Source organism: Drosophila suzukii, chromosome 2L, assembly GCF_043229965.1.
Source record: "Drosophila suzukii chromosome 2L, CBGP_Dsuzu_IsoJpt1.0, whole genome shotgun sequence".
NCBI classification, from domain to species: Eukaryota; Metazoa; Arthropoda; class Insecta; order Diptera; family Drosophilidae; genus Drosophila; species Drosophila suzukii.
Window position 1 is genome coordinate 12,229,169 of NC_092080.1, and position 72,089 is coordinate 12,301,257.

At 37.2% G+C, this 72,089-nt stretch overlaps 3 protein-coding genes across 3 annotated transcripts; 2 read left to right on the forward strand and 1 right to left on the reverse strand.

The window, feature by feature from the left end:
- Positions 1-7,722: 7,722 nt before the first annotated feature.
- beat-IIIb (beaten path IIIb) lies at positions 7,723-30,492 on the forward strand. The gene is given in 7 exon segments (XM_017090232.4): positions 7,723-8,380; positions 11,345-11,915; positions 20,477-20,685; positions 21,805-21,940; positions 26,501-26,763; positions 28,167-28,317; positions 29,028-30,492. Coding segments are annotated over 6 exon segments (1,257 nt in total). The 5' UTR covers positions 7,723-8,380; positions 11,345-11,839; the 3' UTR covers positions 29,450-30,492.
- LOC108021490 (probable DNA-directed RNA polymerase subunit delta) lies at positions 21,013-21,604 on the forward strand. Its single transcript, XM_017090234.4, has one exon. The coding sequence runs from the start codon at positions 21,101-21,103 to the stop codon at positions 21,569-21,571; it is 471 nt and encodes a 156-aa protein (XP_016945723.3). The 5' UTR covers positions 21,013-21,100; the 3' UTR covers positions 21,572-21,604.
- Positions 30,493-51,345: 20,853 nt separating the features above from the next.
- LOC108010014 (uncharacterized) lies at positions 51,346-52,957 on the reverse strand. The gene is made up of 2 exons (XM_017074810.4): positions 52,536-52,957; positions 51,346-52,478 (listed from the first exon to the last, which is right to left on the reverse strand). Exons 1-2 carry the CDS (start codon positions 52,774-52,776, stop codon positions 51,493-51,495), a joined length of 1,227 nt encoding a protein of 408 aa, XP_016930299.3. The 5' UTR covers positions 52,777-52,957; the 3' UTR covers positions 51,346-51,492.
- Between the last annotated feature and the right edge of the window lie 19,132 nt (positions 52,958-72,089).

A 72,089-nucleotide genomic window follows, 5' to 3' on the forward strand; every position in this document is an offset into this window, starting at 1 on the left:
CTGTGCTGCTATTTTCCCAAATTGGGTTTTGTGTCTGTGAGCGTTTGTGCCACCATTCGAGTGTTTGTAAGCCATATCCTTTTGCAATTTTCGTCGCTGTTGGCCACTAACCTCACTCATATACCAATGTCCCAGGATATGTGCGAGTGTGCTGCCCGTGGTCAGTACAATAAAATTGTTTGTCGTTTCAAAAGGACCTCTCTGGCTGTCTCCCTCTTTCAACTGCGGCTGAGATTTATGCGGGCCAAAAAGTAGTTGACTTCGCTCACTCTATTTTTATTTTCCCGGCTGCCTGCAAATTGCACAAAAGTTAAGCAGTTCAGTTCGGTGTCCAAGAGGGCTAATGCCGCGCCCCACTGCACAAAAGCCACAATAATCCAATGGGCTGGAGGTTGGCTCATATACCATGGGATAAAGGATCGCCGGGCGCCTTGGAAACTTTGTCGGTGCGAGAGACAAAATCAATTAACAATTTTCGACTAACCGCAGGCGGTCTTTAAAGTTTTGACCATCCCCACCCCGCATTTACCAATCACCCCTCGAATATTTGCTGTTGCATCGGTGGCACTGTCTCGCTCTCGCTTTGTCCTGGCCATTGTCCTTTGTCTGCGGGTTATAAATAATAAATAAATGTTTGAATGCACCTACAATCAACAGAAAAAACCACAAGGGAGGGGCCAGAATATGGGAAAAGGCAAGGAGGGAAAAAATTGGAAATAAAATTTTTCATAATCGAAAACGTGACTGTAATTTTTGAGCTGCCTAGCCAAGTTGCCATTTGAATGATGTTCTCAGATCCGTAGTTCTTGGAAAAATCTCGAATTTCCCAATGTGGAAATTGCTAAAGCTCAAAACCAAATTGTATAAAAAAAAATTAAACATTTTCTTAGACTAGGCCACAAAAAATATTTTATTAAAGAGGTAATTTTTTAAGTTAAAAATAGATTTAATATATATATAAATTCTTAAGAAGGATTATAGAGTAATGTCGCTTTTACTTAAAGATTTATTTTGCAAATATTCTTTCTTGAAAAATTAAGTTTTACCCCAATTTGGGAATATGATTTTTTTCTATGAGGGGATCTTCTTTCAGTTTCGATTTCTGGCTGGCCGGCTTTTGTTCGAATGAAAATGCGATTTGCGCTTTTTATGATTGGCATGTGTTAATAAATTTCCAGGGCTCATGGCGTTGAGTGGCACGTCACGTTGTCCATGTGCCTATTCGAAGGTCCTCTTCCTTTTTTTACCATTCCCCCGAAGGATGCGAGTATGTGAGAGAATTGACACGTGTTTTCAGAACGGCTATCTATGGGTTCCCTTACCCAAAAGTCTCTAAATTAGTTGAATACTAATTTTGCACATCGATGAGCAATAGTACTTTTAAAGAGCTGAAGCGAACGAAGCCCTAAATAATGTAGGGCTCCCCGGTTTGATGTGTTGACGGGATGTGTTTTTTTTTATATCAATAACATAAATAATTCAAGCCAAATGCCAATAGCTCAATTTTCGTACCATGTCAAAAAGGCTAAAACCTGCAAAAAAAGATGTATGTGTAAAATGAATTCCTGGTTTATTGCTATCGCCGAAAACTTCATGGCAAATTAACTTAAATCGTTTTTTGCATACGCAAATAAACACGACGAGAGTGGGAGTACATTTCCCTGATCTATTTATGCTATGAAAATATCTAAAAAACACAAGCCAACTAACATCAAATGGAGCGGGAATTCAAACATGTACACTTAAACACACGGAAATATATGTATATATATAAATAAATTTTCATTTCGTTTCGCATTCATCAAACAATTTTGACAATTTTATCTCCATGGGCGTTCGACTGTCCTTTATTTTTCTGCTTGTTTTTATTTTTTTCTTTTAAGCAACGGCCGTTGGCCAGCCAAAAAGTAAATTTATGTTATGTTTTTCGGGCCCAGAGCCATTCTCACACCCAAAAACCCTTGGCCATTTCGACTGGCCATTGCCATGCAGGAAATGCGTGTTTAGCAAATGTTTTTAAATTGTATAACGAGAATTTATGACGGACGCTTCATGGATGCGGACCAACGCAAGGTACCGAATACCAGCAACACCAGCAGAAACAGCTAAAATTGCATGTTTCGAATTCGTTTAGCATTCCGTTTTATTCTTTTCGCTTTTGCTGGAAATAAGGCCCATTTGAAAATATATGTTTATCGGTATAGGTAAAAATTGGAGGGGAAATATTTTATCAAATTATTTCTAGAATTGTTGCATAAATAAATTGAGCTAACAAGCAATAAAAAATGATTTTCAATTTTTAAAAATAAATAAATAAATTTGTGGATAATAATATTATATTTTGATAATTAAATTTTAATTTCATTTTCGGCCCCAAAATGTATGCTACAAAACTGTTTGGTAAAATATACTCACCATTATTCATTGGCTCCCCAAACGAAAACTCCTTATCCTTTCGATATCCCTGAGCAGCAAGATGATGTCATTCCTATGCCATCAATCCCCTACTTTTCCCACGATTGCCATTTATTTGAGGCTCGTGGCATTTGGGCCCCCATTCGGTTTGTGCAGCATTTCAATGAGCAAATGCAAATAAATTATAAACAAAAAGGGAGACACAATTCAAATAAAAATATTGATGCTGCTGCTGGTTGTCGGGGAACGTGACGAAATGTGTTTTGTGTTTGTTGCTTCTATTTGTCGAGCACTTAAAAGAAATAACCACCACGTTCTATAAATTAGATGGCGTTTCTCGCTTTCAGGTTTTTGGATGGCGTTGCCTGGCTAACGAGGCGTATGCGCCATGTCCTGACAAGTGAAAAATGTCCCACACACGCATATCCTTGCCACTTCTTAGCCTGACTTGAATGTGAGTGTGTGTGTTAGGGGCGTTGGCTGCGCCTTGGGGGCGTGGCAAAGGAGCCGCGCAAGTGCGAGTGAGTGGTTGCGGTCGGTTGGGGCTGCTTCTTAATCCTGGCAGCGCCAACCGCTTAATTATTCATTGGAGCCAATGCATTGGAATGCCGAAAGCCGCAGGCTTATAAATAGCATGCGAACAGCGGAACCTCACAATTCTGCGGCCACCTCACTCAACATTAATCAGTTTACGGTCTCAGCTAAATTGATTCGAATAAATATCCCAGCACTCGCTCTCCGGGGAGTTCTTTTCAGTACACCCGAGTCCGGAGTCATAACTTAAGTCAACATAATCATTTCCACACCATCAAATCAGCCATAATTTCACTGTGAATTTAAACAATAGGTATTTAATTCTTAAAAAAAACTTTTTTTGCACAGAAATATTTTTTTTCCTTTTAAGATACCTCTCTTAAGGAAACCAAATATCCTTTTACCTTCCATAATTTTTTAGACAATGATAAAATACAAAATTTTAAATGATTTTTTCAGAAAGAAATCAATTGTAAGCTAAATAAGCACAACCTTTTGATAATAATTCAAAGAAACATTTTTGGCTAGCTTTTTGTATTTCTTTTTTGTGTGAAACTTAATATCCTGAATTTTTCAATGTTTGATAAAAAATTTTACAAATTTAAAAAAAAAATGGAGCTAAGATCTCAATGCATTTTAAATGTGCCGAGACTTTGAACAGCAAAATAAAAAGCTGAATATATTTTACAAACGAAGGAAATATTTCGTTGCTACCTTTATATTTGTTGATTTTATTTTATGGAACACAAAATATCCTTCAACTTTTCAGTATTTTTTAGCCAAAGATCCGTAACGATTCTGGCATTTTTTGAAGCCTGCTTGGCAAACATTTCACACCCATCAAACACACATGCATGCATGCAATTGTGGGTGCCTCCTGTGCGTGCTTCCTCGTCCTTTTGCCACAATATTTTTTTTTTCATTCTTTTTTTTCCGTCTGCTCCTTTTTTGTGCAGCATTTAGCAGCACTGGGGCGTGCTTTTGGCTGCGTTTTGTGCACCAAATGACCGAGTTCTTTGTTATAGTTACTACTTCTGATTCTGCTGCCTTTGCTGTCGGTTGTGAATGCATTGTACTCACTTGTGTGCGTGTGTGCGACTGTGTTTTTGCGGCCACATTTATGAGTTTGCATGTCGTGTTTGCAACAGAACCCCCCTCCACCGAACTCCTACCCCTAACACAGCCCCCTCCCCCAACCCCATCAAGCCAGCGCACAGCTGCCAACACTTTCAATTGTTTTCAACACTAAAAATCCTCGACAATGAGCCTGAAGTCGCTTTCGCTGCATGTGAATGAGGGTTTTCTTTCGCCTAAATTGTGTTTTTCCTGCGGCAAATAGTTCGTGGAAAGTGAAATTTTTTCCTCTCAGGCTTGAGTTTCATCATTCGGCAGGTTCTTAATTATTCTGGCCATAAATGTGAAGTATGAAAAAATAAACCAGCTTAATTGTTCGTGACTAGGTACATGAAAGGGGAATTTTTTAGGTTGTGCTGAAAAATATGCAAGCAATTTTAAAATGTAAGAATAATTGCATAAAATATAAAGGGCAAGGATATGTAGACTTCATTTCTTACAATAATATTAATATAATAATTAAATAACGTATACAAGCCTTTTTTAAACAAAGCAGAAAATTGTTATATTTTCAATTCACATTTTGGGTTACCACCATCAAGGCGAAAGAGCCTAATTTGCATTCGACATAAAAGACAATTAGAGATTGAAAGATCCAAGAAAAGATTCATTCTGTAATCAAATGAAACATTTGCGAAATTATTTTCCAGTCTACCTCGCACTGGCACCATAAACATAAAGAAAATCCATTTGTATGCAAACTAGATACTGCCTCCGACTAAAACTGGGACTTCTCGACTCGAAGACTCAACTATTTGGCACTGACTCGCATTTACATGCTAAATAGCCTTTGCTCCGTCCTTGGCAAAAGGACCCTCAATCCCCCTACTCACATGCCACTCCCCGATTTTGAATCGGACTACGACTTAGACTCGTCGCCGTGTAATTGAAACGTTAAATAATAAAGCCGCCTGTGGAGTGTAAGAGATTCAATCAGTCCATGGCGAAGACAATTAGGGACTGGATTTGCCTCACAAAGGGACGAACTTAACAGAATCTGAGGTCGGAGGAAGTGCGAATACAGAAGTGGATACGTATTTCTCACCTACACTGAATTTCAAATAATCAAATTTATGCAATTTGCAGAGAAACACAAAAAAGAAACATGATAAAATAAAATAAATACAAGTAATAAAATCAAAATAAAGACTAGAAGGCACCCATTAACAACAAATCGATCTACTTTAAAAATATAAAAGATATCGTAGCCAAACCAATGCTAAATTTTGTAAGGAATAAGGTGGCACAAATTTTTTTTACATATTTAGTAAAAATTGAATACCAAATCTACCAACCATACTCAACTGTTAAAGAATGATTTTCCATTCAATTCGATTAAAATGGTTTATGTAAACACTTTTCTTAATTTACAAAAAATACAATTTTACAGCGTTTTGTTTACTTCTGAAACCTTCAGCATTTTCTTGGGTCCTATATACCCCCCTATCGACAACTCCAGAGTATAAAAACAACTTGAAACAAAGCAAGTTGCAGAAAAAGTTGACGCAATCAGTAACAGTATTTCTATCTCTTCTTATCTCTGAATGTCTCTGTGCCACCATCACTTTTTTCCATCCATTCGAGGAAAAGGAAGCAAAATTAGTTGGCTGCAACCTGCAAAAGAAAAGTTTTACGCTTAAGTAAAAGTGCAAATGCTTGCCATTCTTTTACCGCCCATCAGCCGTCTCTTTCTCCTAGGGTCTCCCCATCTCTTTCCCCATTCATTGGCTATATCTGGGCGTCCCACTCTCTCTCCGCTTTGCCTTTGGTGTTTCCGACGCCTTTCTTCGCGCAAATTGCGCACAAATTAGTTCAAGTTGAGGCGCATTTCAGCGTTATGACTGTCAATGAGCCGATGCCAGCACTGAAAGAAACTATAGAGTAAAAAAAATTATTAAGAAAAAAATTTAGCAAGATTACTAACTAATTTCAATTTTTAAAAGTTTTCCTAAATGTAAATATCATCCTCCTAGCTTAAGGCCCAGTAGCTATAGGTAGAATAAGTGGTTGGTGGCAATTTGCAATGGTCTCAAAACCAGAATATAAGTTAAATAAATAAATAAAAAGTTTTCCTAATGCTTCCTAAGGTTTTGTGGTTGTAGGTTTTTCTAAATATAAGTTTTTTTCTCTGTGTACAAAAAGAGATGGGGCGATTCAAAGCCAAATATAGAGAGAGCACTAGAATCTGGAGAACTCCAAGCTGCTGGCTCAACTTCAAATTGCCAGCGGGGCATGTGCAGCACAAAAAAAAAAGTTGGAGCCCCTTGAGCTAGGGTTACGATGGTCTAGGAAGGACACGAACCGGGGGATTGGGGGATAGACGATACGGGATAGGGGTTCTGGGACATAGGGTTGCGGGTAGAGGGCTCCTCACCCGATTTGCTTGCTGGCATTGTGCCCCAGTCAGCAGTTTTTGTTCGGGCTAATGATGCGGAGGATGATGCCGATGTTATTGGTATTTTCTATTGATGCCTCACTGGGCAAGGATCTGTGTTCCTACTCCTGCTCCTACTTCTTCAACTTCTTCTTCTTGTGCTGCTCCTTGTTCTTCCACTTGTTTCTATTGTTTTCGTTGTTTACCAATGTTGTGTGCGTATCAAAGGAATTGCTGTTGATGCAGGCTCTGCGAGGACTTAACTAGGCATTTGACGAAAAACATCTCCGGGTTTATTAGGAGGGGGCTAGTTAGTGATGGAGTTCTAGGCTAAGATAGATCCTAATTTGTAATGTTTTTGATGGGAGGAAATCAGTATTGTGCTTATTATTCTGAATATTATTAATATTTATTTTTGAATAAAATTGGTCTTTTATAAAAGTTTTTATTTATTTATTTTACAAATCATCAATGTTCTTTTGAATAACTTCCAATTGTTCCAATGAAACTTGGTGTATAAGCAAGCAATTATGAATTCACATTGTTGTATATGAAAATTGAAATGTATGTCAAGTTCTTTTATAAAAAAATTTGGTTATTTCATTTAAAAACCATTAATCTTTATGATAACATTAAATTTGATGCAATTCATCATGGACTCATAAGAATAATACTAACATATGTTTATTAAAATTTTTATTAAATGTTTATGTACTATGTATATATATCTATCTATTTATAAAACTTACGTAAAATAAGAAATGTTTTAAACTTTGTTTAAGAATTCCTTTTTGTTTTGTTTGATCTCATACCTCCTTTATTTTAATATCCAGGTTCTAGTTTTAATGCTGTTGTAGTTCTGTTAATTCCTTGAGCAGGGAACATTTCCCACTATTTTGGAAAGCCATGTCATAACATCATCATACAGGGCAATGATGTTAACTTTTTTTAACATAGCTGTGGGAAAACGACTGTAGAATATGGAATTGAAACAAACAAATCACGAACGAGAAACGAGCTCTCTCCCATGCTTTCTCTTACTTTCTCTATGGGAAAATTGAGAGAGCTCTCTCTCTCGTGATTTCGCAACCTTAGACAATGCGAACCAGTTTGTGCGTTCTGCTCGTTTTTTATCCTGATATCCGGTCGTCGTTTTCGGGCTCGGGAATTGGCTCGTGTGTGTGTTTCCGGTGAGCGGGGGTGTGCGTGTTGGGCGCCAAGTAAAAACCAGGTAATAAGGAGAGCAAAGCTTTTAGTCTTGGTCGGTTGTCGGTGCTGTGTGGTTGGTGAAGGCGTGTGCGGCAAAATTCTCGATTCTCAATTCTCCGTTCTCGATTCTCCGTTCTCCACTCCAATTTGCTCCAGTCCCCGAGTCCCCAAAAAAATCGCGATAAAACCGAAGACATTCGTGCGTACATGCGATTGTGTTGGTGTCTCATTGGCGAGAGTGTGTTTCTGTTTTTGCAGTGAAAAGGCAAATTATGAATAAAATGTAACCCACAAAAAAATAGGGGAAAAACAAACAAAAACTTACCTTGGCGAACAGGAAAACTAATCTCCTACCTTCTCCCCAGTGAAAATCTCCGAATTCATTCTCATCAGCCAGCGGGAGCTTCCTCTGTTTTTCCCTACTTAGTTTGACAAATTAAAATGCATAAATTATGAATGAAAGTACCGTTACGTGCGTGACAACCAATCATTTGTTATTATTATGCACGTGGGCCAGTAGAAAAAACAAAAACAGTGTGAGAGCGAAAGCTAAACTTGGCTAAAACACCGCCACTAGCCAAAAACACCACCCCCCTGAATTCAGACCGTGTGCGAGACCTTCTTTAAAGTTCTGTGCAAAAAAGTAGAGCAAAACATGAAATAAATATATATGTGGGGAAAAGGCATCGTCAGCAGCAGAAATAGCAGCAATAAGTGAGTATTATGCGACATACAATTTTCCTCATATTTCTCTAGGGATTTTCCACGCCGAAAGAGAGAGAGAGCGAAACACTGCGACATGCCAACACACAAATTGTAACTTAAAGTTTTATTAACTTGGCGCGGACCTTGGGGCCAGTTCAATTTGTGCACACGCCTCAGGTGTCAACATAAATTATTATAATTATGAAATTCTATAGCCGGATACGGGGGCTAACAGCAATATAGCATAAACAAGGGACAGCCAAGGACATAATGATATTGACCAACCAGAGGTTAGTGTTGGGTTCCAAGTTCCCAGATAAATAATTAGATTTAATAACTTTTTAGGTTTATTACAAAGTTATGTTTGGTAGAAACTAATTGAAAATAAGGATTATCAAATTCAAATTACTTTGCAAAATTGGGTATTCGATTCTGAAAAACTGTACCTTTGCTTTTTGTATATTTAAAATTTATTTATATTGAAGAATAGAGAATATAGAAGAATAGAGCACCCTTTCAACTTCATAGACCCTATAATTCTTCTGGGCACCTCTACTTTCCCCCTTACATATGAAATTCCCGTACAATGCCAATTAATTTGAGTCGCTGAGCTGGGACATTCTCTGTCCTGTCTTTGAGTTATGGCCTTTCATTAGTCTCATTTAGTTCGAGGCAGGTCGGTGGATGAATCGAGGCTGAAGGCAGAGAAGTCCTACCAGCACATCGTTAAAGTCCTGAACTCTCGCGTAGGTCAGGTCCATGGCTCACTGCCCTTTATGGCCTTATCAATTGACACTTAAAACTCAAACATCAAGATAAATAAAAAGATTTCCGCTCAGTTTATGGGGAGAAACATATTTTAGAGTTCCGGCAGGCAATTTTGAAATTTATTTCATTGGCTCAGGCTTAATGGCGAGGTTATGGGAAATATTTCTTATTATTTGTCATGGGGGGGCAAGAAATATGTGTTATATTTGCGGAAAGTATTGCTTGCTTGTTTGGTGATTAAAATGATTTTATCTGATTGTGGCCAACCATAATTGTTATCCAAGGATATTTCTGTGATTTTCCAAGATTTAAGTACTTTATACATCACTAAATTTTATTTTTAATGTATTTTAAAATATTATTATTAGGAAATATTTATTGCACTTATGTTATGGTTTTTATTTGATATTAGGCTGTATATTTTGTCATGTCTTATTTACATATGTATTTTATATTTTGAAAATATTTTTAAAAGCACAAATTGAAACATTCTAATTTTCTGTTATTCGTACGCAGGTTGCTGCTCAATTGCTCTGCTTTCTGGGCTTAAATTTTAAAGCCGAACTGTGTGCCAAAGCACCAACATCAAGGGCCTTGCAAGGCCCCAGAATACGCCACACACACAAGCATGGCACCCACAATGGCCAACACACACACTCTCGCATGGAGGGCAATGCCAGTCATTCAGTCAGTCAGTCAGTCAGTCAGTCAGTGAGGCATTTCTCGTATGGCCATTCAGTCAATTCTTCATTCGGCATTCAGAGAGCTCTCATGGAAGGCGCTTAAGCCCCTGTATTCCCCCTATTTTCCTCAGTGCCCCCAAAAATGGTTGCCTGTGTGCATTGCAACAAGCCATTGGACATGGCCTTATAGGCAAATCTCTTTAAAGCGTTGGCCAAAAAAGCACTTTTAAAACGTCCGACGAAGAAAACTCAATTTAAAAGGAAAAATGTAGGAGCAGAGATTTCCAAGATGTGAGTGACCTGCGACGTCTAAGTCCGCTTAGACCTTGTTCTCTGGATATTTGCATATTTAACAAGCCAGCGCCATGCTTGCCACATAATTAATTATGCAAAAGACTCGGCTCGGGAGCCAACATCAAGTATACGCACCGTGTGTGTGCTCGGGGTCCGACTCGACTATTTTGCATAAGCCACTCAGCGTTCGACATGTGACTCAATGTGTATGTGCGTGGCTCTTAAAATAGTTGACAACAAGGTGCTAAAATTATTCATGGCCTCTAATTACAAAACATGATTTTGGAAAACTTTCTGCCCAAAAGGCTTTCACAGATTTTTCCCTTCCCAAGTGCCAGCCAGCATATAGCAGGCTATGCTTTCAGGGAGTTTTTGGTTTTAATTGATTTTATGCAAATTTAATTCTGCCTGCCCAAGAACAATTACACAAAATCGCAGCCATACAATGTTATTGTTAATTTATGCCTTTGCTCAATGATTTTTGAGCCTGAGCCCTGAGCTCTTCCTTGGGGCTTTCGGTTCGTAGAGCATTTAATTCAAATTAACAGTTATTGGCCATAAATTGTATGATTAATTCATTTGGTTTCTTGTTTCTGGAGCGTTGACAATTTCAAGCGATTGTCTTTGTTGGCTTCAGGACATTTGTAAATGGAATTTTCCGAGCACTGGGGCAGTTGCTAAATGCTTATTTCAAATATTCAATGTAATATTCATGTCACATGGGAATCCGAACTCAGTTCTGTAAATTATAGGTCAAGTCGGCAAAGAGTTCAAAGCATTTTAAGTTGTTAGTCCTAAGATACTGTGGTTTTAAAATTATGCAGTAAAATAAATATTTTATTTACCATTAATACCATCACCATTAATAAAGTTTTTATTTAATCATATCTTGCACTGATATAAAATAATAATGGAGATAACTCAAATTAATTCGTTATAATACCTAATATTGTCTTAGCCAAAAATAAATAAGATGGATGGATTAAAATAGCATTAGGGAGCGATAAATAAGAACCACTGTCAGGAATAGATAACGGAATATTAATTGCTAACCAAAAATAAATGGAATATGACAAATGACTTTTCCCATTACAAACGTAGAAAATATTAAGCAAATCAAAAAGTTATTTCAATGATTAAGTTATAATAGAAAAACTTAATTAAATGACAAAACTAAGCTTCAACTAAGATAAATATTCAATATTTCATTATTTTCCTCTATTTGCAGCTTGTCTACGGAAACTTTTGCTGATGTTTCAATTAAATTCCCAGCGTTAAGGGACGCAAAAAAAATATAACGAAGCAGGAAACTAAACCGAAATAGGAAGCAAAACTGGGAAGGCAAATACAAATAGTGGCAGGACATCACATGTAAATGTGACTGGCCATAGATGTCTCTGTGTGGGCGAACGCTTAATAGGAAAAGCAAATAGCAACGAGCTCATGGAAAATAAATATAAATAAGCCAGCGACAAGCGACAGGCAAAGAAACAAGAAAAACAATTCGTTGACGCTTTCCCTCGTTGGCGGTCAAGGAAAATTTATTGCATTTGCACAAATGAGACAAGAAGAAAACGCAAACGAAGCAAAGGCAAACATAAAAAAACCCGGGAGCATGGACAAGAAAAATAACCGAAAATTCCGTAACAAATTGAAAAATTAAAGTTTCATCAAAAGGAAAACTAACAGGAAAATAAGCCAAAAATAAAAAAGGATTTGCAGCATGGATCCTGCAATAAACAGTCGATATTTCATCGCCTTTGGCATTCTCGTCGTTCTGCTGCTCCAACTTTGCCATGGTAAGAGAAAAGTCAAAAGTTTTTGGTTTTCCCCCAAAAATTAACTTCGGCTGCCTCGAAATATTACGCATACGCCATGTGTTCCCCAGTGAGATAACTCATTTGAAATTTATTCCATAATCGATACTCGAAAGCCTTTCGAGACTTTGTTAAGTTGAGAAAGTTGGGCGCAAAGTCAAGGCTGTCAGGTCGCGGGAATAAATCCTTACTCGAAATCCCTTCTGCCCTCAAGACCTTAATAAACAGCAAGTTTGCCACTGCCACCACAGCCTGTTATTTATTTTTAATTAAGTTCAACAAACTGCTGAGCAAAAACTAAACAAAATTAGCTGGCAAACAAGCGAAAGTCTCGGTTAACCACTAGAAGGGAGAGTCAGACTTTTCATCGCGAAGATGATGAAGATGTCGATTGCGGTGGGCTGGAGGTATTATATACCTTAACCCAAACCAAATAACTAAATCCTCTTCAAATGCAATTTATAAATAGATTAAAAGGAAGATAGATATCAAGAGAATTATTTTGCATTACAGAAAATTTCTAAATTTATTTTTTTAATATCATTCAATACATTCCATGTATATAATCGTAACGAAAAGTTTATATAAACATTATATTATAATGCTGTGAATAGTATTACAGAAAAAATTCAAAAAAATTTTTTTAATCATTTCACCTTTTTTTGTATGAGATTATAATGATATTTCTAAAATTTTTTTAACCCAAGGAAAGACTTTGCATTCTTTTGGAGAAACAATTAACTGCTACCCAGTGTAATTAATACTGATTTAAAATGTAAGCCCCTGGAAACAAATTAAAAACTACTAATCCTCTCTGTCGAAGCAGAATACCGTTTGCACTTTTCGCTAAAAAACTCAATATCCGTTTGAATGATTGTCACTTTGGACAGCTAATGAAACTTACGGTTGGCTGAACCATAAATTAAATTCAATTATTTGCACATCTTTCATTAGCGCTAGCCACAATTAATATATTTTATTAATATTAATTTTTTTTGTGTGTGTGCGAAAACCTTCAACTTAATTAGCTTGATTGCCGGGAGGTAGAGCGGCGAAAAAAAAAATGGAAAACACCAATGAAACTTTCCCACTGCCACATTTAATTAAATAAATAAACATGCTCAAGTTTTTTGCCATTTCCGTTAGCAGTTCCTTTTGCGGCCGAGTTGTCAAAGCAAAAAGTTTCTGTGGCAGATCTGTGTTTACCATTTAACTTAGCTTCCCTACCACGTTCAATTGCGACAGCCGAGCGAAATAATAATGACTGACAAATACAATTTCTGTCTAGACAAACGGGGGAAGTGAAATGATTATTATTTGCTGGCACTTAGCCGGCTTGGGTTTGAGCGAGCGTTGCCTGAATTATAGATAGAAATCTTATTTTCCCATTATGAGGTCACGTACGCCCGCCGCACAGGGCTAGGAAAATTCCGGGGAGCTAGCAACAAATAATGAAATTAAGTTAACGTGGCGCACACTTTTGGCCAAATTGTAACCAAAGAAAAAGAAAGGGCAGCGATGTCCGAGGGAAGTACACATTTATTGGCAGCACATGAAACTAATGTTGAGCGACACGCACTCTCCCCCATTTCTCGATATATCCCCTTTATTCAGTTAATGAAAGTTCCTCAGGATGCCAAACACTTGAGGCTGCTTTGAGTGGAGTTTATTAAAGATTCGGCTCGGTTTGTTCAGGCATCATAAATACCCATAAGTATTATTAAGTGCCTTTTCTAGCGATTAGTTGGGGTTAAAGTGTTCTCGAAGACCCATTGAAAGGGCCACAGTTAGGAGGTGCCAACAGATTGTCGGCTTTTGTGAGGGCATGAGCAGTAAAAAGGTGAATGGCATTTCCCTTGAGATTTGGGGGAATTAGGTTCGTATCGATGGGGAAATAACTCTGTTGATTTATATTGATAGCATTTCGATTCTGCAATTGAAATGCTTGCATTCTAAATTATTATAATAGGGTTTTATACCTTTATACTTGTTTTTATAATATTTATTTCCAGTTCTCACGGATCCCAATAATTTTTCACCTCTTTTCTCTTTCGTCTAACACTTCCACCTTTCTCAATTGTCTAGCCACCCGCAGTGCCATCAATCACAAAACCCTAAAATGCATGTTTTATTTTAATTGAATTAACCAGCGTTTAAGAGGGACGGAATGTATTTGGGGTAATTGGCAACGTAACGTCTTTGACATTATTATGCTTGCAGGGCGCAGTGAATTCTAATTATATTATTGCAGCTGTGACTGCGAGGAGTAATTTAATTGATTTTCTAATTAAAGAAAATAGTGTGCATTATCCATGTCCCTTTGATCATCGACTTATCTCGACCTGATTAATTTGTCATTGCGGTTTCGGGCCTAACACAATTTTAGTTAATTATAGGAAATAATAGAAGGCTGTTGTAAAACGAATGGATTTGTTGACAGACACATTTCGAAGGATTAAGTATGAAAACCGTATGGTAATTGCCTTTTGGGCTTTTCGCTGTCCTGAGAAATGGCAAACATAAATATGGTCACACAATTCCTTCAAGTCAAATCGATATCGAAACTTTTGACTTTATGTGCCCTACGATTAACCATCTAGCAAGAAACAGACTCAATGGGATCCGATCGATTGTTGCCAAGTTTCTTGCTGGCTACCATCTTTCCCTATACATTATGTCATATTTTTTGTTTTCCTCTCCCTATTTTTTTTTTCTTTTTGCAAAATATGCAAATGAAAGTGCGCCTGCAATGCAGCAAAAACTGAACTGAGCTGAGCTGACAACTGGGAGCTGTTGGCTTTGGTGGCCAGAAGGGGTTAAAGGGGCGTTGGGTGGCCCAAGGGGGAGTGGCAGACGTGCTCCCGTTTTCCGACTGCAATGACAACGACCAGGACAACGAGGATGCACTAGTCGTCAAACGAAAAGGGGACAGGAGCAGTGCAACGAAGACTTTAACACTCTTGAAGGAAAAACAGGGAACAGGAAATTATAATAGTCAGTTAAGATATAGAGCAATACCAAAATGTTTATATACCATATAAGCAAAATAATGCCTTTAAAAATATGAGGGGTAGATACGAACTATACAAATTATGAATATAGATAGGAATCATACAAATCCCAGGTCGATACAGATACCTTAAATGTAGCAATCGGGAAAAATTAAAAGTAGATTATATTTTTAAGATAGGAATGTAATCAAATTTCTTTGAGGCACAAAATCTATTTCAGCTGAATGATTGCATTTATTACAAAACAAACGATAAATAAATGTTATATATTTATATATATATATTATACCTCGTTTTGATCGTTCTAGTCAAATGACTCTACGAAAAACTCGTATTTTCCCAAAACCATTATACCCCTCCTAAGGGTATCAGATCAGGGCTCAGACTGCAACTGAAATAAAGACGGGGACAGGACTCTAAACTGGTCAGAGGACCAAAGAGACAGACGGTCGACGGAGGAGACTGGGGGAGGTGACCAACTTCCGCCTCTGATTGCAGATTAAGCACGTCCTAGGCGTCTGTCTCGGTTGAGAAAAGGGGTCCAGTGGATCGGCGGAGGAAGCTGGCGGGGATTGATGCGTATTGATGCTGCTGGCGTCTGCGAAACATGGAAAAAACATCTTTATTTGCTCAAGGCTCCGCATCCGGTCCCACAACCCCATGAAAACCCATGAGTAAGCTCTCCAACCAAGCCGCATCATAATTTCCTTGTCTCCTCTGGGCTGTCTGGGAAAAATTTGCATTGTAAGTGAAGCCTTGGCAGGACCGTAAATTCTTGGCTCGGCAGCCTTTCAAACCAAAAAACAAAAAAAAAACACCCCCCTTTTGTGGACCGATTTTCCAATGAGTTTTCAATGGACTCTAATAAAATTAATTGCATTTTGCACTTGCCTGTCGAGTTTTATTGATAGAAGGAGATGAACAGGCCCGGAGAATTCAAGCTGAGCCGAGTTGAGCTCATGTGACGGTCAGAATTTGGATTCCAAATTGCAATTGTTCTGCCGAGAATTTTCCGGACTTATTTTTCCGGATGATCAAGGGAGAACAAAAATGCGAAGATTGATGCACAATGTTTGCACTGTGTAACTAATCCGTTTCAGTGAGCTGGTACCATTGTCATTTGATTTCTAAATGGGATTCAGGCTAAAAATGATATTTCTTGCACTTCTATTTATTATTGTTTTCAAACGCAAATGTCAGACAACGTTGAATATTCGTTATAAAGGGCACAACAAAATATGAATTTGATTACAAAAGATTGACGTTATGGAAATTTCCCATGTCAAAACTTTTGTAAAGTAATTGAATTTCATATTTTTGAAGTATGAAATATAATATGTATATATTCGTAGAAACATTGGGGATTAAATATTTGGGTCAATTGTACAAGTATAAGCTTTCTAGTCAGCATTGCTTTATTTTCTAGGAATTCATTAACCAACAAAATCAATGGCTTTCTCTAGTTCTCCCTTGAATTTCGACTACTAACGAACCCTTGAAAAGTTCATTAGTTTCTTATGAAGACCACCCCCCCGGCACATTATTTAGATGACTAAGGACACTGCTCACCCCATCAAAAGGCCATAATGATATGCAAAGCTAAACTTTGCTCACTAAACTTCTGCACTTGACACCCATACCCATCAACTCTTCCCTACCCCAACAATGAATTAGATTTCGAGCACAACTAAACCCCAAAAGAAACTCACTTTGGCCAGGGAAATGGAAGGCGGACAACTTTTGTCTGCGGTTGACATTTGTTGCCCTCGGGCGGCAAATGAAATCATTTAAAAATCAACAATAATTAAGTAGCAAACTTTTGTCTGTGACGGCAGCCCTGCAGTTCGTTTTAAGGTGAACCGAAAGAAGTGCCGAGTGATCCCCTTTCGACCATAACTATGACGTTTACACGACATCAAATGGAAAACTTTCCGGCTCCGCCTGCCACCACCTTGGCTTTCTGGCATTGGCTTTTCTTAATTAAGCTCGGGTTAAATGCCAAAACTTTCCAATTTCTGGCCTAATAATGGGCTGCTGGGAATTCGGTTATTCAACTACTGGTTCGTACTTGGTTTCGGGTAAAAAGAGTTAATTTTGCAGAGATACTAGAAAAAGAAAACCTATTTTAAAGTGCCTAATTTAAAGAGTTAAAGTCAATTATTTGGTCTTGATATGTATTTTATTTTATTATTTTTATAATATTTATAAAAACATGATCACTCAAAAGTTATGCCAGGTAAAAATCTATTGTAGGGACACAGCTTTGTACCCGTGGGACAAGATCCAGTTACAACACTTTTTATAGCTGTGAATTTTTAGTTACATTACATTTTAATTTTAGTATTTTATTATTTAAGTTACTTACGTGGCTTTTTTTCATTTATAGTAATCTGTTTATGGAACTCCAATATGCATTTGTTATACAACGTGTAACTGCAATCTTCGTGCATAACACAAATTGGCCTGTCATCGCTGAGGCAATTTTGAAGTGTCCATGCCAATCTACAATTCACAGCTGCAAACGAATACAAATGAATGAAAATTTCATAAAAAATACTTTAAATCGAACCAATAAGAATAATAACGATGCAAAGCTTCATCATTAACGTGTTCAAAATAACTACTCTTAGTCAGGAATATCGCGGTTTTAACATAAATAATTAAATTGGTAACGGATAAATTTCATTAAAGCAAGGGTTTTCCACTTAGTTGTAGTTCTGCTAATGGGCTTAGTTAAAAAATTAAAATATTTGGAATTTTTAGTTGGCCTTAGAAGCATTTACTACAAATGGGTATATGCCAAATTACAAATTTCTTAAAGAATAGCTTAAAATTGTAAACAAACCAATAAGAATAATAACGATGCCAAGCTTAATCTTCAATGTGTTCAAAATAACAAGAACTAGACAGGATGAATGCTATTTTAACATAAAAAATTAAATTGGCAACGGATCAATTCGATTAAGGCAAGGGATTTTTACTTAGTTAAAGTTCTGCAAATGGGTTTACTTACTTAAATTATTTAGTTCCCTAGTTGCTCTTAAAAGAATTTACAGATGGGGATATGCCAAATTAAAAATTTCTTAAAGTAAAGCTCGAACTCCTTAGGAGTTCCCCGTGCCCCAGGGATGTTTTCCTAGTGCTTCCTTAAAAATTCTCTTACTTGTGGAAGGGAAATGGTACACCAAGGAGTTTTTCCACCGGCAGAGGTCCTTTGTGCGGTGGAAACCTTTTGGCAACGCACTTTGTTTGTCTTCCGCCAAACGAGGCGGCCGTATACAAACTACTGGAGAGTGCAAAATGCTAAATTATACTTAAGCCGCACACACAGGCGAACTACGTGGATACCACAAAGTGTCCACCAAAGCGGAGCCACGCACCGGCCGGAAAAAAGTAACTCAAAGGACGCCGCCGCCTCAAAGCGGAAATGCACTCAAAGGAGCCACGCCCACGGTGGGCGTGGCCACTTCCTGCTTGCCCACCATTTGCCGCAACTCCACTTCTACATCCACAACATCGTCATCAACATCGTCATCGGCTTCAATGGCGGCGGCTCTCCTTTTTTTCAACCTTTGTGCATTGTGCTTTCTTTTTGTTTGTTTGTTTGTCGCTGCGTTGGCGGTTGAACGACCACAAAAAACAGGAAATCAAGAATCCTGCCGGGACTCCATGCTTTCAATACCCTGTAAAATCATGAACATTTTCGAGGACTTTCAAAAAATTGTATGCCAATCAAAAGTTAAAACTTGAGAATGAGAGTAGAACAACCATATTGCTTTAAAAAATATAAAGAAAATAATTCGAAACAGAATTTAAAATCATTTTGCCTTTTCTCAATTGATTTTTTAAGAAATAGTAATATTTAAAACCTTTTATCCGAATTTACAGTTTTATAGGTTAACAAAAATTGGTATTTCTTTATAAATTTTCTAATCTCATTATACCCAACTTAAAATATATGAAAATATATATACAAAATATAAGAAATCCCTGATCCCTTAATGTTATCATTACCTGTAAATGCCAAAAGACAAACCCACGTGACAAATCCCTTGAGAGCTCTTTCTTTTTGATAATGAAATTCCTTACCTTCTTTCTCCCATTTCCTTATTTTTAGGCACGCGAGGTTTTTTTGATCCACTACAATGGTATTTTTAAACATTATTGCTTTGTTATTTGTGAACTTGACCATAAATAAACTGGCCTGTTGCCGGGCTTATTGAGTGTGGGATTTGCTTTGAGTTCTATTTCTGTCTTGACGGCGGGGATATTTTCGTATTTGGGCGTTTGATTTGATTGGATTCAAACAAATCGTTGACACTTGAATATATAATGGCATAGGCAGTTCGTAGAATTACATTAGTGGTTAGGATGATTTAATAGAAGGCTTCGTTTAATTTTCCTTTCTGGCTTTTGTGACGCAAGAAATGCTAATTGAGAATTACCAAAGCGAAAAGGTAAAGGTTAAATAAATTTTGTTATTCGATTAGAGTTGTGGTTTTATTTGATAGGCATTTGTGTTTTGTGGGAAGTTAATCATAAAGAAAGCTAATGCCTCTGTAGTGTAGAAAATATTTGGGGTTGGTTATTAAAGGTCATATTAGTCGATTCTAACATAAAAGAAAAAATATTTTGGTAATTTGAAGTCAAGGGCAACTTTGTTTATAAATAAGAAAAGATATCTACCCCTAACAAATTTTTGTTTTCCATTAAAGAAAATATAATGCATATTAACTTATGTTCAAAACGTTAAAAACAAAGAATAATAAAATGAGAATAAAATATTTTTTTGTGTATATGTAGATATTTATACACTTTTCTTTTAACCGTGGGTTTTTATTATTACTTCAACAAATAAAATTTTAGCCTTTTCCATATATATTATTTAAATTAGCTATTTTGTAGATTTTAAAACTTTAAACACCTAATCCCGTTTAGGTTGTCACTACAAAAAACCAGCTGGGTTAAGCTGCACATTTCAATTTTCCCACACGGATTGTCCTACTTTTCAACTGCTCATTTCAGCCCTACAATATTAATTTCATATCTCGATTTGCGTGACCCAAATTGCCCTCCCAGTTGTGAACGGGCCTACTACACACAGTTTTCCGTCTTTGTCTTGGGCTGTTAAATAAGTTGGCAACTTTTCATTTCACTGCAGCATTGTCTCGAGTACTGAGCTATATTGCCAGGCCCCAAGAGCATTTCCACTGCCAACACCCTGGCAGCATCTTTGCCTGGGAAAGGACTTTCCAACCAGGACACGTTGCTCAAGTTAGTCGCACTGACTTTCCCTCCCCAGCCAACTAACCATTGTGTTGGCAAAACAAAAGCGCATTGTTCTAGTCTGCAGAAGAGGGGTTTCTTCGATTTCCTTGACTTTTATGCACTTGCTGCAAGTTATTTATGTCCTGCCACTGGCATTGAAACCGCGAAGCCAGCCCCCAGCTAAGGACCTATTAAAGTGGCACACTCCTTAGCTGAATTTCCAACGAACAACTATTTTAATTTCCCTCCATTTTTGACTTGCAGAATCCGCGGAATGCCTGACAATGACCGAAATCAAAATCCCCAAGCACATAATGCGCCACGAGGACGCCGTGCTCGGCTGCAAGTTCGATCTCGATGGGGAGTCACTGTACTCGGTGAAGTGGTACAAGGATGGCTTCGAGTTCTATCGCTATGTGCCCAGGGACATGCCCCCGGGTCAGGTCTTCCCCCTGCCCGGAGTAGATGTGGAGGTAAGAATTAATTAACAGATATTTTGATATGTATTCCACCTAAAAAACTAGCTAGTAGTATTATATTAGGACGCAATGTCATTTAATCTACACATAACAATTATACGAAAATTCTAATCCAATACAATACACACTATGTATGTATTCCGATAAATACCCTTATAATGTAAGATAATAATGAATTCAGTTTCACTTAAGTTAATTATATAATTTCCAGTTCTACAAAACTACCGAATATACATTGTTTATATATATAAATTGTTTAAAAAGTTCGATATTCATCTATCAAAAAAAATGTTGAGTCAGTTTTTATCTAATTGATACACTTTGAAATCGTAGTCAAAGTTAGATTTTTAGAAATTACAAATTTTGGAAAATAAAATTGTTAAGTTATCCTTTGATTTTGGCATGGTTAATGATGAGCATTAGGAAATCGAAATTGCTGCAATCGCTGGAGGAGTCAGTGGTGCCCATCGATCATGAGGATGTCGTACGTTCGATTGCCGATCAGATCCGTCATCCTCTTATCGATCCCATCGAACGGAATCTGGGCTACAAGGAGGATCTGAGCATCCTGCACCTAGAGGATGCCATAAAGTTCAGGGATACGATGCAGAGTTTCAACATTTTACCTACAGCCGAGTCTCTGGATGAAGTGATGCCCGTAAAAGATGAGGATCTTGGAGAGATGTTGGAGGCCCTGACCGAGGTGATTCTCAATGAGGCCAATGAAGGCATGGAGGAAGAGGAGGACGATGAAGATGTGGATGAAGATGATGATGAAGATATGGAGGAAGATGAGGATGAGGACAATGACTTTGACAATGAAGAAGAAGCTATTAACAATCCAGGCGAAATCTCAGATCAAAATAATAACTTTTTTTAAGAAAATTAATTTACTAGTTAGATAATGATTAGCAAAAAAATAAATGTAAGGTTGACCAGTTTGAAAAAGGGATATTTCTAATTATTTACATATTTATTAAACGGATATAAATATATATTTTTGATTTATTTCGTGTATAGTTTTCTGTAAAAAGTTCATGTTCCCATTTTTCGGAAGCTTTCACTTTTATTTCAGCGTTTCTTGACCCTATTACCCTTGCGTTTTTCTTGCAGTTGCAGAACTCGACGGACGTGGTTGTTGTCCTGCGCTCAGTTAGCCTTCAGTCAACTGGCCGATATCGCTGCGAAGTGTCCGGCGAGGCGCCTTCGTTTCAGACGGTTTCCGGTCACGAGGACATGATTGTTGTGGGTAAGTGAAAGTGGCCAGCAAAAAGCATGCACACTGAAAAAGTGGGAAAGAGAAAACACCATTTGGGGGAAAGAGATAGCTGCAGTTTTGGCAAACAAAAGAATGAGACAGCAAGAACGAAAACTTGGCGGAAGAAAAGCGGCAAGATTAATTGCAGCAAGCGAACTAAGCGACGAAAAGTAATCTGTTACTCTGGAACTATCCCTGTCCCTTTCTCGTATGACCTCTCCCTCTCTCTTTCACTCCCGCATCAGCCTGTCTCTTTTTGGCCCACTACGAAAATGTATAAAATATTTCACATTTATTTAGTTTATGCCCGGCATTGTTTCTCGCTGCGATTTACAAATTCTCGAGGAGAAAACCTGTGCCAAAAACGCCAACGGGCACAGGAAGACAGAGATAGGGATAGTGCGGAAGAGAGAGAGGAAAGATTTCGGCCATCCTTTTTTCCTGGCCAACACAGACTTTCAATGAGTGTGTGTGTATGTTCTTTGTATTGTATTCCACTGGCAAATTGCCCATGTACGTGATGCAATTCTGTTGCTCACTTACAGCTCCGGATTTTTCCACAGCCCCAGACTCGTTCGCCATCTCTTTCGCACACCATCTCCCCTCTCATTCTCCCGGTCTGCAACTTAATTTGAAATTTTTGCACAATCCAACAAAACTGGGCGCAAAAATATGACCCAACGCAATATGAAAAACGGCTGCGGAGGAAAACTTAGTATAAACGTGTTTAATAACAGTGGAAAACGAGCAGAAAGCTTTACTCAGAAGAAGATATAAATTTTAAGTTTTATCCGACACTTTAGGATGGGCTTAAAGTGGATCTGTACGAGAAAAGCATAAATAAATAATGAAACGAAAGATTTATTCAAGCAATTTATATTTCATTTTTACTTAAGAATTTTTTATCCTTGGAATTAAACAGATACGCATTCTAACATAAATACATCTCTATGCATAGGGATTTAAATGATTCCTGATTATGAAATACAAATAAAGATAATAGGCTGACTCATCCAATCAAAATCTATCAGAGTCAACATCGGTGTCCTCAAAAAGGATTAAATGCGTTGCATATCGACACATCTATGACCCGAATATCCAACTGGTAAGCCCCATAATTGTGATGATGTTTATCAACGTCAGTTGTTGGCACAATTGTTTGAGCCAGGTAAATTTCACCTTCATTTCCGTCCACTGAAATGTCGAGGGGGTTCCGGAGAGAGGCAATCAAAATTGGTATATCGCATAATTATGCTAACTAAATATTTCCTCGACTAGGGGGAAAGAGAAAGGGGCCAGAGTCCACCAATCAGAGCTTCCGCTTTCAGCTGGAAATTACTCAATTACGCTTAGACTTTAATGGAGAAAAATGGGAAGAGGAAAAATTCCGACGGACTGACGTGGAAAAGCCGCTCTTCAGTTCAGATGTAAGCGGATTAAATCAAAGGCATAATGACGTCGACGATTTGCGGATCAATAAACCTAATGAATTTCTGAGCCGGAAAAAGTGGAAAAACTTGGTGCCATCAAAGGGCAAACGGAAAAGTAAGCCAGAAAAGGCGATGGCAGAAAAAAAACACAGAGATATATAGAGAAATTGGCAAGTGATATATTTAAGTTGCCTGCCAGAAATCTCATTTAAATTACGGAAATACTTAATTAAACGAACTCTGGTTCTTATTTCTGTATTGTGACCGAGATAATAGAATGAAATTACAGTTGGCAAAAGCCTTCCTGACGTGGCAAAATGACCCAGTTTGACCCAGTTCCTTAAATTAGACATCATCAACTGGGGAGTCAACATATGCGATAATTGCATTGTATGCGCGGAAATTGAAAATGTGGGATTTGCACGGGTGGAAATGCGCGGGAAATGGGCGGAAAATACCGTCGCCCCGGTGCAGCTGCATATGATGGCCGCATCCGGTCGGGCAAATTGGTTAAACGTAATCTCTGCGAGAAATGCTCCATAAAGTTTCACATGTGGAAATATGTTTGCTCACATAGTAAACCAAATGAGAAGTATATTATGTGAAAGACCAAATATTAGTACTTTAAAGTATTTAGAGAAGAGATATTATAATATTAATAATAGGTTTTGTGCAAAAAGAAGGTACTTCAGCGAAAGAACTTTAAATCTATTCTTAATCTAGGCACTTACTTAAAAAATGGGGTGTTCTTTGGAAATGTATTAGTAACTTTATGAATGTACTTCTGAATTTTTTACGTAATATGTTCATTGATTTTTCGTGTATTTACCAACAATTAAAGCCACCTTACCCAATCAAAAAAATCGTAGGGCTAGATGAAGTTCTTCAACAAAAAAAAAACCCATAGAATACTTTGGCAACTCGTTTCTTTTCAATCAATTGCGCCCCTTTGACCCTTTTGTGCGCTGTAGTAAGCTCCAAAAAGCCATTAAGGTGAAAAATTGTTAGTTTATTTAGGCATCCGATTTACTTAGATATTTGTTTCAGTTGCTCAATTGAATCCATTGTTCACCCGAGCCGGGGACAAAAAAGAACCCGAGGGCACGGCCCACGCAAAACAAACTGGATCAATGTTGATCCCTTGTCTGAAGGTCCTCGGAGGCAAACAAAGCCGGACAATGGCGGCTAAAGAATAAAAATGCCCAGCAATTATTACCAATTGATACTGTAGCTTTGAGCCCAAAAGGGGATGAATGTAAGCCCACAGACCTCTCAACTCAAACGACAACGGAAAATATGTTGAACATTTGGCCAAATATTAAAGGGAGAAAATCGTAAAAGGAGTGCCGCAAAATATCAACAGCTTTATCAATGTCAGGACTGAGTAAAAATAGTCGCTGGAAATAATAATTTATGCAGTTCAGTTCGGTTAAGCCGAACAATAAGAAGGACCAAAATGGAGTAAAGGGAGGCAAAAAAGAGGACAAAGGAAAGTGTCTTGGAGGAAAAAGGAATTTCTTCTGACCCTATTTGGAGCACTTCTATACAAAATGTCACCCAAATGAGTCTACCTATTTTATTTAACAAATACAATAGTTAACATTCATTAATGAGAGAATAAATGAACTAACCATTTTTAATAATTATTATGATTGCCTAACAAATTCTAAATAATTAGCTACTGCCAATATTTTATTTGGGTTGATTGATATAATAAAAATTAAAATACTTTTAGAGGGCATTAAAAAAAATTATTTTTCAATAAAGCTAAAATATTTATGTACATTTGTTCTTAATTAAATGAAAAAAAAGCTTCCACAGAACCATCGAGAAAGCTTTACAGTGTACCCTTCATAAATTTTCTTCATCGTCTTTGCTTCGTATTTTGCAAAGTCCTGGTGCAATTATTACCATTATTAAGAAGCGGATGAAAAAGTGTGAAAGAAATATTCTTTTGTGCGATGAACGTTGAAGTTTCCTTTCATTTTCCTAAACTTTTCATCAGTGCGAAACTATCGATTATGTTTAATTGAAGTTTCGCTTTAGTTTTGTTCGATTTTCACAGTTTTTGACCCAATTGGCAGCTAGCCAGGTCGGCCAGCAGACATGACTTTCCCCTGCAGACCCCCTTTCCGCCCATTTGCTCTTCTATCGTCATTTGTCCAGCAGATGGAATTCATGGCTATAACACATAGTGACCCACAAAAGGAAAAACGACAGCAACGAGGAACAAATCAAATGCTACAACGTACCAAAATTGCACACAATGGAGATGCATTTGACATTTTCGTATATTTATTACTTTCAATTCTAGTTGAGCTTAAATAAAATTAGCATGTCCTCTTTGTTGCGACTGGGAATCGGTTTAATTGGTCGACTGGTGGGTCAAAAAAATTATTTGGCATCGCTTCACAGCTGGGGGGCGTAATTTTGGTCAAAACTAAAACCAAATTAACTATCAATCTTGTTTGGAAAACACAACTTAATTTGGGACGAATAGAAACGAAATGTTTCTGGGTTTTTGGTTTTCATACACAATTAAAATTTGCAATTTGTAGAATTTTATATCTTTATTTTCACATACTTATTTTGTTTTTAATGTTTAGATGGTATTGATTTTGTGCTTTGCAAAGACAACATAATTATATTGCTTTTATTTGGTACTGAGATAAAAAATTCTGATATTCATTATTCAGTATTCATTATATAAGCCCAACAAAACTTGGAATTTAAATATAAAATAGAACTGCTCTACGATAATAGTCCTTTTTTTCAAATATATGATAATGCAACAATGGAATAGTAAACTAATTCTGTTTCATTTTTGGTTTGTACAATGTACATGCAACTTTTAATGAGCAATGGTAGAAGTTTAACCATTTCTTTTTACCAAGGCTGCAAAGATATTTTTAAAGAAATAAATTGATATAATAATGCTGTAAAAATCAAGTATAGTTCATTAAGATTTCAGGCGTTCCCAGAATTTTTAAAATGGAATACTAAAACCAGCGTGCGACATACGGATGCCAAAACTAGCTGCTCCATTTAGTGGCGTCCACCTTATCCGACAATCCAGTGATAGCCTGCTAATCCGAAACCTCTGCTCTCCCCGTAATTGCAGTGACTCCAAAGCACGGACCACAAATCACGGGCGGACAGCCGCGGTATCAAATTGGCGACATGGTGCGCGTCAATTGCACCTCGGCGGCATCCAGGCCGGTCTGCCATCTCAGCTGGCTGATTAACGGGATGCACGCGAACCGCTCGCTGCTGCGACCTTATGAACCCCTGATTGTGGGCCGCGAGGGGCTGGAGGTCGCCCGGTTGGGGCTGGAGTTCCGGGTGCGCGGATGACATTTCAAGCACGGCGACATGAAGCTAAAGGTGAGTTAGTGACTGCGAATTTTTAGATGAAGCGTTAAAGATTAAACTTCTGGAAAAATTTTAAAAATACATAAGATAGAAGGCTATATTAGATTGGTTTCAATTTATATAAGTTTGAAAAAAATATTAAGAAAATAAAATAATTTATATAACGTTTTATATTTAATATTGCTTTAAATGTTTAATCAACCAAGTTGTTTTTTTAAATACAGTGCAGTACAGACTTTTAAAATATTTGAATTTTCCTTTAAATAAAGATGTACCCCATTTAACGGCCATTTTCCCGGAATCGAAAGTTCCCTTCGAGGATTTCCAATAAGCTGATTATGGGTACCAGGACAGGCCATGAAAATTGATACATTCATTCATCCGATATCCCATCTCATACATATTTGCCAGCGCACTGTTGCTGTGATTCAATTTGCGACAACATAACATGGCAGCTCATGTTGATTATTATCCATTCGGACCCAGTTGGACAGCCACTCGCCCACTGGCCAGCCCCAACCCTCCCCCTTCCACTGAGCCACCCAACCACCCAGCCACCCACACCACTGCGAGTGCAAATGTATGTTGAACAAGCCACAAAATTTCATGCGAACGCGGACGGCAGGCGAAGTGCTATTATGACTTGAACAGTGGTTTCAGATATAGTCAACTATTATTTAAAATATTGAAATACAGCTTAATATTTTATGAATATGATTTGTATAAATTGTTTTTGATTTTGAAGGTGATTTTCAAAATAAGATAAAACGCTGTAGTCGATGGTAGACTCAGCTTAGGGCCGTGCGAGGGAGAAATTGTTTCCGAAATTGCACACCACACAAACACTCCACCTATCGTCTATTCTTTTATTAGCTTATATCTTATTAAAGAATGGTCCGATCTTAACAATTTTTTGTATGTCAATGGCTATTGATTATAAAAACAAAATATCATTTACACTTTTTAAAAAATTTCACAAGTGTGGGCACTAGACATCTTTTTTTAAAGTAACATAATGTTTTTTTATTGTTATTTTAAATGTAATAAAACTTCAAATTGTATTTTTAATTTTATAAAAACAAATAACTTAATGTGAAGACCCAATGTGCACCGATCTTTGGCCACCGTGTGGGTCCACTGTCCGTTTGCATATGTGGTGACGAAGGGTATGCTGGTGTGCATATTTGTGTGGGTCCTGCGGAGATGTATGCGGGTCATTCTCGGGTTATTCGGCACCGCGGAGAGGGAGTTAATGAAAGCATAAAACTTTTACTACGCCGTCAAGAGGATGGCCAATTCGCCATTTTCCCCATTTCCCACAGCATCCAGCACATTTATCAATGTACACAGATTTGATGAAAGTATTCCCGTTCTCGTTCTCGTTCTTGCATTTCCCGGCCATAATCCGGCTGCAGTGTGTCGCCAAAATCTCCTCCGTGTACTGGCAGAGCAACGAGGAAAGCGTGGAGAGCGACAAGCACCAGAGGATTCCGGTGCTGGAGTCGCGGGAGACGGTCATGTCCAAGTCCCGTCAGGCCCTGGACAAGGCTCAGTCGTCGCTCGAAGGTGAGTGATCATCAATCATCCGGCGGTTAGTTGGTCAACAAGGGCTGTGCACTCGGAAAAATACATAGGGTAGTTAGAAACATAAATATAATCTTAATATAATAAAGATATAATAGTCAAGATATGTTCTTGGTAACCAAACTTATATTTTTATACATGAACAGGAAAAATGTTATAGTTCAGTAAAACCTAAAACTTTTTTTAACGTTCAGAAGTTATTACCCCGAAATAGAAAAATAGATAGATAGAACAGAAGAAAAAACATTTTTACCATACTTTTAAAGCTTCTTTTTTTAAATCCAATACTTTGAAACTAAGTCGTAGGAACTAGCGTAATAAATCCCTAAAAATATATTATATATATCATAATTGATGGGATTTTTTGGGAATCTATGTAAGTTTAAGGAAAGGAAATTACGTAATCCAATTTGTAGTCAGAAACTCAGTACTTTGTAAAACTTAATATTTTTAGTAAAATCAATATGGGAATTAAAGTTGGTTCTTTTTAATATGATACATTTTAGTCAGAGCTCAAAGGCTATATATAAATTAGAGTCTAGTGAGATCTATGTTAACCGACTAGAGTGAGATTTTTTCGAGTACACTAGCAACAGTTGTGCCCACAGAAGGTTTACCAATCATCCGCCCAACTCTCAATGGATACCTTCCCCTGACCTCTGACCCGCTATGAATCCGTATCTCCCAACTAGACAAACAACTGAAGAAGAGCCGACGCCCTGCAGCGGCAACTTCAGCGGCAGCGGCAGCAGCAGCGGCGGCAGCTGCCTCCTCCAGTGCAACTACAGCAACCTTGGCGCCATTTGGGGCGATCTGGGGCTCATCGGTGCCCTGGTCACGCATATTAGCTTCCAAATCAATTGCACGCATTTCCCTCTACGCCCTGCCAGTCTTAATAGCTTTTCTGTGTAGCTTTCCACCGGCGGTGGCAGTCGAGGGAAGTTGCTGTCAGAGGAGCAATGGCAGCCGTGGCAGCAGCAGCAGCAGAAGCAGCAGCAACAACAGCAACAGCAACAGCAGCAACATCAACAGCAGCAACACCAACGGTGGCAACATCAACAGGAGCCTCCTGTCGAGCCAATTAAGCTGCAAGAAGGCTGCTCAGCATAGATAACAATTAACCAGAGACCAAATGAACAGTCGTGGCTGCAACATGGCCTAAAATCCCATTACGTTCTTTGTAAATATTTCCAGTTTTTTGTCACATCAAGTATACGCCGCGTGTGTCCGCGGCTCGCTTAACTAGTGCATGTACATATCCATATGTTTACTGTATTTATATATCTCATATTTATTAGTGAAGCATTCAAATGTCGTTGTTCCTCTTTGGGCTTATTTTGCTTGTCAGTCTTAGGGAAAATGCTCAAAGTTGTTGGCCAGGAAATTGCTTTAAAAACAATAAGGCGATCGAATATTCTCAATGGTACGCATAACTGTATAAATAAATAACCTGAAGTAAGTAGCCAAAACTGTTAAATCTAAGAAATTAACCTAAGATTCTTAAGCTATTTAATTATAAGATAACAATTATAAACGTTTAATTCATAGACGACAAAAAACAGACGATCGATTAAGGTACTTGATTTCAATTAAAACTTAGAATGTATTTTAGCCAACAGAATCCTAGAATAAACTGTAATTGGTACAAGCTAAAAAAAAATATTATCCTTAATTAATTATTATCATGAAAATTACATATGTGTTTTTTAAATTAGATCTTTTGGGTTTGAGAAATTCCCACATTTAATTAATTTAAATTGTTTTACATTTATTTCATATTCGTTTTATAGAACAGATTAAAAATCGTTTCCAGTTAAAGGAACACCTTCCTTATTGACTCCAACTGCTAACTCAATAAAAGCCTTTTTAACTGGAATCATTAAAACAATCACAGCCCACATACATTCAATGATTTTACTGCACTTAAATGTATGACGCACACCTTAAGGCATATCTCTGCCGAGGAAATCTTTGTCTCTCTCTTGTACGATGAACAAATTGTTAAATGTTACCTAGACTAAGACCATAACTAGCGAAATCATATCCAACCATAGAGAACTTAAGCCAAAAAACCCTGTGTAGCAGTGTAAAATATATGCGGATAATGAATGTTATTAAGTCTTTAAAGAAATAAAGAATGCAAAAAACAAAAACAAATTAGAGTGCCTGATTGTCGTTGGCAATGCCCCAAGGAAGTAACTGCCAACATATTTTCAGGGCCTCTGCTCTGTCTTCTTAAGTACCCTTTATGGGTCGGAATAGGGGTATGTACAACATGATGTGGTGTAAGTATAAAGAGGTAAGAAATACTATATTATAAGCTATTATAAAAAGTAAAATGTTTTAACACTATGAGTTTAAATAATTGGTAATATTTATTGTACTTTTATAATAGAGATATATTATATAATAATAGTAACATAGTAGTATATTATTATAATATAAAACTATATTACTAATATATAAGTACGATAAATATTACCAATATATTTCAACTCATAATGTTAATGTATTTATGCTATAAATAATTATGTGTTTAAATATATTGGTAATATTTATTATACTATTATAATGTATTTTTATTTTTGATGTATTCAAAATTTTATTTTTAAAGAAATGGTATTTTATAGCTTGGATTTAAGTTCCTACAAAATTATTTCTTTTTTATTACAAGGTATGTTTCATTCCCTACGAATCTATACCATATTTTCTTTAATTTTCCCATGGCTCGCCCCCTTGTCATCGTTTTCATTGTGAGCGCTCTTGACCTGGTACAGAGGACCGAGAACGGGGAACAGATTCGTGCCGGCAATTGTCCTTGCCAGGCATTCTTTTCGCTGTTATACTTTTTTATTGTTGCTGGCAGTGTCATAATATCTCGCCTTGGCGCTGCGATGGCATTCATGTCGTTGCTTCATTTTATTGTTATTATATTTACTTGTCGGATTTGCTGTGTGTACTCTGGCCAGCACCCCCACACACCCTAAACCCACCCAACTACCCTCTCCTATAGATTCGCTTCATATTTTCCGATGGAAACATCCTTGACTTGGCGATGCGTGTGCCATGCACTTAAACATTTGATTACGTGTCATATATCAACACATTGTACGATTGAATTTTCGCTACGCATGCGGCGGTTCCTCCATTCAGGGTCGTGATTGGGTGCTATAAAGAGCCGGATTCAGGGCTACGAACCTCAACCAATGCCTGAGTACAGCCAGTTAGGAACATTCGTATCGCTAACCATAAATGCGAGCAGCTCATATTGTGTTCTTGCTTATCCAGAATGTTTTCTTAACGGCGGGTTAATGACTTGGGAATACTTCAGGCGAACTCAGGGAATGAAGGATATTTATTTTGATAAGTTCCAAGGATTATGGGCTGAAACCAGTCGTTGGTCTATAAATAAGTAAGAATATTGAAATATTGCACAGAAATATACTTCTAAATAAAGTTTACTAAACTAATTGGTAAACCAGCTAAACTGCCACGTATGTGTAAGTCTTAAACACAGTATATCAATATTTTCATATAAAATTAAGTATACGCCGCGTTGCCATTCAACAAATAATACCATTTATTTAATTGTAAGCCTTCCCCACGACGTAGCTGACTAGTTATCATCCATTGATTCTAAAGAGCCTTATGATAACTTTTTCAAGGCTCAATATTTTTCCGCCCTTTAAACCCCTTTTTAAATTCAAGGCGTTAAAAAGTGTTGGCGGATCGACCAATTTACTGGGCTCTGCAGTACTTTTTCGCCCCCCCCACTTTTTTGCTTTCTGCTCGTACTTATTTGCTTAATTTCACAGCACAAAAGGCACAGGGAAAGGGTCGTAAAAGGGGATATACCATATATAGTGCACATACAGTGACATTCAGTCGGAGGCCTTTCAGGGCCTAGGCTGTTGCTTTTTATATTTATCACAGCCACTTGCATTGCATTTTGTTTATATGCTTTTAATGCAATTACCACGCTTTTCACTTTGATTTACGCCCGGACGGAGACTCAGAATCCGGATCAGAGGGCGCGACTGAGACGGGGCGACGGGGCTGGACAAAAAGGATGGGGAACGAGTGAGTGACGGAGACAAACAGAAATCAGACAGAGATACACACACACACACACGATGAGTACAGTGCATTTTCCATTTTCCCCCTCTCGTTTTCCACTTGTGTCACCCTATTTATGAGTGAGCCGCTTTCATCTTTTGTGCTGCCCATTTTAGCATTTGTTTTGCAGTCGCATACTGAGTGCTCAAACTCCTTTCAGCCGCGCTGCATTCCTCATTATCCTGTTACTCCTTTCTGTTGTAGTCCTTTTTGCCGGCTGAGCCCCCTCATCATCCAACAATCGGAGATGGGTTAATTTGCCATATCTCTGGAGGTTTTACATTTCGTAAAAAACGTGTTCTGTTTTAAAAAACAGTTTTTGGTATTTTTTTTATATGTATATTTATTCAAACAGACTTTTTCCAAACATACCGAAATTTGGAATCAAATTTAGAGCGGTTATTTTTATACCCGCTAATAGTAGAATAAAAGGATATACTAGATTCGTATTTAAACAGTAGAAGGATGCGATTCCGACCCCATAAAGTAAATTCCGTCTGTCCGTATGAACGCTTTGATTTGGAAAACTATAAAGGAATCCATGTTGGGAATAAGCATGCAGATTCTAGAGATTCCTGCGCAAGTTTGTTTCAGAAAAGAGTCACGCCCACAAACCGCCTAAAACTGTGGCGCCCACATTTTCAAGGATTTAAAATTTAAAATACATTTTATTTTATTCCGCTTGTCCGTACCAAAAGTAAGAAAATATGAAGTCAAAGTTCGGAGTAGGCTTTTAATAAGAAACCAAAATATTTAAAGTATGCTTTTTACCTAATTAACTTAAAAATTTTATTTAAGATATGTTAAATTATGTATTATCGAAATCCGAAATTCATATTTATTGCAACTTTCAAACCGGGAACAGTAATTCTGAGCCACTGTTTTCCCTCGACTGCAACTGCTTATGCATTTTCATTAGTGTCTCGTCTCTGTCAACGTCATTGCCATCAGACAGTCGAGTGCTTTGACCCGCTCCCTCTACCGCTCAACCGCTCCACCACCCACTTTCCCACTTTCCCGCTTTCCCACGCCCATCTCGTAGTCAGCCCTAATGCATATTGTTTGTGTCCTCGAGCGTACTTTGCTGCCTCGCTTGTTGTTGCCCCTTTGTTTTTGCCTCTCGTGCCGCTGATGGGCGCAGTTTTAATTACGATTTGCTCACTTACATTTCATTCAGCTGCTAATACATGGCCCGCAGCTTCTCCGATTGATTGACTGAGTGAAGGAGCGACTGAATCGTTGACTGACTGCCTGCTGATTACACTTCAATCAGCCGAAGCGCGTTAATATCAATCGGGGCCCGCGGGGAGTTGCGTGCGAAGGGTTAAGACGGCAGCGGGTTAAGTCAAGCAATGCCGGCAGCAAAACTCATTTAAAACTAATCAACAAGTAGCGAGAAAATTAAGAAAATACCAAGTCGATGAGAATTGAATTTGGCCGATGGGGGAAATGTTTAGTGGAAGAGGAAAAACAAATTTATGGTGCAAATAAAATTTTAAACGTAGCAATTAATATAATTTTTTTATATATTTTAATAATTTTTTAACAAATAATAATTTCAATATTAAGACCGAAATATTTAACCTTTGGAAATAATCCTTGAATTTTGCCGATGGGGGCAAATATTTAATGGAAGAGGAAAAACCAAATTATAGTGAAAGTAAAATTTTAAAAATAAATATTTATATAATTTTTAAATATATTTTAATAATTTTGTATCAAATATTTATTCCAATATTTATTCCGAAACATTAAACCTTAGGAAATAATACTTTTTTTCATGGTATTGTATTTTTTATAGTAATAATAAATATGGTAGTAATTAAGGAAAAACACAAAAAGTAGATAATTTACATTTACGTTCCATGCTAAGCAATATCTGCACATTATGGATTAACTAAAATTTAATAACATCGGTAAACAAAGATGTTCTTGATTCCTCAATGAACATGCAATCAAACCTGCCCAAAATCCCACTAAACTCACCTTACATGTAATTTAAAATCTAATCCAACCTCTCAACAGCCCTCAATTCCTTCTACACTATTTGTGGCCCGAGTTAAGCGCCTAACAGCTTCTCCGAGAGCCCACAAGATCCCTGAGCAATCAGTGGGGCACCCAACAACCAGCTCCCAGCCGCCTTATCCTTTATCGTCTCCAGGTCCATGTCCATGGGTCCTTAGTCCTCTTGCCCATTCATAGATAATTCCAATTGAAGGCAATCGCAGGCGGAGGTAGGACATGCAACAATTACATGGAATGCCTTGAAGTCAGGACAGCTTGTAGTTCCCCAGGTTTGCCACTTGCAGTCCGGCTTTTTGTTAATTTTTTAATACCTCTGTCTCCGCCTGCTCCTGCTCGCTTGCTTGGATTGCCTTGGATTGCCTCGTACATTGTGCAGAGCAATTTCCATTAATTTTGTGTGCAGCTCCAGTGAAACGTAAATGAACAAAGGATCCTGCCTTCAGGTGAAACACACGGAGGGGCACTCCTCGCAGAGAAATGTTTGCCATTGATAAAATTTACTAAGCTCTTCCAAGTAGCCGGATATCCCTCACCCACCAAGACAAAAGGGGATATCGAAACTGGAGAAGGGGCCGTCAGCATCAGCATCGGTGGCATCGGGTGTTGATTGTGCTAAATAACTGCACAACAATGGCCTAAGTACGTTGATAGAAAAGTAATGAAAAGCCAGCGGCAATCGAAAGGGGAAGTGCATGGGGGAACAATTGCGAAGGGAGGGGCATCCCCGGTTGATTGGTTGCCCAACAAAGGCTAATTCGCTGGCTGGCCCCGGCACTAGCAATAATTGGTAAAAGTCAGGGCTTCAGATGGCCAACAGCACCAGGGCCAACAACAACTGCGACTGCAAAACAAGCAGCGAAATCAAAATGGTAAAAGGTTTTTAACAACACGAAAAGATAATACCCTTCCTAACTCTTAAAAATTAATTCACAATTAATATGGTACAATTAAAAATAATCAAATTAATTTTCCTTAATTATTTATAACACTTATATTTAAAACAATTATAAAACCCCAAAATTAATATATTGCCTAACTGGTTTCAAAATATTTTACAAATTGAATCAAACATTTTATAAGATTAAATACGTTTTCTTGGTACCATTTAGTTCTGAAAAATTAATCATCCTGTTTTTATTACCAACTATTTTGCACTTTAAAAGCAACTCAATACCCATAAAGAGCATTAGATGAACGTTAGAAGATATTGTCCCAGACCAACTTGAAGAAAATCGAAAAACAAAAGACGAAAATTGTGTAAAGTGGTTTTATGGGGCAACAAAATAGAAAAATAGGATTTACCACACACAACACTCGGCAATGGCAGATGGATACAGGAAAACTGGAGTGGGACTGGAATTGGGATTGGGGCTTGGGCCGCCTTAAGGTTAAAGTAAAGATTGCAGCAGCGGCTCAAATGGATTTACGTGTTGCGAATTTTAATTAAACGATAAAAAAGCGAAGAAAAAAAATGCGGACAGCAGACGTAGACACATCTCTCAGGCCAGGGAAATAGATGACCGGGCCGGCAAGGGAACAGTATATGGTTCTATGGAACAGAACGGAACAGGCCAGTGGAGAGCGCACTGCGTGTGCTTAGTAAAAATTTATGGGCCTAGTCTGGCAGATGGAAAAGCTGAGGGGAAGCCAAGTAGCGGCATCATTTGGCCATTGTGAACGCTCCCATTTTTCACACCCTTCCTGGGGGTATATTTCTTAAAGGTTAGATAAAAAAAAATAAAATGATAAGGGATACAAAAACAGCATCTTTTACAAGGAACAAATAAGGATTTAATAATATCTCCTAGACATACCTATTTATTCAAAATAGTATTATATATACTTAAAGCGGTAAGTAAAACTTTATAAATAATGTGTAAAAAAAAGTATTACAAATTAAGACTTTCATAAATTTAATTTTTTAAGAAAATCATTTGCTTCTATTATTTTAAGACCTGAATAATTTAAATATAATATTTTTCATTATTATGATTTAAATTAATTTTTTGTATTCTATGATTTTTTAGTTTGCGGACCCGCTTTTCTCTACTACTTTGTTTGCTATTCATAGCGGTTCGCTGGTGTAAAATTTAATTTACGAGCTTGTATTTTCAATATGACTGCCTGTTTTCCTGCCCTTTCTTCCTTTCATTATTTTCTCCCTGACGCCCCCATTAAATGTGATTAACATTAAATCATATGGACGAGGGGGCATGCTCATATCTCTAACAAACACCTGACCACACGCCAACGGGAAAACTCCACGCGAACATTGCCAATCTCTTTGGAACCGCAACCATCTCGGCAAGCATTTTTCCCATCCCAACGCTGGACAATTACACTTGGCCTCCGCCATTCATTTTCACGCACGTACGATTTTTTCGCACACAATTTTCACCTCTGCGGAAAACCCAAAATGAAAAACAATAAATGCAAGCGGTGGAGAAGGGCAAGGGCCAAGGCAAAGGCAAAGGCATTTAAGACTACGCACTTTGTTTGCTAATTTTCGAGATCGAGCGGCTTATCAACAAGCCAAATGCCATTAGCTCAGTGCCTCAAGTTTCCCCATTTTCCCATAAAATGGGGGAAACCCCATCCACTTCCTTGTGGATGGAAACTTTCCAGCAATTTGTTTGATTTGCCGCTTATTGGACTTTGCGCTTTGCATAAGCAATAAACATAAATTATCAATATGAAGGAGGCTGTTCAGGTTTCAGGGAAGGGAATAAGGAAACTGACCGCAAAGGGCAGCTTGAGGAATGCTGACATTTATTTACGTCCATAAGTCATTTAACTGACAAGAAAAATATAAAGTGGGGATCCATTGAGTAAGTGGAAGCAAGGAATAAAGTTAGCGGTGAAAGAAATATAGATAAGACTACTTAGATGAAATTTCAGAACCCATTCTTATTATCCTTAATTTGTAAATCAATAATTTTTAATTAATACATTTCACACACCTCCATCAATACCATTAAACAAAGAGCTCCTGTTATTTTCACAATTAAATTCAAATCCTTATTAATGAATCATTATGAAAGCAAATTGATTAAATTGAAATTGAACTGGGGTAAATTCCATCAGTCAAGAAACCGCAAAATACCGCAATAAAACGTAACGATAAAAATTGTGTTCACATTTTAAATGAATTAATATGCGAAAATCCGATACGCTTAGAGCCAAAATCAAAAGGCTTAACGACAACGACGAGACTAGGTGACACAAAAAAAGAAAATTAAAAGAGCGGACAAAAAGTTTCGGAAAAAATGAAACGAGCGCCAAACAAAAGCAAAAGTTGCATCGATATAGGGGAAATTTTGTACTCCCGTTTCAGTTTTTCTCCTGTGTGCGTGATATGTGAACTCTTGTGATATACATGAGCAGTTTCTAAACTGCTTAAAATATTTTGTTGAAGCTTAACAAAATCAAAATCAACGAAAACCCAAAAGTTATCCTTGCCGACCATCCGTCTCCTAAATCCCCTCTAGACTCCTCGAGCTCTTCAAACGGTTTTCAACCGTCTAAACGAGAGGTATCGGTTTCCTATGTGCTATTAAGCACTTGGAAAAAACAATATCTTGAGATTGGAAAATATTACCAAGGGTTGGTATTAAGATTCCTTTGATTTACCATTGAGTAGGTTTTTTTGTAATACGAATTTTAGAGCTAATATACATAATAAAATACTTTTGTTAATAAAAAAGTTTTATATTTGGGAGAGATTTTCCAAAAACAGTCTTTGGATATTTCTTTGGTTTAAAAATTTCTAATATTTATAAAAAAAAAAAAATTATTAAATATTAAATAACATTCCTAAAAGTAAGATTATTTATATTACTTTTATATGAACCACATTTTGTTACCTAAAAATATGATATAGGCAAATATTTGTATGTGGTTTCAATGTTTAATTAAGCTTGTCCTGTTTTTCTCTGTGTACAAACGAGCACACCCATGGAAAGTGAGCTGCACCTGTATGGCGATGTATCTTTCACTTTTCCTGCATGTGGCAATGAACCGTGAAACCGTAAAATGTTATGTTCTGAAAATCTGAAAATTTTTAGTCCGCTTGAAAGCGTTCGCCCCGCCACGCCCCCCTGGAGCTACCTGTACGGCTGCTGTTGCTGGTTTCCACCTGCCAATAATGTTGTGTGCGCTGCGCTTGGCTTGGCATCTGCACCTGAATTTTCCCGAGTTTCGGGATCGGAGCTCCGCAACATCTCCACTTTGCGGTGTCTGCCCCATTGGGTTTGCCTCCTCTAATGTTGCACTCGACGGACCCTTTTCCTCCATCATCCGCTTGCATTGCCACTTTTATCGTTTGAGGAGCGCGGAGTCTTGGGTAAACCTTTGATTATATCGATTACACAGAGCTAAATGCTGAAAATTGATCATTTAGTTGGGGGAAACATAAAAACAGGTGGATTTACATTACGGAACTAATTGGTTATGCGAATCGCGAGGGTTCATTTGATATTTATGCTTTCTGAAAATAACTACATTTCAGCTCATAAGGTTTTTAAAGAGTATGGCATACAATTTTAATTAATCAATTAATTTTAAAGGATATATATCCAAAAGTTTTAAAGTTAGTTTAAATATTTGTAAAGACTTTCGGTGTTTTAAACTTCACCAAACCCTTGTTCAGTTACTGAGACACTCAAGGACACTTTCTTTATGGCCAGTAAAGTGGGCAGGATGTTTAGCATTCAGCCTAAGGACAGTGAAATTTTCGAAATCTTGTTAAATAAATTTAATATGGCTGCGGCTATCGATGGACATGACCACTTAGGACTTGTGCATTTTTAATAAAGACCCTGGCACGTGCCACAACCCCTCTAACCGCACAAGGTGCATTCGCTTCGGTTAAAACCCCCATGGGCTCCCTTTTGGGCCAAGTTAGCCAGCGATTTGCTTTCAAACTTTCAAGGAGCAACAGCCCCAGCACACTTAATTTACGAATAAACGCGCATAATTTTATATCTACACGGGAGTTGCCTGGAAGCCGGGGAAACCCCCCCATCCACCTTCGCCGTCCTATCCAAAGTTGTTGGCATATGAAAAGGTTGCCAACGTGGCGTGTTATAATAATTTCTCAGGCCGTGCATGTGTGCGAGTATGTGCGTTAGGTAGTTGAAAAGTTTGTTAACCAATGTCTGCTTGCGGGCGAGGCGCAAAATTTCTCTCAAGGTGTGCCTGGCACGCAGCTAAACCAACACACAGGAACATGCACTGAGAGAAACATAAAGTATTAAGGAGCTAACTCAATTCGGATTTTCGGAGGAATCAATAGACTGATCTAAAGATCAGATCTTTGTCAAATAAAACTATTTTTCATAGAACGAACTCTTTAACATTACTACTTATCATATAACTATTACATTACTATTACATTACCTTTTTGCAGGGAATATAATAATCTGATCTTAAGATCAGTTCTATTTTAAACAAAGCTGTTTTTCATGAAACGCACTCTTTAACATTACTTTTCTAATAATATGATATAATCAGTAAAATTATAATTTTAAAAGCCAAGAACATTATAAAGTTAGGATTTTAGTCTACATAAAGAAAACACTTTGGGAATATTATGATATTTCAAATTTTGATTGACCAACAAAAATTGTAGAGTCAAAAACATTTTTTTAGCTAATCTAATGGTTTAGCATAAGAAAGCTTATATATTAATAAAATGACTTATTAAATGTATTATATTATAGTTATTATTATCTAATGATATCTTAGAGGCTTGCTTATAGAGCTATAGCAGCAGTGTTCCTTAAGTTCGTTTAATAAAAGGAAGGTTAGTTCTTGATTATTATTATTATTTGTACAATTTTTGTATGTCTTAAATATCTTTAATATAATTAAAATTGTCTTAAAATATGCATTGAAAAGTGCCCAATATCAGGTTATGTCCTGTTTTTTTCAGTGTATACTCACAGATTCGTCTGCTGTCTGACTGCTGGTCTTTTGTGCAAGTTTTAGCCAGTCGCCTTTGCTCGAGCCGCTACCGTTGGCGTTACTTCGCCCTCACCGATCTGCCACGCCCCCTGGCCCCTGCTTTTCCGCCTCCTGTCTTTTGGTGTATGCTAAAAACTTAAACCAAACTTACACACACACAGATGAGTGCACCTGCACGCATGTGGAACCCTTTTTCGCCTCCATTGGCATGTGCAGAAAAACTTTTTTTTGGCCCAAAGTTTTCGCCGCGCTCAGAAATTGGTTGTTGCTGTTGTCTTTGATGATGATGAAAGTGGCAAGAAGAAAGCGGGGAAAAGTGGGAAAGGCGGAAAAGGGGGCGATGGGCGGTGGGCGGTGGGCGTGCGCGTTGAACCGCAACTGAGGAAAACGCGAGCAGCGCAAACAATGTGCAATGAGGGCCACAACAATAACTAGAACAATAACAGCAAATCAAGTAACAACACCGGGGTAAAGTGAAAATAATAAAACGCTGGCAAACCGAAAAGAATTTCAACAATCCAAAACAACGCGAAAAACAAAAGAAAGTTGCTCGGCATAATGGGTGAATTTGAGTTAAGATAGTGTGAGGAATGGTTTTAGCTTGGTAAATTTAAACGTAATCATAACCATTATAGCAACATTGTGGCTTTAAATGTTGTTTACCTAAAGTATTTCCCCAACAATTATTTTTTTTCTGAATTTTAATTACATTTTTTTAGCAGCACTGCAAATATTAACCATTGTGTACCAAAAGTCAAATATAATTAAAGCTTACTATAAAACTTTTTTAATTCACATTTCAGCCTATAGAAATGAAAGTAACTATTAAACATTTCCTTTCCTATAACTTTTATGTGAAAGGTAACCCCCTTTTCACAGTGTTTACCCCTCACTACTTGACGCACTTCTAGTTGGAAAACTTTTGTAGAATCCATAAACTTTCTTCGTTGTGACACATACACGAGGCATTTGATTTTTGACTGATAGACTTGTTGAAAATAACGACAGCATCGTTCCTTTACCCCATTTTCCCATTTCAACTTCATGGAACTCAACTTTACTTAGCTTTGCCCACATAACCAAGCTCTCTCATTGATATCATTTCATAACCGATCCATCACTCAATTAATAACATTTTGCAAAGCAACATTAACCAACTGACAGGCACAGGCAGACTTAAAAGGAGGATATGTAAAGAGGAGGTTTTCCGGTATAGAAACCAGGCAGGAATTAGCTCTTTGCTTATCCCTTTGGACCAATCACCCCCATGTCAGTGCTGACGGGACCAGATTATGGGGTTGTGTATGGAGAGGAAACCTGAACTTTAGAGGTAAGAATTCAATGATTAATGCCCTGGAGTCAATTAAATGGATTTAATTTACTAATAAAGTGAAATCTTCACATAAAACAGGATTTGTAAACCTTTACATTCTAGGTATACCCAAAATTATAAATTTAAGTATTAACTCATCTTAAAATACTTATGAAATTTATTATATATATATATACTGTATTGTATTGTATTGTATTGTATTTACAAGCTCTCAAGTATATTTACATTTAAATTTAATTGCATAAGCCCAAGATCCCAATGGGACTCCATTAAATAAAAAACCAAGGAGACTTAAAGGAAAGACACGTGGACAGATGTCAAGCACAGCATCAAGAAAAACTGAGGGGCGATGGAAAACTCTGGAAAAGCGCTGCAGTGTGGCAGATCGAACCTTTTGTGGCACTCTGGCAGGTGGTAGTTTCAACGTCAATTAGATGATGTTTACTGCACTTGCCACAAATTGACAAACTCTTCGATGGCACAAAGGGATTTTCCTACTTGTTCCCTCGGCCAAGAACCACACAAAAGGCAGTAAAAATGTATGAAAATATGTAAAGCAATGACAGCGGAGCCGAGGAAAAACAAGGAAAAGTCGAAATGAAAATTCAAAGCCAAAGAAAATGTGCCCGAGCAGAGAGAGAAATTGTTGCTGCTTCTGGTTTGCGGCTATGTTCAATTCTGTTGACGTTATCAAAAGTTGCGGCACAAATAAAAAATAAATAAAAAGAAGCAGCCGGAAAATATATATATATTTATATATATGTTTATAAAAAAAAAGCAGTAAGGGAAGAAAAGGATACAAGTAATTTGCCAAGGGCAATGTGGGCACAGCGGAAGTTAACATTGAAAAGGATTACGGCGTGCCAGAGACTCGTCTTTTGTGACCAACTCTCGCTCCCATTTCTCCGCCTTTCGCCCCACTTTCTCCAAGCCTGTCTGTGTTGACAACAACCAGTTAGCATCGCCAGCTATTGGGCCATTTGTCCCTGCCCCTTGGGTCCTTGGCTGCTTAGCTCCTTGGCTCCTTTGGCTGCCACTGCCTTTGCCCTCGATTCCCTCTTTGGGCCAAGGTAAAAAGTCAAAGATTTTGTGCAATTGGGACTTCGTTATTATAAGCATTGTTAACTCTAACACACACTACACTGGAAACACTGGGGGAATTGTTATTATAAAAGGGATCTATTAATTAACTCGAAATAATTACGATTTTAAAATGTGTTACGCAAACTCTACTTGACTATTAATTTTAATTGGTTGTATTATCCTAAATTGTATTTACGTGAGTTATTTAGTATTATTCAAACAGGATTGTATATTTTAGATATATTTAAAAAAATATTTTTTAATATTTTAAATAGATTTTCCCAATTTATACAAGTATCTTAGAGTGCCATCCTTCCTATCCTTTTGTTTTTATCTACTTTCTCCCCTCATGTTTGTTTCCCCCCTTTAAGTTGGCAAATTGAAATTTGCATTTTGATTAGCTCGCGCTGAATGACAGGCCAAGGAGCCCAGGTCACCTCCCCTCATCTCATTAATTTCCATTTGCTAAGAGAAAGTGAGAGAGAAAGCGAGAGCTCAGGCATATGTGTCCATTATGACTTCGTAATCCCCATTTCGTGCACAAAAGCCCTTTTCCACTGGCTTCGGCAAATTATGACATTTACTTACTAATTTCCTTCCTAAATGCATTCTCTGTGCGAGATGTCCTTCGACCTTCGACCCGCCAGCCGAGAAAGCTGAGCGCCGGCTCTGCGGCCATGATATCTCCACAACCGGCATAAGTTGTTAACTTAAGCTCCTACAGCAGCTTTTACTGTCGAGCTGTGAGAGTTCCTGCCATCCCCTGCACTTTCCTCCGACTTTCCTCCTCGACAATCCGGGCATTTCGAGTGTGCGGAAGGAAATGTGAAATTTTAAGTGAACTAGGATTTGGCTCCACAGACAGACTCCGACTCCTGACTCTGGCCACTGACTTTCCTGACGGGTGACTCTATTTTGGCTTTTTGGGTGTACGCTAAGCATGAGTACCAGGTAGTGAAGGCCGAGTTTTTACCACCTGACCAAAACCACTTCCGCCCATCTCCGGTGAAAAAATATCCCGACATAAAAGAGGCCGTGACCTCAGAACTGGTGTATAAGGCAGAGATTTATTAAAAGGGGAAATGAAATTTAGTGGTGAGTATAACCTTTTAAAACTAATACTTCATTATTATTTCAAGTCTTAAAAACTGTATTAATTTGTAGGTTTTTAAAATATTTTAACTACTTGCGAGAAATAGCCTCCAACAAAAATGGTTTATTGATAAATCAACGGTTAAGTTTTTTTTTAATATTGAATTTTAAAACTTACTTATAAGCTTATTCCCAGACTATTATCATGGGTCCAGGCACTAAAATACTTATCTAATCTTCAATTATACAAACGCAGTTGGATATTAATTTGGGTATTCAAGGGGAAAAATCATACAAGTTTCTTTTCCGCCGTTTTCAAAGTGTTTACAAATTTATTTTGGCTTTATTTACTGCGGTTTCTCGTCGGGGGCTCATTAATTTGGCAATTTGTATGCAAAATGCACACGCAGAGGCCAAAAAACCAGGCCCATTCCCATTCCCTTCCACCGCCGACTGTCCGTTTGCTGTCATTGTGTGGTGTAATTAGAAGGCTGTTAATGAATTTCATTTGTTTGTCGGCCTGTCGACAGAATTCTGTATTTTTTCTGTCTCTTTTGGTTTGGCTTGTTTGTTTGCCGCTTTGTCCACTTTTGCTTTCGATACGTATGCGTAATTTGCAGATTCATATACTCTCTCCGAAACTACACTGATTTTTCAGCAGTATTTATTTCTATATATTTTCGTTATTAATACAAAAAAAAATAATTTATCTTGAATGGTTTTCTTTAAAAAAATAAATACATGTTAGGAAAACAATGCAAAATAAAAATTTTTGAAGCCTATATTAATTTTTTAAGACCATAAAAAATTAATAAACTCTTCAAATATTATTTTATTTTACTATTTTCCCATCATACATTTATTTTTTTTATTCAACATACAAGTACTCCTTGTTGAAATATGAATCAAAGAACTCATTAGAGTATCCATACATCTTGTTTAATATTTAAATTTTCTATTTTTTCTGATTCTTATTTTTATTGCAGCTTATATATTTCTTTTCTTTGGCACTGTTCCATTGCCATCTGGTTGATAGTTATTTAATTTTTAATTACTTATGACGGTCGAGAGAGACCGTCCATATCCAAGGTTGAGTTTGGATCGGTTCTTTGGTGCCGGGTGTTTGCGCATTGAAATGTGAAATTAAATTTGCTGTCGCGGACTTTTGCGTGGTGGCCATGTCTTTGGCAATTAATTGTTTAATTTGGTTATTTAAAATTAATGATATGTTTTTCATATGTCATTGCACATTTGTGCATTTATTTTATATAAATACATGTCCGGTAAATATCCGCTTTTTACGCATACTTTTATCGTTATTTAAAACGGCAAATAACGTTTAAACATTCATTTCAATTATGCAGATAAGCGCAAATGTAATGAAAGCTGAACAAGAGGATTAATGTGGGCAAAGCGCACTGCGGCTTAAAGTCAACTTAATGAGTGCCATTGGCAGCCTGAATGGCTGTCAAAATGCACATCAAGTATAAAGGTTAGGATAGGGGAACGAAAACTATTTTTATTCAAGAAAACACTTAATAAAAAATATAACTTAGGGCATAGTTATAAGATATTTATATCTATGTTAAGCCTAAAATCTGTCAAAAACCTCTGAGTTATATATAATGTAATTAATTAACCAAATGCACTTTTGCTTTTTTAATTTCGTTTACTTACTTTACAGGAAAAAATAAATTAACCCGTACACCACTTTAACTCTTTGTGTTGTAGTTAATATTATTTTTCCGGCTCCTTTCACTGGATTAATAGTCACTGTGAATGGATAATTAACATTTTTTGTTACATAGTACTTCCAAATAGATTTTAATACCATTAATGCGGAAAAGTACTTGACTAACCAATGGCACGAAAGCTCTTAATGTGGGATTAATAAAATCTGATTACAATTGGTATAATAGGACACATTAAAGGTAGGTGAAAAAATGCATTCATTTAGGCCAAGAGGCAATGATGGCATAAAAATGTTCAAAGATAAATTTAATTAAAAATAGTCACATATTATTTGAATACAAGTATTTAACAGATAGCGATTAAAAAATATATATTTGGTAAAATAAATATTTTATGGTATGAAATTGACAAGTTTTACTATCTTATATTAGGTGTGATTTTTACTTTGTATGTTTGAAAATGTCAAAACTTAAAATGCAGATTCATTTTGCGTCCCACAATCCCTTTGCTGATTTTTTTTCTAACGGGATAAAGGTGCAATTTTTATGACAATCCTTTATTGGAAATATTTCATTTCCATTAGCTGCTGATGACTTCCCCCAGTTGATTTTAAGCCTCATGGCCTGACACTCGCTGATCTTTTTATTGTTTTTACCGCATTAAAAAAACCCCCTCTACCCAGTCACTAACAATTGCGGCTTCACTTAATGCAAAATGTTGCTGTTATTGTAAACCATTTATTAAACATAATTTGAGTGCGTAAATTTCAGAGTCATTCGAAGGCAGACAGAGAAAGAGGGAGAGGGGTAATGGGCATGAGAAAGAGATGGAGACAGTCGTGCCATTGCAATTAACATTCATTGTCATGTGCGACTTTTTGTGTCTGCATTTTTGCATCGATTGGAGCTGAGCCATTTCCAGCGATAATTATGACCACAAAAGGGTCAGAGGTCGATGGAAGGGGGGCAGGGTTTTTAATGGGGGCGACATATTTAAGTGCATTTAAGTAGCATTTAATCTGGAAACAGTTCGCACTGCCAGACGACTCTTAATAAGGCAATAATTGCAACTCAGCAAGGATCATCTATAGAAATCTGTGCGGATTTTAGAGGATTTTTTTTTGTATTAAACTTTTTTTCTTTAATAAAAACTGGTAGTTAAAACTACATGTTTTTTATTACTCTAAAATGAATTATTGTTGCAAAAACTTAAATGTAAGTATTTTTTGCAGATCAATTTTATTATATTGAACTATCAAATGTTTGTATAAGCTGACATTGTGCTCAGTTACTTAAAGGCTCTTAATCCTTTTAAAGTTGGAGAACCCACTTTTGACTATTGGAGTTTTGCGCACAAAAGCAGGCAGCACTTTTCGAATTCCCTGCGATTCCAACACTCCAACGCACTTTTCCCAACGCACAGGTGACATCCGTTGGATAATATATGGTAATTTAAATTAAATTTTTTTGTAACTCTAAAATGTGAGTATTAATGTTGCAAATTCATATTTATTTACAGGTTTATTTTAACTATCAAATGTTCCTATAAGCTGACATTGTGCTCAGTTACTTAAAGGCTCTTAATCCTTTTAAAGTTGGAGAACCCACTTTTGACTATTGGAGTTTTGCGCACAAAAGCAGGCAGCACTTTTCGAACTCCCTGCGATTCCAACACTCCAACGCACTTTTCCCAACGCCCAGCTGACATCCGTTGGCCAGGCTTTGATGATGGCTAAAGTGCACACGTAAACACTTAACCTGGTCTGTATATAGAGGTAGTTGGAGGAGTGGGGTATAGCGTAGGAGGGTCAAAAAAACATGGCAGGTGCCCTGCTGCCTGTGGGTTGACTTAATTTCTCAACTGGCAGCCGGACAACTAATTTAAGAGGGAAAATCATTTTCGGCGCTTTTCCTTTCTGGCTAGTTGCCAATCAGGTCACGAACTGTCGCTCGTCCAGTTTTCAGTATTTTTTTTTGGGCCCCTGATTTTTCATGTTCTCCTGAAAGGGTCACAGCGAACATGTTCATAATGTGCGCTAATGTGCATAATGTATGCGAGCCAAAAACCAGACACGCATACTTGCACAGCGACAGTCCTCGTCCCACACACACTCACACACACACTCGCAATCAGGTTACACGTGCAACAATAACAACAACAGGAACAAGGTGAAACAGGCAATTTAACAAGCCATCAACGCTGATGGTGCCGACAATGATGTTGATGATGGGATGGCCCGTTCCCGGGCAATAACAACAAGCAGCAAACAACAAACAACTGGCAGCTGCAATAACAACATGGCTAAACAGGAAACACGGGGCAACTACCACAATCGGTGACAACACGGCAATATTATGTTGCACCTTTGCCACACACACACTCACACACGCCCCCTGGACTTTAACCTTTCAGCCGGCGCTATTTTTATAAAAAACATCACGCTGACAAGGCAAACTTGGTTGATAAATTGAAGACGTTGTAAGAGCTAATTAAAAAATGTTTTCATGGTCCCTAAAAAGTGAACCTTTATATATTCATTTGCTATTTTCAAGATGTGTAAGTAAGTCAAAGTGCTTATAAATTATTTTGATATAATATATACTTCGAGTATCAGTTTTACTCGTAAAATAAAATTATGACACCGAAAAAAAGTTAATAGTTACTAGGTTGATAATTTAAAAAATGGTTTTTTTTTATGATGAGATTGAGAAGCTAACTAATTCAAAGTACATCTAAAATATTAAAAAATAATACCAATTATTACTGTAATATTATTACCTCTGTGCAACAGTAAAAAAGTTATTATGTTCTTATAAGCAATGCATACTTGGCTGATAAATTGAAGACATTCTTTTAACATGCCTACAAACGACTTCGAATAAATATTTTTAATTTTTAGGAAGCGATTGGGAAGCTAAGTAAGTCCAGGAAAGATAACCATATTTGTTAACAGTTCAAAAATGATATTGATACGTTATAATTTTTCTACATATTCGCTCGCAAAATAAAACTAAAGGATCGAAACCATTTTTATTTGGATACCCAAATCATGGTAAAATCCAATTTCAGCCACCATAAACTTCGCAAGGCGGGCCAAAGGAAGATCCAACCCTTTTTGCAAGCACTACGAGGATGAAAAGAAAGCAGCCTGCTTTTGCACTTTGCACTTTCCACTTTGCACACGGCGGCGGAAGCACGAAAATTAAGGCAATTCAGTGCGGGTTCTGCATCTCGTCACGTCTTCTCTCGAGGATCACGTAGTGACCCACACGCTCGCCCAAAAAGGGAATACTTGATGCAAAACTTTGCCCTTTGCCGGCTAGAGCTTATCGCTGGTGCTGCATTCAATATTTATTACGCATACGACCGGGTGGCACGCCCGGCTAAGAAGTGGCTGCCAAGGCCCAGGCTCACCTGTAAGTGGCTTAATTAGTGCGACAAAGTGTTTGCCAATTCAGAGTCCCCCTTTCGGTGGTACCAAATTGAGGCCCTTAATCAGCTTACACATCTCGGGGAATATGGAGGGCCAGCTTTACGGATTTTCCTATTCATTGGTCCAGCAAAGTCGACCGACTGTTGGCAGACCTAAAAAGTCACCACTTGTTGCTAGGATATAGTTAAAAAAAGAACAGAAGTTCCGCATAAAAAGATACTGACATGAATTCTTGACCTTGTTCTATTGGATTAAGTTGGATAATTTCATAATCTACTTAGCATAAACTAGTATAAATCACATAATAAAAAGATAAGCAAATTAGAGTTAATGTAGTAAAAAAATCCATTTAACACTAAGTATGTATTATTTGTTTACTTTAAGATAAACTTGATAGTATAAAGTATAGCATTTAGCAACCTTTGAGATATAAATGCGCTGCCTTTTAAGACATGTATGCATTACTTATTTCTGAAGTGCAATTAGTTTTACCTCTTTTAAAGGATCGGCCATAAATGTAAGACCATTCAAAAGGATCAGCTTTAAAACCAATTGAATCGTCCTTAAAGTGAAAAGCTGGCATTTCATGCGCTCTGAGTGCCCTTTTCCCACTTTTCCCCTCGTTCAGCCGTCGAATGGAATGTATAAAATGTAACGATTGAGGCGGCAGACACGCCCACTCCCCGGCACAAATACACACACACATTTCTGCGGAAACACACACATCAAACCGAGCTGTTGATGGCTTTCAGTCAGCGCAGGGAATTCGCGGATTCGTATTGGCCGGGCACACATAACTCAGCGGAGCGACTGGCAATGATGCCAATGCATCCGGATCCTCGTGGGCTGCCAACAATTAACAGCATAAATTTAAATATGCAATTAACGCAACAGCTTGAAGCTGAAAAAACGAGTAATAAAAAATAACAATAAAATGAACGGCAAAATGAGCAGAGTCAAACGCTGTGGGGTAAAACAAATTTCAGAACAGTGCTTACTCGCGAAATTATTTTTAAGTATTCCATAATATATTTAATAATAATATATATATTGACTTTGAAGTGGATGGTATCAAAAGAAATAAAAATATAAAACGCCAATGTAGGTAAAATATTATCTAAGCACAAACACTTTTGGAAAATATAATAGATAACATTTCTAAAAGCTAACGATATCATTATGGTTTGAATGTAATAAACAGAAAATATATTTTTTCACCATCTTATTATATAGGCTTTTTATCGTTTAATGATTGGTATATATCAAATAAGTGGATCAATGATAACCAACCACTGTAATTTAAGCAGACCAAGGAAGCAGGGGCAGTAAGGCCGACAAACTTAGTGAGTTGGGGGGATCAGAAAGGTCAAAGAATTGGTAGAGTGGAAGGAAGTGAGCTGCAGCAAAAAATCAGGCGACAATAAAAGCCAAAGGTCATTTTAACCCAAGCACGCAGAGCAGTGAAATGCATTTGATTGTTTGTATTTTTTTTTTTATGTTGGTGGACCATTCATTGTTTTTTTATTTCCAACAAGCAAAAAACAAGTTGAAAAAAACACAATTTTCCGCTTTATTTGCCCAGTGCTGGCGGTCCGGCAACAACAGCAAAAATGACAAGGGCAATGTCTGTGCGTTATATGATACTGCCACTGACCCCCCTTTTTCGGCACTCCCATGACCTAGCCTCCCCCTGCATTCCCTTCAACAACAACACCCCCCTCCAGGAATCGTTGCCATACCCACATGTCAATATTTTTGCGCTTCGGCCTCGGTTACATGGGCCCCCAGGGAATTCGTCCTGTAAAATTTATTTCAGTGCAGCGACAGACTCTTTACTGATGTGTAAATTGCTCTCTCTCCCGTTTAATGAAATTAAAACAAATTTCCAGTGAAATTTAATACATGCAGAAGCAGCGGACGGTGCACAGTAGGCATAATAATAATAAGCACAATAATGGTATTAAAATTATTGCACCTGGCCACTGCACTTGACAGGCCCACCAATAATATTGCAAAATTACGGTGCTCAATTACGGGAGTCAAAGTGCAAAGAACTGAAAAAAGGTAAATTCATTATTGCAAAAATATGCATCAGATCAAAATATCATAATATACTACATATATTTTATGTATAAATATTCAATACTTGATATATATTATATATATAATATATTATATATCTTTCGCTATCTTATTACACTAAGAGATATATACCAAATTTTATAAGTTTTTTGTTTTGATTGGGTGCAGTTTCATATAAATAATATAACTATTATCTTAAATATTATATTTTATTTTCATGCATCGAATCGGAAAGGAAGCTTATCAGTGGCAATACATTTTTGAGAATTGGAATGTTCAGAATAAATTGGAAACAAGACAAAGAGTTAGTTGAAGACACTTATGACCGGCATTCGTGTTACTCGCATAGAAGTCCCAAATTATACACGTTTTCATCTAAGGAGGGTTTTTCAAGATCGCCGGGTTGGGGTTCAAGATCAAGAAGTTGCTCGATGCTATAGCGCTCCACGACTTTTCCCTTCTGGTTGACTAAAATCTTCAACGGAATTAGGGGACTTCGACGAGTTGTCCAGTTGGCAAGAGGTCGGAAATGAGTAAGATTACCCCTGCGTTTCTCCGCTTCCAGAAGCTCAGAAGGTGGACAATATCGAGGCGAGGACGTAGCCCTGAGATCGCCCAGTCTGATGACTCCCGATGGCGTAATGTTGACCAGATTCGGGTTGACCAAAGGCGGCTTAGCTGGTCCATCCTTGGAAGAGCCATCTTGCTTTTCCGCATCCTTCTTAGCCATATATTTGGCTCGACATTGCTCGTCCCATTCCTTGGTGGTGGGTATGTACCTCTTTTTGGTGACCGGGGTCACCTCAATTTTCTTTTCTGATTCCTGATCCTTGGTACTAGGTGTTTTCTGTACTTTGTCATCATATCGAATCTTTTTCTGCTGCTGCAATTGCTGTTTCTTCAGTTGCTCCTGCTTTTCATTTGTCATTTCCCGAAGGATCCGCTCGATACGCTCTCTCTTTGCAACCCTCAAACGATCCACCTTGATTCTTTCCTCAGGCGTAAATCTTATGGGAGATCGTGAAAGATGGACTACTGGCTGAGCTTTATGGGAATTTTCATTTTCCTCGATCGGTGCGATTAAAGAACCCCGCAGGCGTCGTTGTTCCGACAATTTTAGGGCCTCCAAAGCTACTTCACGTCGTTTTTCCTCATCAGTATTTGAAATGACATTGGAAGTAGTCGGAACATTTCCATTGGGTGCATTGTTCTTAGCCACGTCTCCAATTAATTTTTGTTCCCTGGGCTTTTTCGTTCTTTTGACGCAAGGTAGAATCATGTAGTCCACATCACTTAATAAAACTACCTGAGCACTGCGGGAAGCTAGAGGAGATAATTCTAAAATATAAATTATTATTTAAATAAGATTAGGTACTTTACATCTTTCATATTTCTTGGGAAATCCTTTCCATGGCAACGAGAGGTTAGTTCTGATCTGCTCATTCTCGTTTAAGTCAACTAAGGCTTCGTCCTCAGTCGACTCTACCCTCTTGAAACGCGGCACAAATTCTTGAGCATTGACATTTAGCTTCACTGTACTTGCAGCCGCCAACTTGCCACTAAAATCTCCATTTCCCTCCTGGTTTTTCTCTAAATTAGGACCCTGACTCAATTTGTGCATGGTCCTTTCTCTTTTCCGCTATATTATTCTGTTCTTTAAAGGTTTCTCTCTTTTATGTGATAATTGCCTGCTTTTGTAATACTTGTACTAGACAGAAAGCTGTATATTTGTGCGTATGATGGAACCTACTCGATAGAAAGTGTTTTAAAGTATCATTCCAGGCCTACTTAAATATAAATCCTTTGAGTTTAAGTCAAATGTTTTTAAAATTGTATTTGCTATTGTTCTTTTTTCCCTACAATGATTTCCAGTGCTTAAATTTATTACAGTATCATTTCAGGCCTACTGGAGAAATAATTCTGTGATTTATGCAATTTAATCTGGTACTATTTTTTTAAAGGGTTGCAGTGGATTAAAGTGTTGGCAATTTTCTCAATGAAATGGCCATCTTAAACTCAACAACCCGTTTTTCCGATCACTCCGCCTTCTAAATCGCTTGGCAATCCAGGTACATTTCTCCATTGTTGACATTTATTCGCACAATAAACACAAAGCCAAGGCAGGCGGGGAAAACACAGGTAAAATGTGGAGATGGAGCTGAAGATGGGTACGTGGCAAAAAGGAAAAGCCAGCCAAGCAGTGCAGGCGGTAAACGACATTCAATAAAACGTTTAAAAATATTACAGAAAGAGCGGGAAAAGGAGCTGCAGACGAAGAAATGAAATGAAATGAAAGAAGCGCACAGAAATATGCAATTTCACCTCAATCAGAGTTGTAAAAACAAACAAACAATGGCCAAGTGCAGTGAGCTTAGCTCGGCAGGAGTTCGTCCTTGTCGTCCCCCTCCCCCTCCTCCCTCTCCTCCTTTTTGTACGACCCCTTTTGGAATAGTGGGATCACCCCCTTGGCCGGATGTCATGTGAGCCACATGCTGGGACTCCTTGAATCCTCGTTACCATTTCCATTTCCATTTCCCCCTCCTGTATCGTTTTGCAAGCTCAAGCGAAAATGCAAAGAGCAGAAAAATGCAATAAGTAAAACGTAATAACTGCTCAGGAGCTGTGAACGGTTGGCTCTATAATCAGGTTGTTTGGCGAGGGAAAACTATGGGGAGATACCTGCGATTTCGCTAGCCTAAAGCTGAACAAATCCAGACGTTAAAAGTGAAAGTCGCATACAAATGGATATAGAAACAGCTCTGATAAGTGTAGAGGGACAAATAAGAACTGATCTGTATCTGGAATAAAACAGATTTACAAAAAAATTGCTCTAGAATTTGATTGTCCATCATTACAACCAATATAGTCAATATCATGACACTTTATACTACTTAAAAAGCCCCAAAACCCATCATATAAGCCCAACTAAAATCCAAAAAAAAAACTCTAAGAACTTATTATTAATTATTTAAATCAATTAGGCAATCCCGGCCCCAAAATTTCTACAACATTGTCCGACAACTTGTAGGTCATCTGGGGATTACCACAGAGATTGGCGTCCACACATTCGCCTATTTATCCATGCATGGCATGGAGTGTTGCAAATTTTTGTGTAATTCGACTTGGGAAGTAGGTGAAAGTGGAGGCGTCCGCCACTAATGCATTTGTGGTCAATTTCCGGGTGGCAGGCGGAGGGCGGGTAAACGAACTGAGGCACTGACATCATTTTAATAATAAAATTGTTAACAGAATTGCTGTGCTTTTGTGTGGCTCGGGCCGCACACAAAAACATGTGTTGGCCTTGTTAGCAGCAAAAGCAACACACATGTGCACTAAGAAAAAGTTTGTACTAGCATTATAAATTATTAAAAATATCTAAATTTCTTTGTTAGTTTTATATTGTTTATTGCTCGAGTCGATGGCCATTGCAGCTGGCACATTGCACAGCTAAAGTATTTTAAATATTCTATATAGTTTAGGTAACCCTTGAAACATTGAATTGAATTAAACTCCTGAAACCCTTTTATAAAAACAAATTCTAAGTTACTTGAGAACTGGTTTTTTTTGTAATAACAGATGAACTTTTAAAACTTGAAAACCAATCTTCCCCCAAAAGAAATGATACCGAAAGTCGAAAACAATTTCGGTAAAATATGAAAAAAATAATTTTCAACATCTACAAAAATTCTTTTTTAAAAATTAAAAATATCTGAAAAACCTAATACAGATTTATAATTTTTTTTCAGTAATCGAAATACTTTTGAGGCCCCACGACGACGACCTCAATTTTGTCGTTGTCGTTGCTCCTGTTCCTGTTACTGCCACAGTTTTTGCCCTCTTGCAATCTAAATAAAATGAACGACGTGTGTGTACGCACAACTTTTGCCATATTTAATCGTATTTGCACCAACAACAACGGCAGGTATATATTTGTACATTTGTGTGGGAGCCTTTAGAGCAGGCAATTGTAGCAGTGGAGACAAAAAACAACAGGATCCCACTGCTCGCTTTTGGGCATTTGCTTATTATTGTTCGAAAACTTTTGCGCCCACACAACAAAAAAAAAGTCAGGCAACAGAGCTCCCACACACAATTGGCCTAGCCTCCTTGTTTCGTGCTGGGCAAATGTGTTTTTAGAATATTTTGTAACGCAAAAATTACCTCAAAAATTGCACAGATGCAAAATGGCACTAGAGATGGTCTTTTCACATTGAATATGTATTAAAATTTGGATGGAGGAATACAAAATAATATTTTGGTTAAAAAAATGTTGTTTAGAAAATCATAGACTTTTAACCAATTCACACTGTACTTTGTTTCTAAAAAACAAATTAGTTGTGACCTGGAAACTTTTGAAAACAATATAAATTGGACAAATAGCACAGCAAATTTATTAGAAATTTAGAAAATTAAGTAAACAAATTTAATTAATTACACTCCTGAGTGTATGTATGCTTCATATCTTTTTTAATTAAGAAAAGTTTCAATAAATTTGTAACTAATTATATTAAGTGAAGTTATGTTTAAAAATGTTGTCATTCACAAATTAGGTATTTCCCTTAAAATATTCCATCTCGAATTCGGAGTTGGAAGTTTGCGGCAGTTATGTCGGTTTGGCTTTACTCACAATTTTTAAGCTTGTTTCGGATGGTTACTCTGCTGGGGCAGCTTAAAACGTGCAATGGAAACTTTTGCCTTGGTCAGGTGGAAAGTTTTAAGACACAAATTTATGCCGGGACGGACACAAAGAGAGCATGTGTGCTTTGAAAGTGATTAAAAATTGGGTCAAGTGTTCGTGCGAAGGGAGATTAAGCAATTTGGCATCGGCACGCACACAAATCAAAGGATTTGGCCATCTTTTTTTATGAATCCCCTACACACGCAGCCCCAAAAGTTTCTCGCCCGCAACGATTTGTCATTTGTCGAGCCAGAAAACCCGGCTAAAAGTATACATTAAAAGAGGCAACTTCGAGTTAATTACAAAACGAGAACACAAACTGAACGTGCGGACAATGTCAGCAAGGTGAGGCCATCGGAACAACGAGTTAACCGGGAGGTGGCATCAACATCAACTGCCCCTCAACCTCAATGAAGTCAACCGGAGATTGCAGCACTCAGAGAAATGTTACCAAAATACTATAGCTCAAAGTGTAGTTATGGGATTGATACAAAGATATAGGGTCTTGAAAATATCATTACTATCTTAAGAAAAAATTTCGTGTCGTTTTATTAGTTTTTTAATAGTACATCTTGATCTTAAAATATTAAATCCAAAAAGAAATATTTTTTTCGCTTTTCAATTTTAATATTAAGTATATTTTCAATATCTATCTCAAAGGGTATCGATTGTAACCCTTTTTGTTTTGAAGAGGAAGTAGTTTTCTTACTATAAAATCCAAGTGCAGTATACCAATGTGTTGCCCGGGTTTGTTTTGGCTGTGGTTTCGGTGGCATCCCAGGGAGCGGTACCGACCCTACACCAGAATCACCGCCATAACCTCCATCATCACCGCCACCAGCAACTGCAGGTGGATCCACTCTGAGTGGGCTTCACTCTGCATGGCATTCCAGAAATAGTGCATCTCCACCGGGCCTGAAAATTCAGCTTGGGCCAAGATGGACCAACTGCGGATGTGAATCTTCAGATTCTTTGCCGAGGATGCCTCACTTGCTTTCCGTTCATTTCAGGCAACCCTACATTTGCCAATGGAAAGTATCATTTTCAGTCAGTCATAAGATGGCCAAACGTTTTCAGATTACCTTCTTACTTCAATCTTTTAAAAAGTATAATAAAATAAAATAGGTTAACTTTAGGTAGGTAACTTTCTTTGATAATATACTTTTCTTTTATAAAACGTACAAAAAACCACAAATTTTTCGTTTCTATATCTGTTGTGAGTTTTAAAGAAAAACGGTGGGTTTCTTTTAATTTTAATATATAAGAAATACATTTTTTTTTTATAGAAATAGGTTTATTTTTTTTTTTTTGAAATTCCATATTTTACAATAAGCAAATGGTTAAGTTCTAAACATTTTTTCCATTAACTTTTAACAAATCTCATTTACTAAAATAGCTCAATTATTAATTTTTATTATAACACATATATATGTATAAATACTATAGTAGTATATAAATCATTTCTTTATGCGTTTATTTAATCCATGAACCATTTAAGATTAAATCGCTCTTAGTTATTGGGTAAAATTAAAAAACAAATGTAAAAGTGGCCCGAAAATATGCCCTTTCCCGTTGCCAATTTGAAATCGGTGGGCGTTTGCTGAATTTGAGGGGCGTGCGCCTGCATATTTTATGGCTTCATCGGAGATGGACGGACGGAGGAGCCCGAGGACGAGAAGTAAAGTGGAACTGCAGCTGGCCACAGGACACGACTCCACTTACAGGACGTCCGTCTGTTTGGCTCTAAATTGTTGTTGTCCGAGCTTTGATTGTGGACCAGAGGATCCCGATACCCCTTTCGCCGCTTTCCTGCATATATGTATGTGCATATATACGCGTGGGTGGAAACGTGTCTGTGTGTATTTAACGTGCCTTAAATCACATTTGGTCTGTAATCAAGCTAAACAAATATGGGCGCATTGGCTGCGGAGGAGGTTCCCTTGTGACAAGCTTTCGTTACGAATGGGTAAACTTAAATTTAGACCATCCATCGGAAATAGTATCAGTGTGTGTGTGAGCTGGAGAATGCGGTTGCTGGTGTGCGTGGCTAACTGGGTCAATTGTTTGAGCTGATTTCGGCATTAACATACAGTGCGTGTGACAATAAGACGACAAAGGTTCTATCAACTGACTTTAACTAATAATTAAATTAGGAATATAATCACCCCGAATTTTGGGGTTAATGGAATTTCATTCAATCAATAAATTGAAAGTGATAAATAATTTTTAAAGGTATTTTAAAAACTCCTTTAGTCAGCTTTTCCCCGAAATCCTGGCCATTTTAGAGCTTTAGTTAATAGCCTTTAAATCCGCACATTTCAAATCATCAACTGCATTACGCTTATGCAACGCACTGTCCATAAAAACAGTGGAAAACTGCAGTTAAAGCGCTTATGCTCATGCATCCACGGATACATTTTATGGCCATGGCCAACCGATGGGCACTGCGGACATTTTATTGTCACATAGTCATCATCATCATCATCATCATCATCGTCGTCGTCGTTGTCATCACAGTGGGGGGTTGGGTTGGATTTTGATTTTTTATGCAAAATCAATATGAAACTGACAGTTCAAGCGAAGGACAGAACACAAAAAAAAAGCGGAAATCTGATTGAAAAATTGCCATAAATCGACGTCAATTCAATTAACATAAATTGTGTGATTAATGATTGACAAATGCTAAGCAGACAGTAGGAGGAAGGGCTCTGGTGGTCCAATGGTTCCCGCAAGTAATTGCTGCATAATTCGATAGCGATAACGATGAATGATGCCCACACGTTTTATACACCCTCCCCCCACAAAATATTCCAAATAATTTTTTAATTTCTACGCCCAAAGTGCCGGCGCCTAAAAAAGAACCCAAAATGTCTGCAGATCATTAATCATGCATTGTACTTGCGAGTCTCTGACCATCCACTCACTCCCCCACCCAGTCAATCAGACAATTGAATACATTTCAATCATTAATGGACCCTCCCAGGTGGAAGCCTCGATTCCCGCCCACCTGACAACAGTTGATTGGACTTTTCTAAGGGGTCAGAAAGTCAGCAGACGAGCAGAAGCAGCTTTCCGCTCATGTCTAATTGATGGACAGTCGTTGAAGTTGCCCTAATGACGGCTAAAGAAATATGGAATTATGATTGTTGGGTTGGCTGACGGTCAATGGAATATGGAATTGTTGGAGGCAAAGTAAAATATAGAGGGTATCCATTTGTTAAAATATTTAATATAAGTTTCTACAATTTTTGGTACTACAACAGATATTCCAAACATGTTGCATAGTATATATTCTTCATGATTTTCAACTTAAACATTATTATACCCTAGCGGCCAATCCTATATGATTTGCTCTCACTCTAACATTTAATCGAATCTGAATTGCATAAATGAATATGAATCAGTCCATTTTATAGCAGAAAGAGAACGCTTGGAAAGCCACAGCAATTATTTAGCCACGGCCCACTTTAGAGGTCGTTAATTTGCGAAACATTTTAGTGGCGCTCTAATCGATGTTCATTCATTGTCTGCGACATGAAAGTCCCCCTTTTTTCCACCATCCAAAAACTATAACTGCTCTATGTGGGTTATATTGCGGTCTGAAAACTTGTGCAAATTTATGCGAATAGGGAATTGCGTGGGGAAAGTGCAACGCATTGGCCAGACAAACATCAGATATTTTTGTTGGCCTGGGTCCAAAATATTTTTTGGCAACATAATTACTTAGTGGGGTGAGCGGAGGGGTTTGCGAAATGAATGGAGTGGTAAGTGCCATTGTAATTAGCAATTGTAATAACTCGTTGAATTATTTGCGTCGATTGAACAAACGCATGGAAACGCAAAACATTTCTGGGCAAGGGCTGGAACTCAAATATAACTTTCAGATAGCCCGCAGGATATTTTAGAATTCTTTTGCTGACTGAATCCTTTTTTGCTTTATATCCTTGTGTGCTCTTGAACTTGATATTCCTACATTTTCGGCTGGGTATATTAATGTTGATGGGAATAATATAATGGTGTTCATTTTATGTATTTATAATCAATTAAAATTAAAAAAAGTAATAACAAAAAACACTCTATCATTCATATCTGTAAAAAAACAATTATGTAAATAATTTTAAATATTTTTTGTAATCACCAAAGTAATGGCAAGCAATCTGCATTAAATGTATTAAATAGTTTTTAACAGTAATGTAAACATTTGATATTTCTTAGGGTACTTAATGTTTCGACTACTTTGCTGTGACTTTTCCCACTTTTCAACTCTGCCTAATCATTTCACCCCTTTCAATCAGGATGAGTTTTGTTTTTCTTGCCCTTTTCCCGCTAATTTCCTGCGCTCTTTTGTCAAATTAAAAACACACAGAAGAGACACAAGGCAAAAGTTTCCCTGTTTCTCGCTTTGTTTGTTTGTTGGTCGGGTTCATTTATCATGATTTTGTTTGGCGAACTTTGTCGCGTATGTTCGGTTCCTTGATAGGCGGGAAAGTGTCTCTGTTGCTGTTGTTTTTGATGTGAATGCCAGCAGCAAATGGCAGCTGTTGATGGTAGCCCCCACTTTTCCCCAGACTTTTCCACTGACTCGACCCCGCCCCCTTGCCAAATTGAACCCACTTTCTAACTCTCTTGTGTCAGGCATTTTCCTCTCGGCTCACTTTCTGTTTGTCTTTTTGTCGCAAAATTGCAAAGTGATTACTTTTGATTAGTTGCAAAAAGAAACGTAATTTGTTTATCGCCATCGCTGTTGTCGCTGCCTTGATAAATGTAATTTTGTCAAACTCGCTGATTACAGCTGAAAATTCGGGATAAAACAATGGAAAACAACGGCTAACGAGCGAGTGTTTGATGTGTGTGTGTCCAATCTTGAGTGACTGAGTGTTTGATGTTTGGGAATATGTAATGTATTGCATTAGTCGCTTTCATTAAAGAAATACAATGCTGCATTATCAATAATCTGAATACATTCCATGTATATAAATTTAAAGACCACATACAACTTGGTAATAAGTAGTTTTTGAGATTTTAAAAGTGATATATATTGTCTAACACATTTTTCTTTAAATCATAAACTATTAACATTTTTCCTTTAAATATAAAACTAAAAGCTTAGCGCTTCCGATCACACTTCTTAATATTTTTTAAAAGTGTAAATAGCATTTTGTTCTAATTACCAATATCCATCTATATGCCAAAAATTGTTCATATCAGACCATTCATTAAAAGTTTTAGCCAAATAAAGTGTGCAATCTAGGAAACTACCGAATTGTTACATGCATATCTCCATCTCCCTCGCACTTACAATCTCATAGTCGTGACCGTCGACCATAGTGTTTCTCCTTGTTTCATTATAATTTACTTTCTAATTTATAAAATTGAATATGTATTTCTAAAAAATAGTTAAAATAACTCTACACCCACTTTATCTGAAACTGAGATCCAAAACAATTTCTAGACTTGCATGGCTGATTCAGATCGTGGTATAAAAGTATCTGAAAGAGACGTAAACCACCGAAGCATCCGAGGGAGCAAGTAAAAACAGGAACCGAGCAAACTTAATCTAGGAGCAACCGAGCTTACATTTTTAAGCAGCTGTCGCTGCTTGCATGCAAAATTATGACTTTAAGCGCAGCTGGGGCTGGGATATAGTACACACAAATATATATTATTTGAGATGAGGGCCTCAGCCCAAGGACCTGCCCACTAACACACACGCACAGCTGCAGGAGCAATGGCAGCAGCACAAAAGGATAACATAGAAGTAAGTTATTCATTGTGCACGCAAACATTACGGAAGTCATATGTTTAAGGCACCGGGGGGGGCGGAGGCCAAGAAAACTCGGGGTGCGGAAGAGACCTGGCTAAAAGGTAGCAAAAGGTAAAACCAGCAGGCAGTCTAAACCCCCACCCACAAGCCCGTTTTGGCCAAGTTTTTGCCGAGCCACAGAAAGGAAATATGAAATATGACTCCAAGTCGAATTGTGAAAACTTGCAGAAAGGTACGAATAAGCATATCAAGATCATAAATAAAACACAGTGCGAGAAAGAGCTGGGGAAATTAAATTTTCGACTTGGCAGCTAACCGAAAAAAAAAGAAATAACATCCCTATGCGAGTGCACATTGCTAATATACGCAACGCGCTGCCAACTTTGATTTGCAAATAAATTATTCCGTTCGCTTTGCTCTATGGGCCAAAAATGAAGGAAATTCCTGAGAAAGCAAAAGCATGAAACAAAAACAGGTGAGGAATCGTCAGGTAAATGTAGAATCATTTTTTCAACGATTCATACAGGGTATACTACTAATTTCTGTCAATTGATCACAATGAAGTGAGGTAACCTATCTTCTAAACACATTTTTCTACCTTTTACTAAGCCCATTGAAATAATAGTGAAAATAAACCATTATATTTATATTTTAAAATCCATAAAAAAAGTAAGGAAACTTTAAAAACTAATTTAATTTATATTGTAAAACTTTAAAAATAAAATACAATATAAATAAAAACATAAATAAAAATAAAATAGATACCCTAAAAAATATAAAAAAATGTTTAAAAAGTTAAAAGTGTGAGTACAAATTTATTTTTAAAGTTATACTAACACTTTTAACTTTTTAAACATTTTCTAATATTTTTTAGGGTATTTCTGATCCCAAAACGAAACAAATCAGATACTCCCCCTCTATACCCTTCTTCTTTTCACCAAAAACCTTTTCCTTAACTTCCCCCTCAGAATTCTAACCAGAAAGTTAACTTGAACTTAAAATAAAAGTTTGCTTCGCCTTTTTCGGTTGGCATTTTTCGGTTTCGTTCTTTTTGCCAGGATTTTTTTTCTTAGCGTCCCACAAAGTCAAATATCATAAAGTTCGCTACGCCTTTTTGCATATTTTATTTGCGCTTATTTTCAAAGCGAACGAATAAATGGGGTGGTGGGATGTTAAAAAAAAGGAAAAAGTTTTGGTGCTAGGATGCTTTGGATGCTGTTGATGTTGCCGTTATTAAAACAAGCTGATTTAAACAGAGAGTAAAACTAAATTAATTATAGCTATACCACTTTTTGTTTAAAATACAACTCACATATGGTATTCTTTTTATAAAATGTATACTTGTATGTATGTATAAAGTATAAAAAACTTGATATAAAAAACTTAAATATTTTTTAAACATTTTAGACCTATGTATTATGTATTAAACTTTCAATTATTTTAAAAAGCAGACCATGAATTTGTCTGGTAAACTGTAAATTTCCGCAGCACTGACGCTTCCATCATTCAAGGTTTTTCTTTGCATTTCCCAGCCATTTCCCCACCCCTTTTCCCTCAATTTTCCCGCGCTCTCCTTTTGGCAACAATTAAATTATTCAACCGAAATTTGTTGAAGCTCCCGAAAAAGTCACGCGCACTTGACGGCAACAACTACAACAAACCCCAGCGTACAACAACAATAACAGTTGGAAAAACTAAGTTTTCCTTTCGCCGCCGTTGTTGTTGTTGCTGCTTTTGCCGCTTTGAGTTCCAGTGTCTTTTATTCGCCGCTTTTGGGTTCAGGTTTTATTTTCCAAATGAAATGAGTTTGAAGTGCATTTGACGGCGGTCGCCAAAGTTCGTCAGTGGGCGTGGCCGTGGGATTTTTCGGCATTATTTTTGTTGTTATCGTTGTTGCCGTTGTAGTAAGCATTCTAATGGAAAAGTTTCGCAGTTAAAGGCGCTTTGCCAGCCATGATGGTTTAAAAGCCGAAAACAAAATATACAGAGTTGGAAACTAATTAAACAATTTGTGACAAAAATTAAAGGAAATAATGTATATTTAAATATGTATTTATATGTAAGATATATTATTTTCTGGCTATCAAATAAATATAATGTATATTTTAGTACACAGAGAGAAGTATCCAAGAACATTGTTCTTGAATTGAGAACATTGTTCTTGAATTGAGAACCATTTTCTTAAATTTAGAACATTCGTTCTTAAAAACCGTACATTTTGGTATCAATACAAGAACGAAATGGTGAGAAGAGAAAAGTTAAATTGAGTTTATTTAACAACATTTTGATAAGTATACACTAATGACTGAAATACTGCCAATTCAACTTGATTGGAGCAAAATAAAAACATTTTCAACTCAAAAAATGTCGTTCTATTTTAAAGAATATTTTCAACTCAGATGAGAATGTCAGAATATTCTCTGTGTATATATTTATATTTAAGATACATAATTTCTATATTTTTTGGGTAACCCAATAAAAAAAACTGTTGCAAATGAAATAAATTCGTTTAAATTAAGCTCTTTATGCTTCAATATTCAATATTGACTGGACTAACAAATGCTGTAAAAAAAATGTTACATTCAGGTGGAAGAATTTTGAAAAAACTTTGAAAAAAATGGGGTTTAGATGATTTTTTTTTACAGCCTTTTACACTGGCTTTCCATGCATACACTTTTTATGCCAGTTGTTTCTGCGTTATATCCTACTATCCATTGATGATTTTTCTCACCTGTGCTCATCCCGAAGACCGGTCCTTTCCCATTCAGCATTCAATTCAATCCCCCTGTCCCTCGCTGTACACGGGTATATCCTTCTTGAAAGGATCTGCTGCATGTGTCATTCGATTCCGAGCAGCGTTTCCCTTTGGCTCGACTTGTCCGTACTGCACTTTAGCAGCAATTTACACGCAGAAAGAGAGGGACGTACTGTGGGCGACAGGGACGGACACTTACAGGCATCTTCATCTTCGTGTAGTTTTCTAGTTTTCTAGTTTTGCAGTTTCTAGTTCCCAGTTCCTAGTCCCGGCCTTTCCCGTTTCATTTCCTGGCCTAATGGCGCATGGTGTTCTAGGCCGCTCACTTCGGGCCACCTCTGTCATGGCCAGCTTTTTTACGGCTTTAAGCCTTTCGCTTTGGGACTTACTCATGAAGTGGCACTCCAGGAACATGTGTTCATATTCGAGGGGCTTTGCATCCAGCTTGAAGTGAATTCAGTTAATTTCTATTAGTCGGAAAAAGGGTTGCCAAAGACCTATGAACTCTTTTAAGCCATAAATCTTCATATTTTTGCTTTAAACTAAACTTTAATAATACTACATTTTTATTTAATGATTTCTACATTTAAAATTCACAATTAAGTAATTGCATTTACATCATAAATATAATATCAAGGTCATTAACGGCCTTCTTTTGCTGTGCATTTTCCCGTCTTTCATCCATCGATTATCCTTTAACAATATGTTGTTTTTTCCTTTGTTTTTCCTTTGTTTTCCCTTTTGCACTTTGAAGCGAATCGCCAGTCAAATAAAATGAACTTAATTTACGCATTTTATTTATACGCTTCATTAAAACTTTAAGTCGCCTTTATTTATGGCTCGTCCGCTGGCCAACAACATTGTTAATATTTATATTAAATTTATTTTATATATTATACACATTCGCCATGCACAATAACTTTGCGTTGATGATGTCCTTGTTTACTGTTATTATTCCGCACATATATCTCTCTTTGTATTGGCCATGAATTGGCTGACTCCGTCTGATGTCGCCTGCTGTCGCATAAATCGCACTCAATAAACCATATAGAAGGCATAAATTATATTTTGCCTGCTCGGAATTTTCATTAAGCCCATCCAGACAGTCAGAAAGGGAGAAGGAGACGGCCAGGATCGAAGGAGTATTGCACAAATTTAAAGCTCTTGAAACTTTAATGCAATTCCTGAGAGTTCCAGGCAGCTGCCATTCCAATTTTTATTGTGTTGGCCAAAAGAACCGAGAACAACAGCTCTCCAGAAAACAACCGAAAAATTAATGAGCGCAATAAACATTTTAAGTGGAATTGTTGGTGAAGTTGTTAATTTTTAGTGCAATTTATAATTTTATTCGCTGCTATGCGCGGCAAGTGTAATAAAATTTTGGCGCACACTAACTCTTTGGCAGAGCCCACGATTCCCATCATAAATAATCTGTTTACAAGTTAGTTAAGCAGTTTATTTTGGTTCGCAGCTCTAAAGGTAACATCTTCGGTGACCTTTTATTCTAATTTCCCCATAGATTGCCAACCGGAAAAAGGAGTCCTTTGGTCCAATTCCCAGGCACGCAGCTGGAGGACCTCGTCCCAGTTCTTTCCAAAGCTTTGTTTATTGTTGTGTAAGCCAAGCACGACACCTGTCGAGCCATTTTTGGTCTAGTTTTGTCTTCTGAACCCCCCCCCCCCTCCGAAAAAATTATTAATAATTTATTTCCAAGTTTCCCCAAACAGTTAGTTGTCTTGCCCTCTATTCGCCGCCATTCCATTTCGCATTTCATCTCGATAAGTGCCTGAAAGCCTTTTCTCACTTTCCGCGAATGTGTGTCCCTGTCTCTTTCGGCCGCGTATGTCCCTCTCTTTCGCTCAGCCTGTCTGCATTTGCCCTTCGGGAAGCTGTCCGTCATAATTGTGCAATCTGTTTCTGGCGTTTATAGCATTACCGGTTAGCACACGGCCGAAACGGGTTGAACTTGTTTGGTTATTGAATTGCGATGTGTGTGTGCACATCCATTTTAAGGTGCCTGGGGTTCCGTGGGTATTTATAGGAGCTGCTGTGGGTTTCCGTAATATAATACAAAATTTAATAGGCAATGACTTAATATATTGTACAGCTAGTTTTTAAAAACCAATGATAGAATGGTCAAAATGAATTATTATGCAAGTAGAGGTTGCAATATTTAATATAATATTATATTAACGTCCGTCATAAAAGTGCATTCGTTAGTAAAAACAAAATTGTACAATAAATTTAAGTTACAGAAAATGTAGCATACTTATTAGCTGAGTTTTATTTTTGCCTCATAATTATAATAATATTAATTAGTTATTAAATTAGAATTTTATATATATTCTATGATTTAAATTAATTGTACAATTTTGTTTATGCTAAAGAATTTATTTTTTGACAGCCATTAATACTGTATTAATTTTTAAAACACCAGTTCTTTTTTTTGGAAGTAGACATAAAGTAGCATGCAGAGAGTACCGGCTACTTGACTTTTGACCTGTGATGTGGTACTCATATGCATTTATGTACATATGAAGTAAAGCATTAAAATCACTGCCACTTAATATGGAAAAGGAAAATGCAGTTACCTGGGCACAGAAGGCATGCGAAACATGTTTTTGTGTGTGATTTTTCGCATGCGTTCCTGTTCCACCTGAGTATAAACTTTAAAGTGGGCGAAACACTAACATAACTTGATTTATGCAAGGCACAAGGGAGTGGAAGCGGCGTCGGAGTTTCGTGCACCGAAATAAAAACGGCGAATATTTAAATGTATAATGAGCAGCTGAAAGCTTTTTAATGGCTTTTCAATTAGATGAGGTCAAGCCAAGCCGCAGTCTGCGTTTACCTTCCCGTGTGTGCTTGTGTGTATTTCGGGCACTTTGTTTGAGTTTCAGTTCAGGAAATTAGCATAGCATCTGATTTTGGGCCACGACTTGAGCTTAATCATCTTAATTAGACAGCAGCTGGGAATAAGTCAACAATATAATTCAAAAAGCAATTAAAAGTGAGGAGCATACTGCTATTGTGGTTCATACATGAATCGGTATTGTTAATATAATATATGGTCTGATATTTTAAAAAATGTTTAAATAAAATATGAGTTAAGGTGTTGACTTAATTGTTTCATTTTAAACCTATTACAAATAATTTAATTATACTCTGCTGAGGTTTGATAATATTTTATTTTGAACTTTTATCTTGGTATGGTTTGGTCTTACTATAATAATATATTGTCTGAAATTTTAAAAAATCTTTAAACACAATACAAGTTAAAGTGTGTACATTATTTTTTTCATTCCTTACATATTACAAACGTAATTAAAGACTTTATCAGCTTTTCTTTATCTTGTTATGGTCTGTGTATAAGGTATCACTCAATTTCCACCTATTTAGTTTGTAATTAAAATGGACACGTTACATCAATTGCCACTTAACAATGCTGCTAGTGAAAAATAATTCCATCAACTATTACGCTAAAAAAGTGCCAAGCGAAGATTAAAATATTAATATAAGTCCATTCGTTTATGACTTGAATTTAGAAAGTTATCTTTACTTGAACAAAGTATTAAATATATTTAATATAAAATCCTCAAATTTCTTGCTTTTAAGAAGTATCAACATTTTAAGCCAAGATAACTCACAACAATAGATTTATACCATTCATTCATGCATCAACGGGACAAAAATGTCTACACAAACGTAAAAAAACAAACTAGCTGAGTTTTAGATTAAATTTAGCCTACTCGGCAGTCAAAAATATTCGAAATAAAAGCACAATCCTGTATGAGGACTAAGAGCCCATGCAGTTGAAATGATATCCGGCGGCTTTTGTGCCATTTGAGGTGATTTTTATGCTCCGCTCTCTGCCCTTTGACCCTTCAGTTTCGCCCTAATATAAACAGTAACTATTCAATCCATGAGTAGGATATATTGTATGTGAAAACCAATCTCCCCCGAAAAAGCGAAACAAAAAATGCCAACAGAGCATTTTTGCGTGCGTCAGGATTCTGCCGAAAATATTTTGCAAGTACAAATAAATCCATTTGAATACAGTTGCAATACAGGCATACAAAATCAGAAAAAAACGATACGATATGGAAACTCAGCGAAACCAAAGCGCCATATCACGAGTATTAGTGGATTAGAGGAAGTGAATAGAAAAGGACGGGTACATGGGCGGGGAAAGAGACGGGCAGAGGTATACGAAACCGCATAAACAACAACGTAAATAAATCAATGTAAACAATCGAAACAGTTGTCGGTAAATTGAAATTTGAAATGCAACGCTGCCACTGCCAATGTTCTCTGATTGCATACTTTTTTTTCCCAGTGTGCCAGCCGCAGAAACACCACCAACAACAACAAGGCACATGTGTTGAAACATGCAGGCAAATACAAAATAAAAAAGAACAATCATGATCCCACCCACATTCACATGGAGTTGGGAAACTCTGCTGCAAAAAAGTTGGGCAAAAAATATGCAAAAATTGGTAGGGAGTCGAATACAATAAGCGTTAATTGACAAATACTTGGAACCAGCGAAAGAGATGGCCAGTGGGTAGTAGAATGAGACGGACAGACAATATTTCAATATTTCCAAACCACCTTCAACTGCCAATTAATTTGAGTGAGTTTGAATAATTACAAAGTACAGTCAGTGGGAGAGACTAAAATGGAGAAGACTGGAATGGAAAAGAAGGAAAAGGCTTCTAAATAAGAAATACTGAACAAAAACAGATGGGTTATCTTAAGAATCGATCATAAGATATAATTCTTGATTAAAACATTAAACCTGAAACCAATAATAAAAATTATCAATTATTAATAATTTAATAAAATACAAAATACAATTTTAAAGTTCCAAATAATTACAGATCTTAAAAATCAAACTTTAAGGTTAATAACAAAATATAGGAAATGATGCATGGAAAAAGCATATCTGCCTATTCAAGAGTCAACTTAATCATTACAGGAATCCATTATCATGGTCTGCAGAGGAAAACTTTTCAGCTCCATCCCGACTTGTTTTCGAACCCCATCCCCACTTTTCCCAAGAACACCCTTTCCAGGACCACAAAGCCTCAACCCTTTTGTCACATTCTTCCTGCTTGTGGGCGCAGCCTGTGACACGTGTCATGTGTTGTTGTTATTCCTGCTCTAGTTGCTGGTAGACAAAATACGAGCTCAAAGGACAATTGGGCCGAAGGACGAGAGGCGGAAGCTGGAATGCCAACGCATGTTGCGTTGAGACGCAGAATGATGATGGAGCAGTGCGAAATGAACTGCGCCCGGTGGCGAGGAAACAAAAGAGCAGCTCGAGCGGGATCCGTCTCCGTGTTTACGATTGTGATGAGGCATGCACAGAGAAAAATAGTTACATTAAAGGTTCCTACCCATCAATTTTGCACAAGAATTACTGGTCATTATTTAATAAAGGAACTTTAAAGTATTTTCATTATGTACTAACGTACGTACTGTATTCAACCCCAGAACATTCCATCTTAGAGAAACCATCTTATAAATAAAATATTTGCTCTGTGTTATTTTCACAAAGTTTCCAATTTTTCAGTGTTACTATTATTATAAATATTATTATTTAATGGAGGAATTTTAAAGTATTTTTGTTATCTACTAACGTATCTAGTATATTTAATCCCAGAACATTACTTCTTAAAGAAACCATCCTATACATATGTTAATGGCTTTGTGCTCTCATCACATAGTTTCAAATTTTCAGTGTTACTATTATAATAGATACTTCCACTTCATCACCACATTTTCCCTTAGTGAATGTTGACTTCCCATGCCTGTATGGCAATCAAGAATGAATGGATGCCAGAACTCTCGCCTCGGACCTTGTCCAAGTGCCATGTACAACACATTGTTGGCTGCCCCATTCATTTCACACCACATAGATTTTATGTACTGAGGAAATCTTTACCCCGAAAACTTGGCCAATAATATTAAGTAATTAAAAACCGCACAGACAGGAAGGGGAATATTTGGGAAAGGGGAATGAAGGAACTGGACGGGGAAATGAAGACCAATCTGGTTGGACTTTTATTGAGGAAATTGTAGGAGACTAGGTAGAAAACGAATGTTAATGTTTCTGGCCACAGGATATGGTGGCACCTGTTTCCTTCATTTTCCACCTTCCCTCTTCTCCTAACTCATCCCTCTTCCGTTTCTTCTCCTCTAGAACAAACAAATTTTTATGATGGAATTACAAATTTTAATGTTTGCTTGTTTGTAATTAAATTTTCGGCTGCTGCTGTTTTGTTGATGTTTGGTGTTGTAATCTTGGCTAAGGGTATGATAATAATTTTGGAAAATATATTTTTGAATTGCATATTTATTATATTTATTTAAGTATTTTTAAATAGCTTCTTGAAAACAACAATTATTCATTAAATTTTTCTTTATTTTATACAAACAAAATTATAAATATCTATGTAACTATAAGTAAATCATACCCTATATATGAAATAATATATCACGTAATAATGATGGATTTTGTTTTTAAAATTAGACTTTCAGATATATGTATATTCACTATGTTATACTGCAGGGTATTTTCGAGGAGACCCTTGCGAATCCGGTTCCGTTTCCTGTTGTTTTTTGCTGTTTTATGTGTGACTTTTATGGGCGTGACACGTGAGCTATTTTTATTACCCAGCCAGCGGAAGCGGAAACAGCGGAGAGCAAAGCCAAAGGAGACAGGAAGTTGGGCGGAAGGGAAAAGCAAAACCGAGCAAGGACAATGCCTTTGACCTTTAAACTTTTAATTACCCAACTGGCCAGGCGGCATAGTAAATTTTTAATTAAACCAAATTGCCTTCATATTGAAGGCAGAGAAAAGGTTACGCAATAGCTTTAAGGCAATCGTAGGGCAATTAAAATGATGTAAAGTAACTATTGTGAAAAACAAATGCGCTAACAATATGCGATAACATATCGATACTTAATCTTTTTATTTTATGCCTGCCAGCTGAAATCACGCTTTACCCAACTGTTTGAATATTTAAAGACTTGACAAAAGTATTTTGCCTCTTGGAATATCTTTGGGGGTAAAATACATGATTTTACCAGAACTATTTCGGTAACCGATATGCAATCGATACTTATTTGCGGGTCAGCTTCGCTTATAAGTGAATTATAACTTTTGGTCTGCCTTACTTTTGTTATACTTCTGTGTTTTCCTCTTTTTTTGTGTCCAAGTGTGGCATGTGGCAAAGTTTTGTGGCCCTCAACTTATCCACTGAATCAACATTTATATTGGCGCGTGTGGGAACAGAGAACGGCTCAAAGGTTCAATTCAGCCAGTCAACCGCCGAAACAGAACAAAAACTTGCCAGGAGGAACAGAAGCTGTGTCAGCCCAACGAAAACTGTCAAAAGTTTATTTCGCTCTTACTTTTTTTTTTACAGGGGTAACAATAAGTTAAACTTATCCCCGGGTTATTCCACAGAAGTGTGGCAGCGGAAAGGACGAAAATCGCAGGAAAAAAGGAACTTCGAACGCAGTCAGCCAAGTGAGACAACCTAATCGACTGATGGACATTGCTGAAATGCCTGAGCTCATAGAGTAGAAGGAGATAGTGCAGGAAGGAGCATAGAACTCAAGATATAAACATAGGCATTCGGAAACCCGCATTATTTAAATATCCACGAGCTATAGAAGTGAGAACTGGGAAAAGTATGCTTAAAATGTTGCGCAAGAACAATAGTTATA

Bases quoted from the DNA above. Each gene is read 5' to 3' on its own strand.
- LOC108021490 (XM_017090234.4), top strand. From the start codon at position 21,101: ATGATGAGCATTAGGAAATCGAAATTGCTGCAATCGCTGGAGGAGTCA.
- LOC108010014 (XM_017074810.4), bottom strand. From the start codon at position 52,776: ATGCACAAATTGAGTCAGGGTCCTAATTTAGAGAAAAACCAGGAGGGA. The intron at 52,479-52,535 runs GTAAAGTACCTA...TATCTCCTCTAG, and splicing joins TCCCAAGAAATATGAAAGAT to CTTCCCGCAGTGCTCAGGTA.